The 68,673-nt window shown below is 38.6% G+C and overlaps 1 protein-coding gene across 2 annotated transcripts; it reads left to right on the forward strand.

Annotated features, from left to right (window-relative positions):
• The first annotated feature begins 14,785 nt into the window (after window positions 1-14,785).
• RORB (RAR related orphan receptor B) lies at window positions 14,786-51,920 on the forward strand. Of its 2 annotated transcripts, XM_075136700.1 has the most exons (9): window positions 14,786-14,866; window positions 19,224-19,365; window positions 23,042-23,443; window positions 40,179-40,300; window positions 41,584-41,716; window positions 43,647-43,754; window positions 44,869-44,979; window positions 50,159-50,271; window positions 50,747-51,920. In XM_075136700.1, exons 2-9 carry the CDS (start codon window positions 19,353-19,355, stop codon window positions 50,900-50,902), a joined length of 1,158 nt encoding a protein of 385 aa, XP_074992801.1. In that variant the 5' UTR covers window positions 14,786-14,866; window positions 19,224-19,352; the 3' UTR covers window positions 50,903-51,920. The 2 variants fall into 2 exon arrangements, with proteins under 2 accessions (XP_074992801.1, XP_074992800.1); XM_075136699.1 differs by lacking the exons at window positions 14,786-14,866; window positions 19,224-19,365 and having other exon boundaries at window positions 22,852-23,443.
• The last annotated feature ends 16,753 nt before the right edge of the window (window positions 51,921-68,673 follow it).

The following is a 68,673-nucleotide window of genomic DNA, read 5'->3' on the forward strand; positions in this document are numbered from 1 at the left end:
ACCAGAGCAGATTTTACCTACAACAGCTGAAGGACTGCCTGAGCTATCAAAGCGCACAGGGTGGCTCCAGCAGACAGTGTCCTCAAGTATTTGTAGTTTCTACAAAAAACTGTAATATCCAATTGATTACCTTTTTGAATTTGAATACCTTTATCTTTCACGAGGGTGTTTTGGGTTTTTTTTTTTACTGTAATGCAATAGTCAGCTTCTGTGTAACAACTTTTATAGTTTTTTTTTTTCTAAATTACTAAGATAAATTGTTTACATTCCTCCTTTCCATAGTTAATCCTGTGACTGTGTGTGTTATAAGACACTGTAAACTGCTGAGCAAATTAGACTGAGAGAATTAACTGTCAAGATATTAAGGAATAAGTCTATATTCCATAGCATTCATTGGTGTCAAATTTCTCCCTTTCTTGATCTTAAAAATATTTATCATATTAAAAAAATCTCTTTTCTGTTGAACATCATCAGGCAGAACTGAACACAGGCAACATTTTTTCATGAACGTGCAAATAGGACCTTTTTATGATCCCTTTGTGTTGAAACAGTTAAAAAGAAAGTTAAGTGCATGACAGCCCATTTGAGATTGTCCACTGGTTCAGGCTATTAAGCCAGCTCATAAGACAGCTTCCTGGTCAAAAGACAGCTGGCAATGCATCAGTGTTAGAGCTTGCTTTACTCTATGCTATAGATGAGTGGAGTTCTCATTTTATATTTGTTCAGCTCTTGTAATTGTTCCTCAATATCTTTTTTTTTTTAGCTGAGAGTCAGTGGGATACATTTCTAGAAATACAAACTTAGAATTGAAAACTATGTCATGTCATTATATTTTTGTAAGAGTTTAAATATCACCATTTTCTTCTAGAACTGAGTTCTCATTACAAAACCCAAACATCGCCTAAGATTTCTGTGTCCAAATTCTGCCTGCCCTGATGCCTGCGGAGACAGAACATGTCCGACAGGACATACAGGGTGATTTGTTAGGCTGCTAGTTAAGTGATAATTCTCAACTTGAAAGCCAGTGCATCTGGAATCGTTGCTCAGCACCAATTTGATGCTAATTCCTGCATTAGAAAGGTCTGTAATATTTGGCAACAATCTATTGATTTCTTTCTGACTCATGCAGAACTAATTTTCAGTTACACAAATTAGAGAGGGAGAAAAGGGGAAAAGAACCCTTAAATGTTGTTCACTTCTTTTGGCCATTTCTTTGATCCATCGTTTTTATCTGAGAGGAAAGTGGTGTGTCTAATAGGCAACTGTAATATATTATGAAACAGTGAGACTTAAAAATCTTGTTAGGCAATCACTACTTCAGCAGAATGAAATGCTGTTGCAACAGGAGGAAAATTATACACCAATTATTTATCCAGTCAAGAAAAATTATGCCCCATAACATCAAAGGCTTCCATTTATGAAATAATAGAGAGAGGGCAATTCCTATTCTTTTAGCAAGCCAGGGAATTTTTATTCATCTGAAATGCAGCAGGCCAAGAGTTTGGGACCTTATTTAAGTTTATAATCCCACAGCATCACATGTAGCCTACGTGACTGGTTCTAGGAACAGTCACGGAAAAAAATAGCTGTGTAATGTTTATGCAGATTTAAATGAGTTATTATAAGTAATTAACTCATCCTGTTTCTTATTATCCTTTAAATAATGTTTTCCTCATTATTGGAAAAATATTTTTTCAGGCTGCCTATTCCCAGCTCATGTATTTGTTTCTTTTCTGTACTTTTCCTAATCTTCAATAATTCTCCTTATTTTGATAAACTTTGGAATGCTCCCTTAATATTTCCCCTTGCATTAGTTTCTTTTTTTGAAAAAGAACAGTTTTTCCTCAACTGTTGTATCTAACCAGAACAAACATTCAAAGCAAAGTAGCTGAGACGGTGGCAACGTTAAACATTTTTTTTTAATAGTAAGTAGGATTAACAGTCTTCTGTATGTATCAGGCTTATTGAATCTTGAAAATGAAGTCCTCTCTGTTTTATCTTTGGCACAAATTTCAAGGGAATTAATATGCAGAGTTAGGAGGACAGGACTGTTAAAATCTGAATCATCTCTTATTCCAACAAGTACTTTATGCAAAAGGTTAGGACATGAGAAAATGGTTTAACAAGGAAAGGTTACCTGGAAATGAAGTAACCTTGCAGAGCTCTTCCAGCAAAAAAGCCTGGGAATGTGTAACGGGGAGGAGAGGGGAATTCTTTCCAAGCACAGAAAACCCGCAAAGACTCCCAAGGGAAAAGTGAATTAGTGAGAGGCACTGTATTTAATGTATTAGCTGTCTTGTAAAAGTGCTCCCTTCTTATGTCTTGTTTTGCTTTGTTTTGTTTTTGACAGAAAGCCTCTGCTGTAAGGCTTGCAGTGCTTTGCATGTGTCTACACCATGTTTGGTGCATGACAGCCACTGCATGCCCTTGCAAGTATAACCTGTGAACCAGGACGCAATCCTAGCCGATGTGGGAGCCTAGAAAAAACAAATAGTAGTTCTAGGCTCTGAGCAATTGACTTAAAGATTCATAATGAGAGTTCACCCCTAAATGCTGTGAATTCCCCCTGAACCTACAAACTAAGGGCAACTGGGATTCAGTTGGTATTTGTTTAATGTAATGGGTGTCCAACAGGGGCAGTTCAGTTAGGTCTGTCACATGGAGTCTAAAAACACTGTAGGCAAATTAACTTTTTATCTCTGGATGCAGGTAGGTAGGATATAGGTGTTATTTCACAAGATGGGATTTTTATCTGTAATAATTTGGCATCTTACATCTGCCATTCTAATCCTCTATTTCTTATATATGTCTGAAACAAAAACAACTGGTGGTAAAGGAAAGTTGAGATTTATTTTCAGAATTTCCAGAAAATAAGTATTATTTTTAAATGATTGGGCTGGAATAAGAAATGCATTCTACATGAAGATAGTATCAAAAGAAAATGTTGTTTCATTACTTATTTCCTCCAGCAGTCTTCCTCCCTTCCTTAATGAAATGGAACAGTCTATGCCTTTATCACTTCTTCCATTTAATCTTGTTAATGCAGTCTGTTAAGACTCCACTTTTGCAACAGCACAGGTGTAACTGTGAATAAGTAGGGTAGTAGGAAGAATACTGTTCTGCTCCTAGGAGTCTTATTTATTTGCGACAAAATGTGTGATATTCAACCCAGAATAAAAACTGATGCAACTGGTGAGTTGAAACATTTTTCTTCTTCACTTCCTTAACAATATGAGGTATTCCAATGAAGAATAAACAGGTAAATATTAATCATGCTGTACCAAATCTATCCTTGAGACAACTGCATTTGGAGTTTTAGTAAAGATTAATTCTTCCTACTGTGTTAAAAGATGGCAGATTAAATTGGTAAGTAGACAGTTGGGAAGTATAACATTTTTCAGACAGCAACAGATGCAAATCCAAGAATATCTCCAGCTGATTTGATTGCTTTTCAAAAAATGGGGCAAAGATTTTAAATAAAAATGTGCAAAAGTGAAAATCCATAGTGATGATCAAAAATATGGTCAAATTCAAAAAGCTCTAAGGAGGGAACATCAGAAGGATTTCAGAGTCATTTCAGACTGAAATCACTTTTATTATTTGTTTGTTGTTGCTTATGTGTCTTGTCATTTTGCCTTGTAGGAGTTATGTTGTGCCTAATCATGGGGGAAGGTTTTGTAAGGAAAGTGATCCAGGAAAGTGGATGGGAAATTATTCCATTGACTGTAATTCCAGTTACATAAAGTCCCAGATAATGCAAGTTAGATCCTCTTTTTTGCTGCATTGCTATAATTCTACTTGAGTGTGTTGAATTACTCCACATTTACTTAGTGCAACTCAGAAACAAAATTTGTACCAGCAGAAACACATCTCCCCTCCCTTCTTTCCCTTGGGCAGCCAGCTTGATGATTTTCTGTCTTAAAAGGAAAAAGAAAAAAAAAAAGGAAAAAAAAACAAAAACAACTCCCATTTTTAAGAAGGCTTTTGCTATTGAATCATGATCATTAACAAATATAAAGACATAAACTATGCTTATGTATTCTTCCCTCTCAATTTTTCCTTGAGCATTATAGTTAACTATTTTGGCAAGAATCTTTAAGCTGTAAAACATTTAACTTTAAAAGCTGCATTAATTAGTGGTTTATCAGCACTGCAAATATACAATATATTTAGCTTACTAAAATGCTTTGGGTTTTTAAGTTGCATCATGCCCTGTGGTTCACCAAAGTATAGTTAATCAAAGTGTATTATTGTAATAGTCAAACCAGCTAAAATTTTCCTGAATATCTTACATAAGGCAGTCAGAAACCAGTATAATTAAGCCTTTTCAGTTGTAATGGACAAATAGATTTACAGAGATTCCAGGGGTGAGAAACATTCCACAAGATAGGAGTGTTGAGGGTCAGGGGGGAAAAAGCAGGGATTTTGACAAGAATTTTACTTATCAATGTGCAAAATAACCCTTTGTACTCTCCACAACTTCGTTCACGGTCCACAGTCTGTAGTGCTTGATATTCTCTGTGCAGGACTCCCTGAAAGTCCTTTGGCTTTTCTGTAATTAAATGTACATGTTCAGATGGCTCAGCGTATATACTTCTTCACTGGTTAGTGCTGGGCAACCCTTTGTGCTTAATTTTCAGTATCAGATAAAAGAAAACTCCCAGGACTAAATTTCCAGAAATGTAACTATTATGACATTTGCTTGCTACAATAAGTGATACAGCTATAAAAATTCATACTGGGGATGTAATATTTTGGGGAAATTGAGGATATGATCAATTAATATAATTAAAAGTTTAAACAAACTTGCAGGCATGCATATTTAAAGAAATATAAAAAGGGGTGTTTTGCTAATAACAGTGATGTGATATAGGCAATCAGTTATGTTAGTCTGACAAATAAGGTATTGGGCTAATTGATAAAGCAAAAGAAACATTATTTTATTATTTTATTTTATATGTGATTTCCACGGCAGAATACTTATCATATGAAACATATCTTTGTTACATCATTGTTATATGTGAAAGTTTTTTTCTGTATCTTCTCTATAACATAATATGTGTGGAAGAGAGAGAAAAGTTGGAAAATAATGTTTTTCAAAGTTTGCAAGAGCCATTAGTAAACACCAAGTATGCTTTAACATTGTCTTTAAGTCATTTTAAGTCACAGTTTCATAACTTGTAAAGTAAAATGCCATCTTTGGGTACAGTATCCTGAGATGTAATGTTTAAGGTAGCTGTAACAATGGTTACAAAAGAAAATCAAATTTGTTTTTTAAAGGTGCACACAGTATACAAAATTATTAGACTTTTTATGTATGCTACCATATGTAGTGATTTCTGGACTTTGAAGTGCTTTTCTCTTCCTACTAAGGCTGACATTTTAAACATGACTTTTTCCTATGAGATCTTAAAAATGCAACTAGTTATTCCTGTTGGGTGTGTATTAGGTTTGGACCTTTTCAAATCCCAACCTCCCTTCTTTCCTTTTCCAATATTTTGTTTATAAAAAGTAGAACATACTGAGACCTCAATAAAAATCAGTAAGGATTTCCATAGAAATGGAAGAATATAAAACATAAATATCCAGTTATTTGAATGGTGAGCTCACTTACTTATATGAAGGTAAAGTACTTTTCCATTCTAAATATCCCTTAGTGATTTTTCTGTTATATTTTTAATTGTATTTATTTCTAGCAGTGTATAACTTACTAAATTTCAGAAGTAAAGATTTAGACAATTTGATTCTTCTCTGTTATCTTACATGTTTGCAAAAGAAGAAAGCACTTTAGACTGAGTATTTCATAATTTGTAGACAACTTTTACATGAATTAAAATACTGAAAAAAAAAATATTTGAGAGGTGGGACAATAGAAGATGGTTTTGACCCAGTTGTTACTTTCTCTGAAGCTGTATTCTTTGTAGGTCCAGCAACTTTATTTTGTGTATATCCACAGATTGAACAAACCTCCTAAATCCTTAATCATTCACAGTGCAGTGTAATATTGCACTACTAACACCCATCCCGCATGATGTTGCCGTATCTTATAGCTGTCCATCCAAGGCGTTGGTGCAATCGTTCTTCCCTTTATCAGAGCAAGTGCTTGAGAAACAGTTCGGAAAATAAACAGTTGTAGAAGAGGAGTTAAATAGGATTACACTTGAAGCCTCCGGTTATACAGAGGACGGCTTCCGGCTCCGTTTAGTGGCAACTGAGTCATGAATACTCAAATTGCTGAGTGTCAGCTTGTTCTGTGTGGAGACCTAAACTGTGCAACGGTCCTCATTTCCCTTGATGATTTTGCATGGCATCAAATTCTGTTTGAGTGTTACTGGAAGTGTAGGAAACTGGGGACACTCAAACAAAACAATGCAGGTAGGGGAGGGGGGGAGAGGGGAGGGATGCGAGGATTGTGAGTGTGCTGAAGCTGCAGCCCAGTAGCAAAGAGCTGGAGAAGAGGGTGCTGCCACAGACAGAGCTAAGAATAAGCACTACACCTTCCTTGCGCTGCAAGCTGAAGTAAGTTTTAAGTTCATTTCCACTCCACTCCAGCAAGAAGTAACACTGGCTGAGTGTGAGGAAAGATAAGGTCATGTGTGATCCCCACAGCCTTGAAAACAAAAGGTCTTCAGAGCCTGTTCCTGCAGCATCTCTCTCTGTGCTGCTAGGCTTTGTAAATGTACAGCAGTGATCTATGCATATCTAACATAAAGAATTCCCACTAAGGTACTGAGTACTATATGACAATTTCAGCCAGCTCTCAACAGGCAAGATGGACTGTACATATTTATCATGCTATCTGGGCTCTTCAATTGCAAAGTTCATTAGTCCATTTATCCGGAAGAGAAAAAAAAATAGCCATGGATACTGGGCACACTCTGAGTAGCTTTCTTAGTAAAGACAAGTAAGGAGGGAAAAGAATTTGTCCTGCTAAATGCCTACTATATTGTAAACCATTTCAGTGAAACATCCACAAATTATGACAAATAGGTTGGCAGAGTAAATACTAAGTGTACTTCTCATGGGAAAGAACTTTGCATGTGCAATGTATTTTCTGTATAGGCTGCTATTTTTTGAGCAAGTGCACATTTACTGTGTAGAGAATTGCGTAGAAAACATGGTCATCACTGCTCAAATACCATCCTGACCAGCTTATATAAACACTAGCTAAAGCTGCTAGAGATTATTTGCAGAACATTGGATCTGATGAGCTCAAATATAAGATAGCTTGGGTAGTATAATATTTGGGATTACCATAATAATCTCTTTAGGGAAAGTGTGCAGTATCAGCAGAACCATTGCTTGAGTCTTTGAGGGAAGTAGAAACTGTACAGTAATAATTCTGCATTTATTATACACTTAAACCTTTCCCCGTGAATAAGGCAAGCTTCTGAGCTCTTTATGGGGCCCAGGCTAAGGCTCTGAGAATTTAATTAAATATCTCTGATTTGAGCCCAAATCATCGGTTTGGCAACCTGTTTTTGTTGTGTGGTAACTTGTTTTACTGTACCACCATCCTTTGAAGTTACACACATAATTTCCATGCATATGAGTTACAAGGGAAAAGAGTTCATAGATTAATATAGAAAAGTCCATGGTAAGAGGCAATGAAAATGCTTCTGTACAGATTTACAGAGTGCTAGGTAAGTTGTCAAAGTTTACTGATCCTTTGACCTCTTTGAGCACAGCCTTTCAGGGGTCAAGCTTTGAGCCACAGTTTCTGACAAGGGAGCTGATTTTCATCTTTCGGATCTGGACACTGGGCTGTACTTGTCTGTGTTAGCTATCACCACCCTGCAGAGGATGCAGGCAGTTCTGCTTCTCTTCTGCTGTCTTCCCTGCTTGTGAACCACCCCACGAAAGTCCAGGAGAGCCTTAAACACTTGTGCTTTTTATGCACTTCAACCACTGTCTTGTCCAAAATAAAGAAACAAACAAGCTTCTAGGTAGCAATTTCTGTGTCTTTCGCATCTTCCTAACCTTTTGGTGTTTCATCAAGTGTTGGGCTGCCATTCCTGGCAAAAAAGCTGCCAGCTTTTATCTGGAGTCCAGGAAACAGCATCATCACCACTGTCTTGTAAAAACCCCATGGAAATCCAGATTTTATGTTAATTTACATATGTTTTTAACTCATTAAAATCATCATGTCTGCAGAAAAAAAGACTGGCAATCTAAAACAAGTTATCTATCAATTATCTCACAACATCGCGTCACTGCTCTTAGGACTCTTATGGTCCTCTTCCTCACAACTACCTTTGCTCCACAGAGAATCATCCAACCTTGCAAACCTTGCAGCTTTTCTAATTGACTAACATAATGAAATTCATCTCTGAGCAATTATCCTTAACCTGTTTTAAGCTTGAAGTCCTTTACTCCTATCTATGGTGTGATAAAAATCTGGGGGTCCAAAAGTATTTCTTTTTAAAAGAATGTATCCCTTGGTCTAATAAAAGATATTACATCTATCTGAAAATCTCAGCTCATCTATATCTTTGGACCATCACAAGCATAGCAACTTTTTACTGTTCATAAATTGTTGAATAACACTGCTAGATCCATTGTAATTACACTCAGGAAAGGAAAGAAAGGGCATTTGAACAAAAACATTTTTTCTTATTTCTGTTCTTATTGTGATGGGAAAAGGTTGTTCTACTGCGCTCATTTTTTTCCCTATAATTTTACCTTCTCTGCTGAATGTAAAGGCAAGTAATCTGTGCAGATCATTCTTTCCAGACTTGTTCCAAAATTAGTGTGTAACAATAAGATACAAAAAGATCAGATAATATGGGAAGTTTGGAGATTACCTTTAGTTCTGGAGCAGCCTTAATCACTTGAACTCATATTAACTCATCTCTCTATTTCAAAGCATTTGACAATGATCTGTAAACATTATTATGGCCATGAAACAGATATAAGAAGTCTTCCAAAGTATATATCTACGGTGCTGATATAAACATATTTCCTTCATATGCAAAACCTGGAAAAAGGCTAATATATAGCATGTAATTTTGAAACTTTTCATCAGTCTACAGACATCGTCATGCATATTTTGAAGGTTTGATCTTAGATTTTTCTTTTAAAAAACAAATTTTAAATGCACACAATAAGGATGCACAATAAGGATGAACTAGATAAAGACTTTTTTTTCTCTGAAAAAACTTGAGGTTTTAAAAGGTTCTTTTCCAATAGTCTTTAGAATAACCATGCAATAAAAGGCAGAGTTGATCTGTAAGAAGAGTTGATGTACAATTCAGTGGTTTTTCTTTTTTTTTTTTTCCACTGGAAAATCAGAAAAGAGGAAGGGGAAAAGAAAACATGTCACTAAAAAACTTTCCAAGTGACATTGATTATAAGCTAAAAATACTTTGCCTAAGAGTGTGAGACCATGAAAGAAATCAGACATACAATTGCGTGGATTTATGACAAAAACAATCTTTCTAGCAATAATCTTTCACTCTTTTATTTTGAGTAATGATCTATCAGATTTCTCAATATCCAGCTTCCAGGACTACCACTTACCTTGCAATTCATTACAAGTTTTTACAGATCATATACAGATCAAATCTACTGTGTGTGCCCAGTGAGACATATAGATATATAAGAACTGCTGCTTCTGGGGAATTTGTACATCCCTGCACATGAACTGTAGGACTGGCGTATTTGGGAATCATCAGCCTTGCTACACATGCAAAGGGCCCTGGGCAGAGTGGGCCTGACAGTCTTCGTAGCTCTAACAAAGTCCAGGGTCCAGACTCATAGTCAGAGTTGTGTGTATCACTGTGCAAAATGCTAATATTTTATGAGAACATTATTTTCCTGGATGAATTCCATCATATCTGCTTACTCTAATGGCTCATTTGGGGTATAGATGACAACAAATGTATCTACAGACACATTAATTAACATTAGTTGGCATTAATTAGCTTGCTGAGATATTGCTAACTATGTAGCTTTCACTGCATGAGGTACGACAGACTGGAAAACATAACTAGTATCCTCAGCTGTATATTTTCAGATTATTAAATACAAATGCAAAGCACCTGAAGTCTTGCTGTGAAGCCACAGAATACCTAATCCAGTGGTAAAGGGGATACCAAGATCTAGTTGGCAGCCTAACTTATAGTGGAAACTTCTATTGATGGTAATGTGCAAGGAAAAAAGCCTGTCTTACTCACAGAGGATAGGATAAAAAAAGCAGTGTTGGCAACTAGATAAAAATGCTGAATATATTTAATTTGAAATCACTTAGGGATACAAACATGAAAGTGAACTGGGCCAATCTACTAGCATTTTTCAAAGAACTCCAGCTTAAGGATGATGGGAATTCTTGGAAGGTGAAAGAGCTGCTTTTTTTGATATCGGTTCTCTGATTAGCCTTGATGTTCCAAGTGCAATCCCTCTTGGATCAACAAATTAAAGAGAGGACTTCCTCTTCAAAGTTCATGCCCAGCATGCTTTAGTATCTCTTTTGATCAAGAACTAAATATTGAAAGCTCTAGTCTTTTTTCCCCTTGGAACCAAAGCTACAGGTCTGGGAGATTATAGTCCTGTCTCTCCTGAATGAAGTTCCTCAGATGTTAAACTGAGATTATATAAAATGTGAGCTTTACTTTTTTCTTGTTAGACATATGCGTGTCTATGCATGTGAGTGGCAGTCCTCACAAATACACAACAGACACATTAGCTGCCTTGTTGACTCTTATCTTTGTTTCAAGAGGAATTCAGCAAATTAACGGTATCTCCTTCCAGTTTTATTCCTAATTTCACCTATATAACAATTCTTGTAACCTGAATATTGCCCTACTTTTAGGATAAAGAATTTTGTGCCCATAAGTAAATTTTTTCCTGGTAAAAAAAGAGAAAAAAAGCAGCTCAGTGTACTTTTTTATTCCTCTTGGGGCAGCATTTGAGACAATAGCTAATGCATGGTTTGAAGATGGTTTTAAGTACATACTTGTGTTCATTTCAAATGTATGAGATTATTTTGTATTTGCTTCCTTAATAGAATTCCACCCTTCTTCCTGTTGTCCTGTTGTCCTGGGACAATTAGGTTCTAGGTGGTAAACCCAGCATCTGTGGATTATTATTACTTGTCATGTAGAATTAATTAATTTTCATTGCGGCATTGTAATTTGTAGGCTGCCATATAAAACTAGAGGCCATTCCCAGCCCCAAAGAACTTTAAACTTAAGTATAGAATAAGAGGTGAATACTGCAGAGAGTCGGGATGACTCTGTGGTATTGACGAGAGAAGCTACAGTTCTTGATAAGGAGCAGTCACAATGCAGCATGTACCCAAACATTATAAATGTTTTGTTAGTGATACATCACAAGACAGGATCAAAATTGAATGTGCCTGTTGAAACATTGGACAAATGGACAGTTGAAACCTGTGTTATTGCTTGAAAAGAGGCAGGAGCCATTATTCTTATTCACATTATTAAAGTTCATGGGTAAGAACACAAGTGGAAGGCCTTTAAAAGTGGAGATAAGTAGTTTTGCTCTTATATCCTTCCTCACGTTTACTACATTGGCAGAAAATAAGTTCTATTCCTGTGTTACTGAAAATTATCATTGTGGCAACTCCACTATTATTAGTTCATTCCATTTTTGCCTCAATATTGAGGAAGTGGTACTGAATCAGTGCGTTTTATACTTGCAAGGAATTCAGAAGCGAGCTGCTTATTTTATAATAGCTATAAAGAAAGGTAGGATATACAGTCCCTAAATTGTTTGTTGGACAAAGAGGAGAAGGGAAGAAGAAAACCAACATAAAATTTTAGCAGCTGAACAAAGATACAATGTGAAAAAGGTGTAATAGCCTCTGATAATCATTAAATCTGCAAAAGAATCCTGGTACACTGGGTGTTTATTACAGTAATTCAAGATGTTTCTGGGAATATAGTGGCTTCTTTTTCATCTGGCCTGTACAATTAATGACTCAAGCTTTCTGTTACGAATCCTTAAATTGTTCTGCTGTTTTATGAACAAAAAGAAATACCTAGAAGACAGTAGTAGAGTCTACTTTTCCGAACTTCTTCAAATGCCTTCTGTGTCCTGAAGATGCTGCCTTTTCTGTGAGCTCTCTAAGGAACTATGGTAGCAATTTCCTAGACATCCTGTATTTACTGATTTATAGAATGGTTAGTTTTGAATAAGGATTTGAATTAATGATGAGTCGCAAGTCTAAAGTACTTATTTCATATTAATTGAAACCCAGAGCCTTAGCATTTAGTGGCCTGGTCCACAAATATTTACCATGAACGTAGTGCTTATAATTACAAGTCATGCATGGAATTATTGATTGCTCACAGTAATGAGTACTGTGCTAAATGCAACGGGTGTCACAGGATCAATTCTTCTGTCTCTGTTCCTATCGCAGTTACAAACTGTATATGCAAGTCATATTAAAAGTACCTTCATATTGTTTTGAGAGTTATTTTCTTCCTTTGTCTTGTTCTTTCCTGAAGATCTCCTCACATTCCCACTGTAGTTCCTGCTTCTGACATTGACATATGTCTTTGAGGCTTGTCAACATAAAGCAGCATGTGGTCCCAGAGCTGAGCTTTGCCCCCTCCACACGGCTCTCAAGCAGAGACCTGTGAGCAATTATTCAAACTAGCCTCTCAAACAGCAGTACCTGGAGGTGCATGTTTAAATGTTTTAATTACCTCAATGGGGATAAGGCATAGGAATTTTTGAGCAGGATCAACCTAGAAAAATTGCCAAGGAACTTCAGATGCTTTTCTATAAGGAATTGCCTTCTTTTTTTATGCAGCTATCATGCCAGGATGGCAAATGCATATTAGTTTCTTAAGAAAGGAAAGAAACTATCAGAAACAAAAAGGGTACAGAAGCTAACCCAAAAATTGTGGGTGACATAGGAAATTGTATTTCTAGATATGAACTTTCTTAAGTACAAAGGCAGGCAAGATTTTGGTTCTGGGTTACCTCCATCCAAAACATATTAACAACAAATTGCTATTTCCTACAATAAAATTAATTCTATTGATCCTTAATTAGGAGCAGTTTAAAAACTGGTGTCCTTGCCTAAACCTTGCCTAAAAATGTGCTCGATCAGAGACAGCATCTCAGGAAACTGAGCTTACAGTGGGGAACTAAAGTCTCTTTAGCCATCCATGAATGTCCCTCTTCCCTGGTTCCTTTGGGACATGGTGTGCCAAGGGAATAGAGAAGAGGGCCTCCTAGCATTCACCTTGTGGAGTTTACCTTAATAGGCCTTTACCCTAAGTAGAGGGCTGAGGGAGTAGGGGATGCAATGCACCTTTCAGTGGGAAGTGTGGTGGCTCTGCAGGACATGGTTCTGATTTTTGGTTGTTCCTATCACATGATGGTAGGAAGGTAACGCTTAGGAAACTCTTGGCTTCTGCTAAGAGTGATAAATTATAACCATAGGTAGAAACAGGGCAAAATCCCGACTATATCATTACGTTGTCACAACATCCACTATACAAGCATGCTTAGTGCTTAGCTTACAATATGCAGTCATTTTTAAGTACCTTTTTTCCCAGCATTTATAACCTTTTTGACTGCCCACAGGTTTGAAATGCTCTTCTTAGGATGAGCATCTGGACAACAATCTTTTTTCCCTATCTCCCAATCCATTTTGGAGTTGAATGTGTCCAGTTAAAGTACTAACAGTCAGCAATCCTTGTGCTCAGGGTAGACATACTACCCAAGCTCTCAGCTTTGCTACCCAAGGATTTGATGAGTGACTTCTGTTGCAGAGGGCTGCTGCTATTGTTGCCCTGGGCATGGAAGAAAGACATCTATCAGGAGTATTGATACTTACCAAGTGTGATGCTACTTCCAAGTGGCAGGAGAATTACAGGGAGGCATGCATCCCACATAGTAAACCAAATGAAAGGGAAAGAAAATAGGTTTTCTGTTTCTTCTCAACGCATCTGACTAGCATAAAGGCACAATCCTTCCCTACATTTTAGAGTATGCGCTCTTACAGCGTTGTCAAAGAAATACACAGGATTCAAAGTAGCTGAGGGAAGCAAATGGCTATGTTAGCAAAAGAAAAAATATATGGAAGATAGCGAAATATGTTTTCCTTCTCTGAAGTAAATGACCATTATGTTTACAAAAGGATCTGAAGCATATCCATATTCAAATATTTACAGATAGTACTTGCCTCTCCCAACACACAGCCACAGGCTACTTAAACTCAGTCTGTGGGCCTTGCCTGCCCATGACCTGGGGCTGAACAGAAGGAGAGATTAAGCAATCATTTGCAAGCCCATCTCTGCCAGTAGGATTGGTATCATTGTGTGGCTTGAAACTATAATCTGAAGGATGTGAAAACTTCATCACCTCTACTACTTCGAAAAATGCATCAAAATATACCATGTAATTCTACCTCAGCAAAATGAAAAGTCACGAATATTTGAAACGTGTAAGCAAGAACAATCTAGATAATTATTTAGGACCCCAATGACTGTCATTAGCAATAATGATGATGAAATTAACAAGTGAAAACAAAAAAGGAGAATATGAGGAAAAGCTTGCTAACCATGAGATATCTTAAATTGTTTAAGAGTTTTGTGGGGTATGGTAAAAACTACATCATGTGAAGCAATTAAAATTTGCCAAATTAAAACATTCAGAAACACACAGTACAAAACAAAGCAGTTTTATATTGTCAGGGGGGTGAACAGGTTATCTACTGTCTAGTTTTTAAGCTATTCATTTGAGAAAGAAAGAAATGAAATAGAATTATGTACTCAAAATATTTGTCTTGTTTTCCTTTTCAGCACAAATTGAAGTGATACCATGCAAAATTTGTGGTGATAAGTCCTCTGGAATACACTATGGAGTCATCACATGTGAAGGCTGCAAGGTATGAGATTTTAATACAGTCATCAGCATCTGCATTAGCCTCAGGCATCTGTGTACAATAATACACTCTTACACTTTTTCAAGCAAGTGGCGCCAAAAGCTGTAAAACCTGCTGCTAATATAGATGTTTCATGCCTAATTTTACTAGTTGCTTTCTTTTTCATCAAATAGTCTTTAGAGTTACCTCCTCATTTGAAACATGAATTAATAACTTCTGATGCAGTATAAGTGCTGATACCGAGGCTAGCAACTGTAAGTCACACCTGTTCTACCGTAAATCAGCTTGAGAGATGGATTTCTTATCTTGTTTCCTATACAATCCATGTAGCATTAAAAGTTATCGCGGTATCTCAGTTCAACATCTTAAAAGCCTACAGGTGTCAGTTTGGTCCTATTTTATCCCCTTTGTATTCTCTGCAGGCCAAATTGTAACCTCAAAAAAAAAATTCCTTACATTATGAGTAGTGTAAAAGGATCCTTTGTCTTCTTCCTTATATGCTCCAGCACGGGGCAACTGCTGGGAATTGGACGTTAAAAAAAAAAAAGAAAAGGCAAAAAACCCTTCCATGTTGCTTAGTCATATTAATATAATATCCCAGGCATTAGTTCAAATAACACAAATCAGACCCCAAGCCAAGACAAGAAAAGCTTCAGTTTTTAACTTTAAAAATACTCTGTGATTTTATTATCTAAGGAATTATATCGTTACTCTTGGAAAACAAGAATTTCCTATTACATGTTAGTACTTCAGCTTTGACTGTAAGTGTGAAATTGCAAAGTTGGAGAGGCAGCATCTCTGATTTCCTCTATGTGGAAACACACAAACTAATACATTTGAAAGAGGGTGCATATTTGTGGAGTGAAACAGCAGGTCTCAATACTCAATACTTTATGGAACTTTAGAACATTTGAAAAACCTGAAAGTTTGGGTGCACCCATTCCCAAAAGAAAGCTTTTACTGTCAACACATTGAGAAGTAACATAGTGTTAAAGATCAGATTTCTTTCAGAAATGTTAACAATTGTAAACGGAACAACCCGCAATGTGTCACTGTCTTATTGTGACACTGGACTAGAAAATAAGCATCTTCTTATGATGATCACATGAAACAGGATTAGACTAATTGATGTGATACTTCAGAATTGGCACAAAAGCTACGGGAGAAAAATGGTTTAAGCAGAAAAACAGTGTCTTGTCTCAGTACTTAGCGCCCACAGAGCAATTAGGGGTAGAGTCTCCTGTAGATGTGATTAGGGTTAATGCTGGCCCTTGTGTGTGCCTCAAGAGGAGATGGTACCCCTCAGCTCTGTGTGTAGGCTGCTTATTGAGATAAAGAGCTTCTCTTCCACCTACGACAGTTTTAACCCTAATGTTTTTGTGCCCGTTTTGCAGTATCAGATCAATTAGTCTAATCTTGGTTTGTGTGCCTGTTGTGAAAAAAGATGTCAATTTTCACATCGGGTCCGATGGGAGGCATCTCAGACTGTCAGAGCTCTCTTTTAAGGTAAGCACTGTCTCAGGCAGTGCAACTCTGCTGTTCATTGCCCAGCAATTAATAAGTATTTGCTCAGTCCGCATACTAATAACTTGTCATTTCTGGCTCCTTTTGTCTGAATGTGTTAGAAATCTGAATTAATTAAAAGGGAGACCATGTGTGGAAGAAAGAGGTGAGAACCGCTCCACACGCATGCACACAGGTTGAGCCAGGCACCAGACAGCCACAGCGTTTCAGGACACAGCATCCAAGGATTGTACTGCCAGTGGCCGTGCTACAAACTTCAGGGAACAGGGAATCCTTTCACTCTGTGTCCCTACATTAGCTATGCCACTGCAAATGCATATTATAAATGCTTAAGTGACATCATAAATATTACTGCTGTCCCGTGTTCATGCCTGCATATGCTGAATAACGTGTTGGACCCACTGAAGAAAATAGTGGCTCTGCCACTATCGTCACTGAAGGTTTCCATCCTGTCTGTCTCTGTGGCTCCTTCTTTTGCTGAGAAGCCTTTTATCATCTCTCCCGCCTACCTCCAGAGCAAAGCATTTGCTATCACTCTTTTGTCATGATTTAGACAGTAGTTCGCATGACCGTTTCTCTTCTCAGACTGACTGTCGATGATGGATAAAGTGAGTTATTCAAGATGCAGAAGGACTTGTTGTCAGTGTTGGGAATATTGGGAAACTTGTCTTTAAGCCTCTAGCTCCTCAGTAATGAACTGCATCCTCCCTCTCTCAAATGGAATTATTCTCAGTAAATATAGCCAATATTATATAAAGATCCCCCAAAAATGAAATGAAAGGATTGTCTGTACTTTGTAAAACAACATTTAGATCTTATGCAGGAGAAAGAGAGTACAAAAGTCTCAGAAAAATAAATTACCTGCTGTAGATTAATTTTATTATGTAACCTTTGATTTTTTCCTAAGAGGGGCAAAGAAGGAACAAACAAATTCTTCTGAGATGAGATCAACATTAATGAGGAAAAGCAGCACTACAGGATAAGGCACAGTCAATGCTAGATGGTTCTGTGGGGTTTTTTAACTTTATTTAATTCATTTGTTCTCTCAAATCCATATCCACATAGGAGCTGCTAAAATCTAAACCTTTAAACCAGAAAATCCTTTGCATGTTAAAAACAAAACTGGCTGTAAAGTTCAGCAAACAGAGTAGAAATGTCTGCAATTAATGTCCATTTAGTCTTAAATTAAATTCCACTCCACAGTTTCAGGAAAGTTTTGGTTAGCCAGGATCGGATAAGTCCCTACCAGATTTTTTTCTGAGAGTTCCCCTAAAGGATATCTGTGTTCTCAAAAGTGCAAATCATAAAACTTAATTTAGTTTTTAGATGTGCTATAATCACTGATAAAACCAGCATGGGCCGGATGAAGTGGGCCTTTTTATGCTCGACCTCAGGAACAAGCGCTGCCGCTGTCCTTGATGGGACACCATGCCTGTCACCTGTTGTCACTGACACCCCACACCATCCTCATTGGGTTCACCAGCACTTGAGTGAGAATGCAGGCACTACATGTAGCAAGCGAATTGAGCCTTGTTACTTCCCCACTCTCGTTCCCTCAAAACACACGGCTGCCGCAATTTCTGGTATTACCGTCTGTCAGCCTGGGCGGAGATAACACTGGTTTTGCCTGAAAAATGAAGTCAGCTCTTGCTTTCTGGCTCCATTCAGAGCTGTTTGCAAACCAATCCAGAAAGGCACGACCGCTTTGGCATCACTTCTGGTGACTAGTGTAACTGCAGTAATGATGTTTTCTGCCCTTTTTCTCCTCATGGCTTCTTGTGGTGGCTAGGTTGTCCTTCAGCTCTCCCAACACACAACCCTGCAGCTGCCTGCGTCTAAAGATGCCAACGTGGAACTTCTCTTCATTGTTTCTTTCTCTCTGGACTTGGTGTCCTTCCTGTCTTTTATTTTTCAAGAAAGAAAAGAATATCATAAAATGCTCTCTCTCCCTCTCTTCCTCTCTATAATCCTCGCCCCCTGGTTTCATTCCTCTTGTCACCTCTGCCATTTCATATCACTTCTACCATAGCGATACCTCTCAGTGTCGTTCATAGCAGCTGGGAGCTCGTAAGGCATTAGGTATGGGTTAATACTCTCCTCCTAGCCCTTTGGTCTTTAGCCAAATAGCCCACAACTGGCCAGAAGAACCTTCTAGGAGATAGAATAACTACACATTTCTACATAGATAAAATGGATAATGTTATATTCCATTGAAATGGAAAATGTCATTACTTTCTCATGGTAGTGTCTAAAGGTGTTGCTTTCTCCATTGTGTGTTGGCTTTACTTGATACAGTCATTAAATCCTAGTGCTTTTGTGATGCTTGAATTTGAATTACTTTTCACTCCTGAAGTGTATGGTCCTTCCAGATCAGATCAACATTTGCCAGGTTAAATTGAACAGCAGATTTCAGCTTCTAATGCTATGCATAGCCAGTGCTGGTTATAATCAGGCTCTTTCATTACAGCAAGAAAATAGTCAGAACAAGTACTTTTAAGTCATCTGTTTATAAATGCTGATAAGCTTTTCCTCTATTAGGAGTAAGTGTTAGATGATACATGGTCGTTATTGCACAATACGAATGCCTTCTGTAGCATTATTGTTTGCGTTTTAACAAAGTAGAATTACATTCTTTACAAAATAAAGCACAATTCTCCTTATTATAAGTAAATGTTCTTTAATTTTACTTTACAAGGCCAACACATCAGCAAAGCCATAGCGTAAGTAGCATTGCACTAAATAAGAGTTTATTGTAGTCATTTACATGGTTCTGTATGTGTGCGTGCACTTATATGCACATGGTAATACTCTCTCTCTCTTGCTCTCTTACCTCTAGGGATTCTTTCGGAGGAGTCAGCAGAACAATGCCTCCTACTCCTGCCCAAGGCAGAGAAACTGTTTAATTGACAGAACCAACAGAAATCGTTGCCAACACTGCCGACTGCAGAAATGCCTTGCCCTGGGAATGTCTCGAGATGGTAAGGAGTCAGATTCCTGCTTCACGCCTAAACCCTTTGAAACTCTTCTTCACTGCTGACTGTCGTGGTTTAACCCCAGCCGACAACTAAACCCCACACAGCCGCTCGCTCACACCCCGCCCCCCCCCCGGTGGGATGGGGGACAGAATCCAAAGGGTCAAAGTGAGAAAACTCGTGGGTTGAGAAAAGGACAGTTTAATAGGGAAAGCAAAAGCCGTGCAAGCAAGCAAAGCAAAACAAGGAATTCATTCACTACTTCCCATCGGCAGGCAGGTGTTCAGCCATCTCCAGGAAAGCAGGGCTCCATCACGCGTAACGGTTACTTGGGAAGACAATCGCCATCACTCCGAACGTCCCCCCCTTCCTTCTTCTTCCCCCAGCTTCATATGCTGAGCATGGTGTCATACGGTATGGAATACCCCATTGGTCAGTTGGGGTCAGCTGTCCCAGCTGTGTCCCCTCCCAACTTCTTGTGCACCCCCAGCCTGCTCGCTGGTGGGGTGGGGTGAGAAGCAGAAAAGGCCGTGACCCTGTGTAAGCCCTGCTCAGCAGTAACGAAAACATCCCTGTGTTATCAACACTGTTTCCAGCACAAATCCAAAACACAGCCCCATACAAGCTACTATGGAAAAAAATTAACTCTCTCCCAGTCAAAACCAGCCACTCACTTACTTAAACTCCCTGCAGATTTCTGGAAAGAGAGGAGAAGCTTCTTGCTTTGTAATGCATGCACTGTGAGACACGGATCTTTGCCATTCAGTTAACAAAGGAAGCTATTTTCATGGGGAGGGTGGGGAAATCACAAAATGGAGAGCAGTATTAGTTTGGAACAGAAAGAGTCAGAAGTGAAATGTGTTGTTCTGATCAAAAGCACAAAAAGGTCACCTCTAGGGAGGTGGATATTTGTTCCAGTTTAGATAACCTCTTATATTAAACATTAACATTTATCTTAACATTAAATATTGATGTGTGAAAGCATCCCTTTCCTTAAGATCTCTAAAGGTCTGTGACAGCAAATAGGCAGTTAAGAAGAAATTTACACCTTGATAGAATTAAGGGTTTCTCTTTGTTTTATCTGTGCACTTGATCAAATATTTTGCATTGCTAAAAAAAACATTTCTTTTACCTGTGCATTGTCCCCTGTCCCTGTCTGGGTCTGTAAAAGAAATGTTTCATAGTTTAGCACTGAAAATGGACCTACGCCAGAGGAAAGCTCCACAGTGTATCCAATAGCTGTATCCTTCGGCTCTTACAGAGCTCTGGTCCACCTTGCAAATTGCGGTGTGAAGAGCCGTGATGGGCAGGCTGAGAACGTGCATCACACCAGAGCTGCAGGCAGTGGGAGGCTTGGGCAAGGCTGCCTACAGCTGACCTGCCCCAGTCACCACTGCTTATGCAGGGCGTTTCCAGCTCACAGATATGTTTCAAAGGGCCAGGAGGTATGAGAATAAAACGTTCTATTTTTGAAGGCAGGTTATATTAATTTTGATTGCCTGGCAGCAGTTTTCTGTCTTAGAAAGTTTACACAAAATGTGTCATTTGAAACTAACAGTCATTGATGGAGAAGCTACTTAAAGAGCTATTTCTTTAGATGGTCCACAGCTTATAAACTTGTTTAAATTTGGACTGTAATAGGTCTTTTCCTACCTCAGTGTGTCTCATGTCCCACTGAAACCACTTGCTCACCAGTCTCCCCAGTTTGGGAGGGGCCTTGCAGTCTAACCTTTAATCCGTGAACTCCTTTTGGTCTTAGCATGCAGTTTACCTGATGCCTTAGCTCCTGATTCTTCCTGGAGGAGAATGAAGTAGTAACATTTCAGTAATTTAACAACACATGCTTTCCTTCTAAAAGTAGTATCTTCCAATGATTTGAGGTATCACAGGGGCATTTTAATGTGACTGACAGCACTGTGTTCCCAACCTATAATTCAGGGACCACTGCATACAGACAAAGGGAGTGATTCTTCTGACAGCATTACTTTCTTCTGTCATTGTTTATGTAAGGATGTTTATACTTAATGACGTTAAAAGCTCTTGCAAGTTTAAAATAGGCTGTATGGATTTTTTGAACAGAGAAATTGAATGTGATTTTTACCTCTCAGCCATGTAACAGATTCATTTTTATCATGCGGAGGCAGGATGCTAATTGACAGCAGCTGGAGAATCCAATTAATGAATATATAATGAGAATAAACAGTGGGTGTTTGTTTTTATTACTGAGGCTTTAAATTTGAAGAAAATACACAGTTGCATTTTTCAAAATACAGTCATTGTGTATTGTCCGTAAGGGTGTGCAGTGCACCATGGACTGATTTCAGGGGCAGGCTGTGTTTGTGTGAGGAACCTTGCAGCCTGTGTGAAGGGCTGCAAGTAAGCTGAGGTTAGTGACAAGAAAAAAAAACCTCTTAGTGTAAAAAAGTGCAAATAAATTGAAGAGGCTGCTATCTCCTTGGCATTCTGGCACTGCCTTTTCATATTGCGCTCTTCCTTTTCAGTTCTTTTTCCTGACTGAAGATTTTCACATTCATCCACATGTGTAGGCTCAGACTCTTCTGGAGGGCTATAGCTGAACTATGGGGTAGCAAAAATGAAAGCCAAGCCTATCCTGTGCTAACAAATGTGATGATTCTGAATTGATCCCAATTGCAGAGGGACTGGAAGTACTCAGCATTGGAAAATAGGCCTCACAATACATAGAAATTAGTATTTCCAGAGCAATGTCCTCTTATCTGTTATCTGATAAATTCTGCTGAATGTATCCCGCATTTGGTTTAGAGCACAATTAACAACTTCCTCTGCTCTGAGATCCCAAGATCTAGCCCAGTAGAAAGCCAGAACTTAGAGAGAGATGGGAGGAGGGGGTGGAGGAAGATAATCAGCTATGACCCACTGTATATGCAGGCTGTGGATTTACTCCTCCTAGTTCCACAGCAATCAGCCTATCGTTTTTGAAAATTTCAATCTCGGTGTAATGAACCCTGTTCCTTGGGAGAGTGGTTTGCACACTGATGTTTTCCTCCCTTTCTCATCAGAAGGAATGAATGGATTTGTGCATGGAGATTATGTAAATTGATTGTGTAAATCCCTGAGACTTTCCTCTGTGGAAAAGATGACATTCATTTGTGCTGTTTACCTTCAAATCTGTTATTTTCCTCTAGGTTCTAACTCTAATCTGTAAGATTTTTCTTAAAAAGTGTGAAGATAACACCCCATTGAAAGGATGCGATAATAGGGCTTTAGGGCTTGTTTTCATCCAGAGTACTAATCCTGTTAGTGCACTGTTCAAAGGTTTGTGAAAAGTTGGTAAATCACATGGGATATGAATCTACAGACTGTACATTTCATACAGCTCTGGGTTGTTGTTCAGTGAACACTGAGATATAAAAGGATGCATGGTCTTTTTAACATTCACAGTGTGAAGTGAGTTGCTTGACTGAGGCCCTCCTGTCAAATAGGAGTCATTGTCGTCACCTTGTAAATCCAAGCACACACTACTTTTTCCTCTGTGAGAAGCATATGGTGTAAAGCTTTGCATCCTCTCTCATTTCCACAGAAAAAGACAAGTTTCCACAGCAAACGTAACACTGAAAGTAAATATCAAAAGAGTGGTGGGATTGAGGGGAGTCAAGAAAAAAATGAAAGACAACAATGGTTTGCACTGTGCTTTGCTTTTCAGCTGTGAAGTTTGGAAGAATGTCCAAAAAGCAGAGGGATAGCTTGTACGCTGAAGTGCAGAAGCACCAGCAGCGACTGCAGGAACAGCGGCAGCAGCAGAGCGGCGAGGCAGAAGCCCTCGCCAGGGTTTACAGCAACAGCATCAGCAACGGCTTGAGCAATCTGAATAACGAAACTGGCAGCACCTACTCAAATGGGCACGTCATCGACCTGCCGAAGTCTGAGGGTTATTATAACGTGGATTCTGCCCAGCCTTCCCCAGACCAGTCTGGGTTAGACATGACTGGAATCAAACAGATAAAGCAGGAACCTATCTATGACCTCACCTCTGTACCAAACTTGTTTACCTATAGCTCTTTCAACAATGGGCAATTAGCTCCGGGGATATCCATGACTGAAATAGGTAAGGAAAATTCTTATTCCTGTAGTATAATGTGTATATGTAAGGTGTCCTTATTAAAATATTATATAGACTTTCCATACACAGGTACACAATAATTACATGTTCACACATGTGTGTATGTGCACACACATACAGGGAGTAAAGGAAAGAAAATCAGTCTGGCAGTAATTGACACAATATCAAGGCAGTTCTGTTTTTATCAAAATCTGCAAATTATGCAGTTTCTTAAACTCAGCAGTTCATGTTCTGTTTATGAAATAGGAGCGCCAAAGCAGGTGATGAATCAATCAGAACCAAGTGATAATTAGTAGCAGGGAGCTTGTTTCAAATGAGCTCATTACTAGCAGGGTTAAATGATCTCTTCAGCCAGCCATCCGTATTCTTGTCAGCATCAAAATCCCCATGGCAGCTAATTCTAGGGTATTTATTGTTCAAAAGCACCAGCTCACTACTTCTGGTGTGTGGATGTACATGCAGAGCAAGTTCACTGAATTCATGAGATGCACAAACTCTGAATGTAGTTGAGTGGGTGCCCCTGCTCCTCTGCTTGAATGCCCTGGAGAATCTGTCACTTGATTTCTTCTTTGAAAATTAGCAAAGAGACCTCTCTGTGAGACGAGACAGTTTGAAAGGCAACGGCTAACAGTGGTTCTTCCCTAAGAAGGAATTCTGTTTATCTAATGCCTCAAGTCATACCTCTCCAACGCAACTGGAAGTACTACTTCTATTATAAAGAAATAACATGAAAGAAGATTGGCATCCTAATTAGGTACTTCCCACCTCAACAAGTGAAGTATGCTGAGTCAGTTGTGGTTGAGAATATAATCAAAGGATAACACTTCGTTAATGGAATTTAATTAAAAAGAAAGAAGAAGGGGGAAAAAAAAGGTAGTATTCAAGAGCACCCGCAACAAATGAATTCATGTCATATCAAAAAAACCTCTATAGTTCTGGCCTGGCCTTGCTGCCTCATGGATGTATACTGAGATGTGTAAATGTATGTGTGTACTCAGACCTGCTGAGGGCCCTGGAGATGTGGCATGCACTTGATATATATTGCAGAAAGGGTGTATGTAGTAGTTACTGTCTGTAAAAAAATGAAGGTGCAGCTAGAATCTGTAGCATGTTTTCTATCCATGGATGCTTATGTGCAGGAAGCTGTGTAACAAATTGTGTGCTTTACTTGCAAAATGGTCAGAGAAAAGTTATGCTTTTCTGCCACTCTGTTTAGTGGGACATGTTTTGTTATCACTTTTGGCCTAGGCTGCCCTCCAGTGAAGTCCTACACCCACAGCATAGCAGTACAGAGGATTAGTGAGGAACATCTGCTCCAACTTCCCTCTTGGCTCCTGTGGCCATAGCAATATTACTCATGTGCAGCTTGTGCAACCCTCAGTCCTGCAACAGTGGTTCACGGTACTCCAAACCAGCTGAAAGACAATTTAAACACTCATAAGAGCTGTTTCTCTGCAGCACCCTGTACCAAAGGGGAATGCTCCCAGAGAAACTCAGAGCAGGTACCAGAAATACGACAATTCTGATAGTCCATAAATTAGGATTTGTGCTCAGTTACAGAAGTGAGCCCAAAGAAAGAATATGGCCATGGGACTATATCCTTGGTGGCTAAAGGTTCCTACTGAAGTCAATGGGACCTTTTGACTCATGGACCTTTAGAGAATCATTTAGTTTGAACTCTTGCAGGATTGCTTAGAAATAATGCATCATTCTTAAATTTTCACCCATTTTTTTTCTCTCCTAGCCCTAAACCAGCCAGCCCTAAATCCACCCCACATTTCTCAGTCTTTCATCCTTTGTGTCATCTGGCCACTGCTCCCCTTCAGGAGCACACAAAGCAGGGAAAACCCCAGAGTGCAGGGAGCAAGACTGTTTCTGAGCTGACAACGAAATTCAGGAGCTGGGATTTACCTCTCTTCCTTTTGAAATTGGAAGTGGGGCTCCTAAATTGCTAGGATTTTACCCAAACACTGTTGTATGTCATTTGTGGCACCTACAGCAGAGAAGTAAGGGTGTTAGTGAGAGATAATATAATATAACAGATCAGCTGACACAGCTGAAAAAATGGAAGAGATGTTCCACAAAATATTGGGATTAGTGCACAGGCGAATGATATTTTCAGTGTTTAAAAACAAACAGAAAATGCCTCTCAATGCTGCAGTGGATTGTTGGACCATCTGTAAAGCTGTAATCTTGCAGGCAAAGCAGGAAAACTCTAAGCACTGGGATGCATTGATTTCATATTCCAGTGTGCTTAAATTTGACCGCAGCATTGTATCTTATTCACTCCAGTGAGATCTAGGAATAGATCATGTTAAATAGAAGTTACTGCCTTAACCATTAGATGAAATCATAGAGAATATATAGGAGATGGAAAAGCTATACTGCATTGATCCTCATGCCTGATAGAAATTTCTTTATACTACCTTGTCTAGTGATATACTGAACCATTGCTTTAAGTATCCCAGATCATGTTAGTTCTTTTCCTCATTGAAGACTTTATACAAGACTGAAATTTCCAGTCTTAGTTTTCCTCTGGTATTTATATTCTTCCAATATATGTATTTTTTAAGCACAACCTCACTTGCCACTTGCCTGATCTTGAGTGCAACCTTCTTAATTTTTTCCTCATAAATGAATGCTTGAGACTCCTTCCATCCTTGAGCTCCTAAAAGTTGCTGTAAGCTCTCCAAGGGACAGACTTCTTCACAGGCAGCCCAGAATGAAAGTAGTCTTTGCAGCTTCTGCATCACATTCTGTAATGTATAGGGCAGTTTTTATTAAGATACCTCTGACTGCACATTTGCAAGTTTGCATCTCATTTTCTCTGTCTTATTTTTTTAACTTTTTCAATCCTGTTACGTTATGTTTCAGTCCTCACTGATGCTTTGTGACTTCTTTCAATGTAGAATTATCTCTTCATTTAATTAGCATGCTGTGAACCCTCTCTTTCAGATTATTAATGAAAATGTTAAATGCTTGTAAAACAAGTTCTAACAATGGTCTCTGCTGCACCTCACTAAACAACTTGCTGCAATTGCATAAATTACTTTAGTATTTACTTTTTGCTTGCTATGCTTGTAAGGTTCTCTCAAAAATCCAAATAACAAGTCTTCTTTTCCCTGTCAGTTTGATTCAGTTGTAAAATTAATATTACCTAAGATACTCTAAGACATAATTTACACATTACTTACATTCTTTTCTTCACATGTTAATTTTCTATTTCCACCAAAAGGAATCAAAATGGTCAGGACTACTTTGATCTTTAACAGTTCTATGCTTTAATTTGAATGTGAAAGTGCTCTTTTTTCTGAACATACCTTCATCTACAGTAGACTTTGTTGCAGAAATGGAAATTGTTCAACTTAACAGTGTTGAAATTCAAAATTTTTACACAGTAAATGTTCCAACACATAATATTAGAATGGCACAGCAAGCAAAATATAGCTTATCCTGCATTGCATGCTTACTAATATCTCTAAATACTGTACCAGGGAACAGGTGTAGGAGAAAGAGGTGCTGACAAATTAAAGTTGTATAGGGATCCATCACACGTATTTAGTACTAGTATATTCCTCCAAATGAGTCAAGGGTATAAGTGCACATTATCTGGTCGCTATGAAAAGCAGGATAGGTAATGTCTCCTATGGAAGAGAGGGCTAAGTATAAGAAAGAGCAGTTTCAGATACAGACACAAATTTCTCATCTAACTGCCAGAGCTTAGGAGAGAAAAATGGGATAAAATCAGGTAATTCCCCATTAGGCAGAACTGTGCCTTAGGCTCAGCCCTGGTCAGTATTCCAGTTCCTATTACAAAAAGAAACTCAAAGCATGAAGAAATCAGTCCAAAGCTTGTAAATAAGCATACAGGAGCAGAGCCTCAGCTTGGCATCAGCCGCATTTCCAGGCCAGCTCCTTTTTTCTTTTAAGGGAGGTATTTTCGTCCTTAACTCGAGGCATCTTATTAGAGACTTGAATTGGATTTGTAGCCAAGCGGGCAGAGCACAAAGTAGTTCAGATGCAGTGACCAGATGAGTTGGGCAGGCTCTTTCTCTACCTGTCCTGCTGTCCATGGGTGGCATGACCCAGGTGCGTCCCACCAGCCATCAATGCTGCCACCTATGGCCTGAGGGTGCATGCTGCCAGGGACCCCACGGCACGGTCCTGTTTCTCCCTGACCACCGTGTTATCTGCACATCTGGGAAGGCAGAAATTCCTCATGCTGTGGTGGGAGCTCAAACCATGGGGTGAAATCTGCCCAGGGTGTTGAAAGCAAGAATTTGGTCATTTGCAGAACAGCTTTCTCCTCAAAGAGAGAGTCGCAGAGGTCAGCTGGTGCGTGCGAAATCCTAAAGGGAGAAGGAAGCTCCATTTCCTCACCCTGCTAGCCCCACAGAGGGACGGCAATGCTTGCTCCCACGTGTGATTTTAAATTAACAGGTATTAAAGACATTTTTAGGCTTGGTCAAGTTAAAGACCATCTTGTTTAAATATATGTGCATAATATTATCTGTCACTGAGCTGAGCATTGCATTTTCCTTACAAAATATGTGGCTTAGATCTTGGTCTGTAAAAGTTAATGGAAAGGTTTCCCTGCCGTGACTGCAGCTGAGATTACCAGCCTATGATTTCTTAAAGATGAGAAAAAATTATTAGCGAACACTGTTGTGGACAAAACAGATTGGTTAAGGGTTCACTCCAGGTCAGATTGAAGAGTGTCCTATAGCTGTGTGTATTTAGGTAATCAATAAGGCACCACTAGAGTATACAGGAGGTCACATAGCCCAGCCTCTATAGTTACAGAAAAAAAGTGTTGTTTATGTATACTTGCATGGCATTTCTTCAACATTAGTGCTATTTGAAGGTGGCTTAGAGAGCTTACATTTCTACCAAAATTAAAGTCAAATAGTAAGTAAGGTTGGTAGGCTCGGGCTTGATCTTCCCTTTCTCCAGCCCCTCTGATACTGCTCTGCTGTGTGTATCTTAAGGCGGGCAATAGCTCACTACGGCAGCCATGTGGTGAGAATTGGAGGAGACATCACCTGCCCTATTCACCAAATCCACCATAATGCACAGGTTTTTTGACCCTGACCCATGGACTGGAAAATGACAGTAAAACAAAACCTTCAAAAATGCTTGAAGGACTGGCTCAGGCTGGGTATGTAAAAGAAAAGCTCCCTTGATAACTGACACCCTGTGCATACATAAACCTTAATTTAGCTGGGTTCATACATTCATCTCAGGACCTATAGCGAACAACTTTATATACTGTAAAGTTATTAAATTTCCATTGCTGCAATATCATACAAACAGGAGCTTAGCATTTAGTTCATTCGCTATCATATCCTGAGAGGAGATCTTCACCTGGAAACATTCTCAACTGCTCTGCTGAGGATGTATTTGAAAGCCATTCCCACACCTTTCTCCTTTCAGTAGAAGAATTTAGTTTATTCCTCCATGCCTATACTGTTCATGGAGGTTCGCAGGACTGTATGTTGCATATGCAATATACATACCAGCATCAGACTGAGGTCTTAAAAAGTATGCTGTGCCTTGCCATTGAAGATTGCAAAAGCACTTTCGAACGTGATAAGCATTTTTTATTATTATTCTTTAACCCCCTTCTCTATATCTCCAGGATTCATTGCCTATGCCAAATCAATTGTTAATAGACAGCTTCCTGAACATGTATTGGTCAGTTAGATGCTATTTAAAGGGACGCTGTAGGGATCAGCACACTCAAAATGCAATGAACTCTAACTAAAACCCATACCTAAGGTGACATTAACAACGTCTGTTAATGTTCCCTTTACAAGGCCACCCACGCACCACACAGTGAAGAAGAAGTTATGGTTTTGTTACCATAGTCCTGCATAATGTTTCTTCACCTCTTTTTCTAAGCCGTGGTTTAATATCCCTCCTACCAAAGTGATAGTCAAATTTTGCAGGGCAGGTGTCTACAGCATGACAGATGTATTTCAGCAGAGCTATATTGCCATCTAGTGAGCAATTAAAAATGTGCAGCGTGCATTTCTCCGCAGATACCCTTAGGGCACTATATCTTACCGTCATTACCTATTTAAAGGTGACAATCAGAATAAATTAATATTTCAGTTCTGCACTCATTTCAGTTCATGTGACAAAACTTAGAGCTTCTTCTGCTGTTTTTTTAACTAATTAATTTTTTTCTCTTTTCATACACTCAAGAAGGGAACAGAGAATGGCAAGGTTTAAAACTAATTTGACAGCATTGCTCAGTTAGGAAACGCTTCAACTTCATAAAAAATGAATAGAAAAGTGAAGGAATAAATTAGAGCATTATGATGCTGAAGAATTCTAGCTGAACTGATGCTGCAGTGAAGGGTGGTTTTTCATAATTGTAGATTCTGGTTTTTTTAAACATATACTTAGAAATATATTTAACCAATAAAATCAACAAATAATTTGGAAGAAATGTTGGGAAAACTGTAATATTTTTGAAAGTTTGTAAAATTTTCTAGTTCTATCTTTTCCCACATCCAAATTAGTAATCTCTCTTTATTTGCAAATTTAGACCAAACCCAGCCTAATTACAGATTTACATAAAGGCTTTAATGAATTTATGTTGCCCAACCTGGTAGTTTAAATGATCCAAATGTTCATAAATAACTTATTATGTTGTTATCTTTTACTAAGTGCATATTTTAGCACTTACTGATTTAAGAAGACTTAGGGAGAACAGAGTTTGTGTTATAACTCTTGATGTAGATTTATAAAATAAAGACTGCTTTCTAGAAGGTACTATATGTAAGCACCACTTTTTTCACCCTGTGATTGTCAAATCACCGAGCATCCATTGCCTCACAGTAACTGCAGTGGACTTTGGATCAGTTGCATGTTGGTTATGGCAGTCCTGCTCGACTACACTTAACAAATTACAAAAGTTCAATAAGCACAATGGAAAGTACCTTCTTACTAACTCTTGTTCAAGTTTATGCAGTAAAGCAATTAATCTAAAACTGTTTGAAAATGCAGTAGAAGTAGCCTAAAAGTATACCTCAGACTGGGTTTTCCTGCAAATTATAAAGCTTTTTGGCTATTTCTGAAAGCAATTTGACTTTTCTTTCAATTAAGTCAATTAATATATCAAATGCAGGCCGACTAGTAACGTCACAATAATTTTACCAATGATGGCCATTGGCAGCTTTCCTAGCTGGGGTTTGATCACACTGCAGAAAATGCCATTTTAAATATTGCCCTTTATGTTTATTGTGGGGATAAGTGTTGCAAGTGGGAATACAGTCAAGAGTTCTGTTCACAGAGAGGTAGAGTTTAATTACATCTGGCATATGATGCATGTTTTCAAGAAATGAAAATTTTCTACTGACTGTTTTCTACTGTGTTTTTCTGCAGCACCCAAGACAATGAGGTCCCGTCTTAATTGTGGTTATGACTATTTGAACAATATAGGTAGCTGAATTAAGTAATTAAATTAATAAAATCAGTGACACCTTTTAACTGAGTTTGAGAATGGGGAACATTTTGTGATTTTTTGTTCTGTTTTACTTACTTTTCAGATTGTTTTGCAAATGAATTGAAAAGATGCATTAAACAATATTAAAAACAACCTTATCTATAGCTTACATTTCTAAAGCATGGTAATATAGTTCTTTAAAGCGGGTACATTTCTAATCCATTAAAACAAGTATATTAAATTCCTCCTTTTCTCAAAAGATATGAATATTTTCTTGCATAAGCAAACTTGACAAAATATGTTCATTTTATTGAGAATCCAAAACGCAGTTAGAAAGCAACTGTTTGTAGCAGTCAAAATATGTAAAATACCATATCATACATCCCATATATTACCATATATCATAACAATCTTCTCAGGAATAGCACTGTGCTGTGAATATTGTCAATTTAGAAATCACACAAAAAGATCAACGTAAAGCTAATGGTATAACAAGTACCGAGGTGCGCTGTTGCTGCCAGTCGTAGGAATGGGCTGACTCCCTAGCGTATGCTTCAGAGCAGCAAAGTCAATAGCAGAAGAAATGGTAACTGGCCTCTGCAAGACACCCTCAAAAAGAGAAGGCCGGAGCAGGTGCCAGAACCTGGAGGGCCTGGGACATGTGAAGGATGTTGTCTTGCAGGATTGTGCCTCACACACAACCCACGAGGAGGCAAACGTAGCACTGCAGATGAGAATCAAGAGGGCAAGGCAGTGATGATTTAGGAATCACTGTAGTATATGGAAGTGGCGTACTGTCTGCAAAAATCGGTATGGTTTGAATTAGTAGTGATATGTTGCTTAGTTCCTCATCTGAGCAACCCCTTTATCTCAGTGTCAATCTCCCTGTCCTTAATGTTTGTGTATATTGTTTCTGGGCAGTCAGCACCGACAAAATGCATACTTACTTTGTGCTTTCTGAGAGCCTAATCTGGGGTCCATACTGTATTTCTTTGTCATCCTGGACAACAATGTTCGATTGTTCTTTAATCCTCGGGCACAAAGACACCAAGGGAATCTTGGTTTTACAATTTTTTTTCTTTCCCAGTACACATGCAACATCCTAAGTTTGACTTCCCGAGGCCATAGTTCACTTTTTCACACTGCGTGCCTTCTGTCTGGCAGATTTCATCACTCACTTCATGCTTTTCACTACTTTCCACCTTATTCTTGAGAATAATGTAATTCTGCTTGTTATGCAGTTTGTGATGTTGTTCCCAGCTCTATAGGTAATGATGTCTTTCTTCAGTCCATTCAGTTTTGATACTTTATTTCACAGAACAGCGACAATTCTTTTATACAAGAGTGAAAAGATATGAGAAAAAGTTGGAGTGAAACACACTGGAGAGGCACATGGATGTGTTTAGTGGAAAAATGCAATGCAACAAGACACAGAGCTCAGACAAATGCTGAAACTGATTATCAGAACACAGTTTTTATAGTGCAGTAGTCTTGCAGGGATGAAAGTCATGTGTAAACTAGAATAGTTAAAGCAAGATATTAAGGCATGGAGCACTGTCTTGTGTTCCTTTTTGACTGTATGGATATTTTTTCTCTTGATCAGTGAAATCTCCGGCATTGCTTATGATAACCAAATTGTTTCACTTTCTGACACTATACGTTGACACCACTTTGATCCAACTCAGTTGCCACACTACAGGAAAATAGAACCATGGTGGAATGTTTTGTCATTGCTTTTTAAAGCATTTCTATACCTAGATTGCTTAAAATCTTCATAAAAAGCTAAATGTAAGCCTGTGACAGTGAAAGAAGTGCTAAATCATATGTCTAACCTCTCCCAGCCTTTTGCAGACTATGACAGGGCAAACCCTTCCAACTCTAGTGTAAAACCCTTAATATTCCAATTGTTCCATGCATATTTCTAGGTTTCATAGGGAACAATGTCCACTCCAAGCAATGTTTGCTTAATTGTAATAAATGAAAGCACATTCTTGTTTCAAAACATTCTCAATTTTAATATAAAGATCTCTTTGCGTAAGCTGTGCTGGAAGAAGTTAGGAAACAGCTCATCGCAATAAATTTGTGATAATTATACGGCGCCTGTAGAGTCCATGTCCCGTAAGCTCTAGTTATCGCCTTGGTTAGTGCTTTTGCTGCCAGCTAAATGATTTCTAATTAGTACAAAATATACGTTTTTTACTAAATTGGCTGAGACCCAGGAAAAGTATTATTAAGTGGAGACCTTTAAGCATTTATAAAGATCCTCTAGGATTTAACAGAATTCTGGGTCCATCCTCTAGGTTCCTCCAGATTAGGACTTCATTCAATTGTATTGTTATTTCTTGTAATTTATTAGCATTTTTTTGAAAGGCAAATGAAACACTGATTTATTTTGAAGGGAGAGAGAGGAAATACAGAATTCATACACATAACATTGCCTCAATGTGCAATCTGTTCCTGACAGTAAGCATTCAATAACTTGAACACAAGGGAGGGTTATTCCTGAACTAAATTCAAGCGCTTCTAGTCTCATATGAGTGTTTAAATGTTTCATATCATCTTCCTAGGCTGCATATTGTGTAGTGTTACAAATTTATTAAACAAATGGGGATTATGAAACTTGCTAGTCTATCTAGAACAGTTTTTGAAATGGAAATCTTTTGTGCATTAAGATATTGAGAATGCCAGGGACAGATGAAAAATGGGATGAGATTTTTGCAACCACTTTTAGGAAAAAGTCTTCCTGCTCTTCTGTGAAAAAAAGTTCAGACTTTTCAGCCAGTTCATTTTAAAAAATTGGGACCCGTTATTCATGTTAGGCAGTAACCACAAGACATACTTTTGCTTTATTCCCTGTGTGACTGTCTCTACTACAGTCTAAGAATTTATTGAGGTAATCTGTGTAATGAAACCAGTTTGCAAAACTTTTCATTTTGCAGTCATAATACCCTTGAATTAGGGTACAGAAGAGTGTTGATCTGATACTAGCTTGGCATTATTTTGGGTCCTAGAGAGGAGATTTTATTTAAAATGTCTAGCTGGATTTTTGATAGTTGTACGAACTGATATGCATGCTTACAGCAGCCAGCCAAAGCTGTGGTGTTATTGCAGCATTAATTCAAAGTGGATCCCTGCGAGAGCTCAACTTAGGATATAAGCTGAGATGAGCTCTTAGCTACTCAACTGGATCCTAAGGGTAAGTGGCAAATTAAAAATTCATTATTCATTTTAATTGAGAATGATTATCAGTGTTTTAGGAGGCACACTTCAAAGTTCTTCAGTTCCCAGTGCAAAAGAAGGGAGAGCTGAGAAAAACTAGAGTCTCTCCTGAGAAAAGAGAGACAAATGAAAGAACTAAAGAGCCTGTAGGAAACAGACACTGCCGAGTACTGTGGATAATTTCCACTTAGCAGGCTAAATTCACAGCTGGTGAATGTTGTGTGCAGTCCATGGAGTTATTACACCCATTCCCACCAGCATTGTGCTTGACCCCAGGTTGGAGTTTTTCCTCAGTATTGTAGTTTGAGATCTCTGAAAATTACAAGGAAATGTCTGAAAAAGGCAGGATTGACTCATCAGCTGATCAGATGATAGACCCCTGCAGGTCTGTGCTATGCTGATTTATATTATCTAGGTTGCAATGTTCAGTTTTCTGTATATACTTAGGATTTAAGCAGCTCCTAACCCACTGGTGCAATACATGTTTGAGCTATCATAACCTTTGGAGAGTGCCTTTTGTGAGGTGTCTACTGAAATCTAAAATAAGAAATTACAGTAGGGAAAAAAAAAAGAAAGGAGGAAAAAAAAAAGAAAGGAGGAAAAAAAAAAAAAAAAAGAAGAACCCAGCAGAGTAGCCAAAACTGGAAACAGAAAAGGTCGTTTGCTGTTCTGGAAGTTGTGAGCTGTAGTCCCAAGTTTCTGTGAAAGGTGTATAGCTTCTGCAGTGTTGCTCTTCCCTTGCAACATATGCTTTTGGCCTGTTTTGCTGATGGAAGAGGGCTTTTGCAGTCTTGCTGTCCACCAGGTCCTTCTGTCAGGACCATCCAATACTTCTGTAGCTATTGTCCAGCTTTAGTGAAGGGAAGCAGAGGTCCCAGATACTTGGGTTCCCACCAGCTTTGGAAAAAGCAGGTGAAGGAGACAGGCAATCTTAGGGGAAGGCAGAAGCCATGACTTGTTCACTCCAAAAGGCGGTGGCTGCTGGCCAACGGGCCTGAGCAAACCAGTCCCTCGTTCATGGTGCCTCTTACCTAGCCAAACACGGGGGGTGGGAGGTCAGAGAGGGAATGCAAGTAGTATTTGACACGTCTGTAAGAAACCAGGATGGGTTTGTTGCACTCATCGTGCACTAATTGTGGTATAGCTTACTCCACTGTTCACTGGGCCATCCTCACAGAATCAAGTCTTTTTGTTCTCTCTGTAGTTTTAGGTAGGTCAGGCCAAATTTAAAAGCCATTTCTTTTGCCAAAGCAGCATTGATCTCCCATAGTCCTCATCATCCCTATCTTGTCTATGTCCTATATTCCACGTTTCACCTCTCAGATGCTGCTGATAGCTTCCCTGATAGCTTTCCCTGATAGCTTCATTTAATTCTGTTACTTCCAGTGAGATCCCTCGTTATGCTTCAGGACAGTTCCCATCAATATTTGCACGTTGCCTCTTTCAGGTATTGGCCTCAACAGTCTAATTCGTAACCACTGAGCCACAAGCCCAGGAGCACATTCTGTAGATGTTTATTTATTCTGGTACCATGCTCCCTTGTATATTGTACAGCCTTTGTTTCACCCACAATACATGTACAACCTTCTGTTACATTTTTGTTGCTCCATCTATTTGTAGGCATTGAGGCCATCTTGTCTGATGAGTTGCGTGTTGCAGAACATAAAATTACATACACGAAGACAGTACTTCTTTCAAGAAACCCACAATTTTTTCTCTGCATAAGAACAAATCTTTTTGACAGATAATCCTTCAGCTTCCTGATGTACAATTTTCAGCTGCTTCTGGACATCTCCTACTACGCATTTGACTTTTTTTTTACACCGTTGCATTGCAAAATCCCAATTAATTTATCTGCCCATCCAGCTGGCAGCTGTCAGGGCCCCACCAGCAGTACCCGAGCTGCTGTGACAGGAAGGGCAGCATTCCCACCCGCTGCAGGGCGGAGGCCAGCCCGACCTCCCGGGTTTCTGCTCTCCAGCCACGCCAACCAACAATATGTAGGGGTACTTGTTACCCCTAAGAATGGACAAGACTTTACAGCTAGCATAGTGGGCCATTATAGAAAATCAGTCAGATATACGCAGGACAGAAATGAAATAAGCGGTCATTCCAGAATGTATCTTGTTTGACTATTTCTGATTTTTCAAGAGAAAATATTGGTTACAACTATTGACTGTTTGCTTGACTGAGTATGTTGTTTCTGGTTTACCTCTCTGGAAGCAAATACATTTTTCTAGACTTTTTTTTTTTTTTTAATGAAACATAACATTTGTACAAAAAGTGTCTGCTTTCCCTGAAAAATTTCAAGGTACCAATACTAAGAAATCTTCAAATTTAGAACCAAGCTATCTAATGTAAATGCTTTCACGTCACAGTGCATACTGAAGTTCAGACACTGGGAACATGTTATTTTCTGTGAGCTCTGTTTCCCAGACAGAGTCGATCTGCCAGGGTATATTGTGGCTTTCAGATTCCCCATGGTATCATGTAGTATCAAGTGATCATGATGCATTGTAGGAGAATATCCCTAATATAATAAGCCCAGTATACAGACAAAAGGGGAGGAGTGAAGCACCTAGTCTACATTTCTCTTTTTATGTACTATGACAGATAAGCTTTACAAATCCTGCAGTTGTCTTTCATAGTCCTTGCAGCCCATCCAAACAGGATTCCTAGTTGTGTCCATGCAGCTTCACAGTGTAAGGGGACCCTTGAAATCTCTGGCTTAAGAGTTTTGAAAACAAAATGAACAAAATTCAAGACTTAATGAGTGGAGTAACTGTAGTGGACTCTTTTAGCCTGGAGAACAGGAGGGACATAGCTGTTGAGCATCACCCCAGCAGGGCACCTCCATAGAGGCCACAGCCTCTGCATCGAGGCAATAGCTCTCCTCCTGCTATATGAGGCTGTTTGTTTGCTTTCTTTCCTCATTGTCCCTTTCTTTCTAGTTCTACTAAAAGAATTAATCTGTTGAACTCAGTTGCCAGCAGTGATTCAGAGCTGCCAGGTCTCACAGAAATGTATCATATTTTGGGAACACCAGAGTACCTATGCCATGTGACAGGACAGGTTTATACTAGATGTCAGTACATTATTCTCAACAGTTTAGGAACTTCTTTCTGCATGGGATTTGCCGAGATGTGTACTGATTCCAACTTCATTAGTGAAAAGATGCTAAAATCTGAAAATGTCAGAAAAAAAAGCTATGGTCTTTGAAAACATTTGAAAGTGATATTCTTTGCTCTGCCTGCATTGGATCTTCTCTTGCTGGACCAACTGAGAAGCCAAGACAAGCTTATACTTCTTTTACTTTTTGCATCATGTCAGCTCTGCACACCCAGTGTATGCTGTATTTGCATAAAGCTCCTTCCAGGGACTCCAGTGTTGAGTGTAAGCAAGCAGCCTCCTCTGCTGCTTGTGCTCCACAAGCAGTCCCCTCCTCCCCTGAGACCCAGTGTACCCTTTCCATCACACACTCAGCCTTGCCTAGCCTGCGGCGCAAGAGTTTCAAGTCTGTCTTGCACCTGATACCTCTTTGGATGTCAGCATTCGGAACTGCTGCTTGCTGCGATTGCCCTAGGCCTTCGCACGTCTAAATGGGTTTTAATGTCAGCTGAACATAAGGACAAGTACATAAGGAAAAGATGTGTGTGGGTAAAAGACAGGATGCCATCCCTACAAAACCCTGAAGAGTTTGTTAGCTCTCCAGTCCTAAGGTAAAAACATAAACAGTAGGAAAAGGAGTGGGGCTGAGCCTCTTCGCAGTAATGTAGAACTGCTAATCAAGTATATTTTGAGGTCAGTGAAATGAAAAGATCTTATTCTCAGATTGTTGGCATCAGGTCACCTTACCTGATTCAAAATCTGTCTATGCAGTAATATTAAAGTATTTGAGGTATTTATTGTAAGCATTTTCTTTATGTCAAGTATGTGAATAGTTCCAGCTTTTGTAACAAATGGTGAGGCTAGGAGAGCTGGGCTAGGAAGCACAAGAGAGAAAAGACCAGCCGATGGGTGCACCATTCAGGCTGTAGAAGTGTAATACAAGTTGAAATCATACTTCTATGGAATTGTACTAAAACAAAACATGGTGTTTTAGATACAAGGCCTGAATGGTCCTCTGACCATACCTCAGTTCTGTCTGGTTAAATCCTTCCAGAAAAATAAGTGACAAAACCTATAGCTTGAGCTAAACTTCTGCACTCAGGTTTGCTGTGGCTAAGGAGGTTACCAGAAAGATGATGTTGTTAAAACTGTACTTTAAGTAGAACAATATGGGGATAAATATCTGAAATTTGATCTTTCTAAAAAAGGTGGGGTTTGCTTGCTTTTCTTGGTTAAAGAAATGCAAATAAACTTTTTTTGATCCTTTAAAAAAAAACCTGTTTAAATTCATTATCCCTTTATTCCAACATGTCCATTTATCTTAAGGTTTTTAGTATAAAATGCAACAGCTTAATATCATGGGTTGAGACTGGCATCCAACCTTCCACAAAACAAAGATGGGTAGATCCCTGTACTCACTAATATACACTATAAAAGTGTATATCTTTATACCTGAGTCAATTCTTCCATCAGCAAACCTAAAGACAGTGTTGACCTTTAAAGGGATATCTGTAGAGATTAGATTGAGCAGGTTTTATTGTTCCTACAAAAACCTTATTTGTGTTTTCTTCAGCGTCTTTCCGTTGAGTCTCATCTTACTAACTGTGACAGTAGCGCAGGTATCTCTCCTTTAAATAACACTCCTTTAATAGTGATTGCAGGGAGCATATACACGTTTACATTCATTTTTCAGCTTTCCTTCTTGCTGGTGTTTTTAAATCCACTCAACATTTAGCCAAAGAAAGTGTCTTATTTTGGGACTCCAAGCACCAGATCCACCCACTGTATGCAAACTGCTGAGGATGTAAGTGAATAAATGATGACATTCCCAGTTCTTTCTACTTCCCATGCTCAGGTTTGGCTAATGCATTGTCAATGTCCTTTCCTTTTTGACAAACACATTTTCTGCAAAATGTCAGTTCTGCCACAAGGGCTTCAGTTCAGTCCTGTGACTTTGACTTTGTTCCATTGTTTAAAAGGTATTCAGCTTAAGCAATGTCTTTAGGCTGAAGCACTGAACTTCATTAGAAATATAGGTCTCAAAGCTGCAATATAAGAAATCATCACATTTCTTAGCATGTTTTATCAAGACATTTCAACTTTGAGTGCTAATGAATTCATGTTGGAAATTTTTTTGAAAATCTTTTTAATGCACTCAAGTGGCCTAGATGGCAAACATCTACTTTAAAATACTTCCCTGAGAAGTTTACTCTTAGTTTCAGTGGGGTCTCAGGCCAGCACTGAATGCTTCCCTTTCCCCTTGCATCCTGCATTCCATGTTACACAGTAGTTTCTAAGGCTGCAATTTCAGAATAACTTTAAGGTAACTTAATCCTGTAGTGAGATCTATTCCCCTCATCTCTCCTTCTAAAACCCAAGATGCTAGTTCTAGCTTTCACCCCTTGCTAGCACCAGTCTCCATGTTTGTGTTCATTGAGCTATATCAGAAATTGATCCAGCTGAAAACTAACTTGAGAAAAAAGAGAAGAGACCTGTTTCCTATTTCTCTGATATGGGTCACCCCAAGGCAATGCAAATGCCCGTGTCAGGACTGAGCAGCCAGAGCTGCACAGCTGCAAGGCTTGGGGCAGACAGAAGTGATCAAGTAACCAGGGTCTCCAAATGACATTTATTTAAACACAGAAAAAAAAAAATTCACTTCCAGAATGAAAGAGCCTGAATAGTTTCACAAGATTAATTGTTATTTTCATGTGCAGATCCACTATTTATCAAGCATCCTTTGGCTTTGGGTTGAATACTGAAACATTTTGCAACAGTCATCTTCAGAAATAAAAAAAATAAGAAAGGTAGCTTTGGAAAGAAAAGATTATTTTTTTTTAAATCTGCATTTTCCAACACCTTTAATGTTTTCAGCATTTTGCTATTGCAAATCACTGTTCACTGTTTCATGCAAGCTATTTTTTATTCTCCTCTTCACAGATCGAATTGCACAGAATATCATTAAATCTCATTTGGAGACATGTCAATATACAATGGAGGAACTACACCAGCTAGCGTGGCAGACTCACACATATGAAGAAATTAAGGTTTACCAGAGCAAGGTACAATCCTGTAATATGCTTTTTCTTCTGCTCCCTATGGTTTGAAATTGTTAACATATTTGGCAAGGATATGCTGAAGAGTTTCATATAGGTCAAAACAGGCTTTTAAATATTTTTGAGGAGCTGGTTACTGAAAGCAAAGGAGTGATACTTCATAAAAAGAAGCAGCAGCTTTCCAGCATGTTGGGATGTTTGCTAATGTCAAAGTTCAGGCATGGTTATGGAATCCAGCTTTCCATACTTTGCTTGTTATCACAATTCTAAATTGCAGAAATTCAGTTGACTTTAATGTGATCAAGATTAGATCCTCTGTTATAAGGATTTTAAGAAAATAAGACAACCTAACTTTATTTCTTTATTATTTTGAAAACACATCCCCTTTTTTTGTGAATAAGAAATATCTGTCACTTATAGACAATAGATAATGACAAACTGAAAGTACTCCTTAAATTGAAGTTGTTCAAAACTGGGTGGAAAAATTATCTCATGACACTACATGTTTGTTCTACCTCTGAGGTTCTCAGGTCAAGTTCAGACTATTTCCCACTGGCACCTCTTCAGATGTAGTCCAGTCAACAGAAATCTTTGTGCCTCTTGCACCGACATCACTAGCAATGGTTCTTCAATCAGATTTCAATTGGCACATTAGCAGATCACGCAAGAGACAGAAGAGATTCCTACTGGTTCTTTGAAAGCTGAGGGGCTATGCAGTACTAGCAAGAATAAAAATACACCACAATATGCAGAGCTGTGGCATGCAAACCAAGACCATCAGTTTTCATTTGCATAATACTTGTGTGTGCAAGGACAATGATTATCAAGGAGACAAAATTCTGACACAAGCAGTGTTCAGATTGCAATGATACTTTAAGTATATATTATTTTAAGTTTCAAACTAGCAAAAATATTCTGTTAGATAATTTAATAGCACTATGCCACTTCTTCCGTAAGAGTACTCTGGGTTGTTTACATTGTTTGTGCCACTGTTTGTCTATCTTGCACAAAAGCCAACATTAGAATCACATTTTAACGTTGGACAATGCATTCTCCCCCTTTGAAAAGGCAATGCCAGAGTTCAGATCACTGGGGAAATTGGCTTGTGAAAACAGCCTTCTAATGAAAGTTGTCGGGTACCTTGAGAAGCAGAGATGCTGCTAGCTCTGCCTGGGGATGGGGGGGCAGTCTGAGGAGTGCGCCTTTCTGTAAGGCCACCTGAAGAACTTAATGCGCTGATGAACCCGCTTGCTCACGGCTTTGCATTTCTGTGTGTGTTTTCCCGGAAGACCAGAGAAGCTCTGTGGCAGCAGTGTGCCATTCAGATCACCCATGCTATCCAGTATGTGGTGGAGTTTGCAAAGCGCATAACAGGCTTCATGGAGCTCTGCCAGAATGACCAAATTCTCCTCCTTAAGTCAGGTGGGTAAACGCCGGAGGTTCGAGACTGATTTAGCACCCAGGACGTTAGAAACGTGCTCTGCTGTCTTGCTCTACAAATCATTTTAATTTTGAAGGAGCCCTAATTTCAGTCTGTTTCATTAGCTATATTAACTCTTCCGTATTTTTCCACATTAATCATGTTACTGCCTTCTGATCCCCTTCCCTCTACAGTCGGTTGCGGTTGTTAAGTACACGCATGCACACAATCGTTGCAGAAACTGCAATCTCCAACCTGACATGTGGTGGAAGGACCCTGTGAATTGAGCTGGTCGAATCAGTCATCTGCCACCCTGTAAAATCCCCACTTGTCATTAGTGAAACGAACGCAGGCTCATGGGGGCCTGCCTCTGTGGTCATCTCTAATCTTTTTAATGAGACTACTGAAATACCCTCCAGCCAGTGCACAGGAGGGAAAATCCCTGCTGGCGCCAGTTGGTTTCAGAATAAATGAGAGCGGATTACAGCGGTGTGCTCCGGCCCTGCTCTCTGTGCGTGCCTGGGCGTGCACGTGTGTGCATAAGGGCAAGGGGGAAAGGGTTTCCTTCCCTGTCGTGGGACTCGGTAATTTCTGTCCTCCGGAAGAATCATGACAAGATTTATCATGACTGTGTAGCAACACCGCCAAACTCAGGAGGACAAAATGGTATGACCAAGTGAACTGCTACTGGTAATTAACTGCATTTACCCTGTCATATCAGTTTCTTGCTGACTCCATGTGTAAAAGGCAGGATGCTGTGTGGGGTGGCTTGTTAAAGCATAAGCAGTGCTTCCTATTTCAAGAGAGACCTCTTCATTAAGGCCGAAAGCCAGTGTGATTCAGCAGTGTACACAGAGGGTTGTGACTCGGTGTGGGGTTGGTCTGAGACAGTGGGCACAGGTGCAAAGGGAAGGGATACAGAGACCCTGGGAACAGAGGCCCTGGGAATACGCAGGCAACCTCCCGGAGAAACAGAGTCGTAGCATGAGAAATATTGTTTTAAAGTTCGTACTCATTTCAAAAATTCTGCAGATGCCAGTGCACCCCAAGTAACTTCCTTCATTTGGCTGGCAAAGCTAATACAACTGCATCTTCAGCAAAAGATATAGTTATATTTGACCGTACTGTCAAACAACTCTGTTTAGCTTCAGCATGTATAAATATGTCAGCTTTTATTTCTGTTTTGCTCTTAATGCTGAGCAGGAGTTAGAAATCAGGACCTTTCACTCAAAAGGATCCTCAGATTCAAAGTTCCTCTTACAAGAGTCTTGGATTTAGTTAGGGGGTGCTTAAAATTTTTCCCTTCATTTTCCCAAACTGTATATTTTTGCAGTTGGGAAATAATAAGTAAAGATAAGGAGAAAAAAAGAAGGGTTCCTTTGGTTATTCCCCAACCTGATAGAAAAACAAAGGAAGCAAAAGTAAAACCCAATTTAGGGGTGTTTTTGACACTACTTTAATTTTTATTTTCTCTCTAAAAACACTTTGTGATGCTTTCCTGCTCCAACAAAATGAAGCTGGGATTTATATACACGTTGAATAAAGTTGCTTTTTTGTATAAAAAAGGTTTAATTATTAAAAAGAAGTTTCAATAAATGCCTAATTTTCAGGATAAAATATTTCAAATTGAAAGTATTTTCCCAGGTCTAAATTCAGATTAAGTCCAGGCTGCCAATTTGCTGCAGTGGGGGAAAAATCAACCTAAAGAAAAGGTGGTTAGGTTGGACCAGCAATTGCCCCTTTCTATACTCAAAGCAGACAAATATTTTTTTCTCTCATTCAGAGACATATCATCCACATGCCTTCAAAGAGTGTCTATCCCGGCTGATGTTTCTAATGACTGATGTCTTCCTAAATATTTTCTTGAAATTTCCTATATTCTGATGTTTTGCAGTAATTTGTGGTACTTTTGCTCTTTTTTATGTCTAATAGGCTGCTTGGAAGTGGTTTTGGTGAGAATGTGCCGTGCCTTCAACCCACTCAACAATACTGTTCTGTTTGAAGGAAAGTATGGAGGGATGCAAATGTTTAAAGCCTTGGGTATGTTGGTCTTCTTCTTTTCAACCAATTACACTGAGCTGCATAGTGACAGATTTGTCTCTCTGAAACTAGTGACCCACATGAAAATCTCCAGTAAATATTGAATCCCCAAACCTCCAAATGTCTAGGCTGAACTGAAAAAGCAGTGCTAGCAGTGATGGGTGTTTTTCTCCAAAAAAGAGCAGCATGAAGGCTTTTCAGATAGATTTCTTACTCTGCCACCTGAAGTTTTGATAAAACGTGAGTTTATGCTAGGAGCCAAGCCATTTTTCTTCACAGTTCAGGTATGCTTGATTTATCAAATCTCTCCCACTAATTGTGTCCTGCAAAAGGCAATTTTAGCCCCAGTAATGAGGGGACTAAAACGATGAACTACAACAAAATATAGACAAGGACTTACCTAAAATACTGTTTCACCTAGAACTTTTAAGCTCATTTAGATTCATACATTGAAAAAATTTCTTCATTTCTCAACATGATATTGCGTGCTACCTGAAATGTTAATAGCTAAATGGATGTCTTTTGCCCATCCATGAGACTGATACATTATCAGAAATTTATTCAGGACCAAACTCAAAGTGAGATACTTGCTTCAAATGCATACATTTATCATATAGGTATATATTTTTCTTATTTGCATATGGATAAACATAACATTACTTTGCAAGTTTAAAGCATTTATAAATGTGCATTAGTTGATTCATTTTGGTCTTCACGATGTTTTCACAGATTTTCATAAATATTTGGACTCTTAATTAATAAAATTATATATGTGGAAGTTATTTAGGACTAGTCATTCATACCTCTTAAATTTAATACCTGTTTAGAAATAGCATTTAGTTCCATACTGGGTAAAGAAAACCTTCTTCTAAGATCTCTGTGCAATTTTTGTACAGGTCATGCCCCTAATTCTTGATAATTTTTGTGCTTCAATGGGTATTTTAGTGATACATTTTCGGGGTAGGTAGAATTTTAATAGCTGATGAAACGCACTTGTTTTAGAAGTACAGACGTTCACTCACAACTTTTTTTAACAACAAAACAATCCACTTTTCATGGCAGGTTAAAGAGCTGATAAATTTCTAGCATTGATTTTATCCTCTGTGGTCTGTAGGTTCTGATGATCTGGTGAATGAAGCGTTTGACTTTGCAAAGAATTTGTGTTCCTTACAGCTGACTGAGGAGGAGATTGCCTTGTTTTCATCTGCTGTTCTGATATCACCAGGTAATTATTCACTCCAAACACCACAATGATTTTTTTTTTTTTCATCTTTGTCCAACTCTATTTCTATCTACTTAAACAGCTGTTTAAGCTGTATTAAGCAATATTAAATAATGTATTAAGCAATGGAAGAAAACCTGAATTACTCAAACATACCTCACTCTCTTTTTGGTAGACAATCAGCAATTACACATACTGGAAATAGATCCACAGTGTGGGGGTAACAGACATGGAGCAGGATTGTGCGGACAAGCAATGGAGGCTGGCGTTCCTCCAAACCACACACAGAGAAGCATGGTACTCAAGGAGGTGCATGTTCCTCTTAGCATTTTCAGGAATCTCAGACCTCACAGCCCTGAGCAGGTTATAGAGTCCCTAACTGTGATGGGCTTCTTCTGTGGGGATAAGAACATGAGCAGTAAAAATCTGTATAAAGACCTGTCTGAATTTAGCTCCAGGTGAGAGGTGGTGATTCCAGGAGCAACATGCTCTTTTTCATGTTTTCACATATCATAAGTCTGCACAGGCAAGCATGCATTCAGTGAGTGCTGGCGGTCTGACCACAGAAAAGAGGGTTTTGTGACTCAGAAGATGGATCTAGTAGATAAGCTTACGGTTTAGTGTGGGATTTTTAAACATGCCTCAGGGGAGGTAGACCCCCAAGTTACTAAGAGTAACCTCTTGAAAGGCCTTTACAAAAAATCCCACCATTAATTATTTTTCCAGCCTGTTCTGCTAAAGACTTCCTCTAGGTCACTTTGCCCTTTTGCACATCTGTGGTGGAGATTATGTTAGGCAGAATTAGACTAGCCCAGATGGTGTCAACATGTTCATTCTCATCATTAATAACACCTACTGAAAGGACTCTGCTCCTTTTGTTTTCCCTTTGAGCAGTTCCTGCGGTCATCTGCTCAGAGGAGAAATGGTTGAGCCAGTGGCTCTTCATGGCGTTAGGCCAGGTCGTTCCAAACAGGACCCTCCAAACAGCCACCATTTCCACCTCAGAGGTGTCACAACTCTGCGCAAGGGTGAGAGTTGCCTGTGCACTGTCCCCCAGATGCCCTGACTTCCTCTGGGACAGGGGACTTGCAGTGTCCTGATGGGTCCATCAGCCCTCCCTCGGTCTGAAAAGACCAAAGCTGTGAGCCTGACAGAGATGTGCAGTCAGTGCTTGCTTCTGGTTAACATTAGTGACCTGTTCAGCAGACTGGCTCGGTGCAGAGCTGAAGACAACCTGGAAATTTGTTTGGGGTTGGGGCTGTGACGATCTTCAGTAAGACATTAACAGAGGCTGCAAAAGATGGTTTCAGTGTTTCCAGCTGACTTCACATTATGAAGCCAAGGGAAGCAGGAAGAGGGTGGTGGGATCCTTGTAAGCAGGATCTGTATTTCTCTTTTGTAACAGCTGGAGGTTTTTTTACTCTTCAGTTTATTTTCTTACAGTTAGGAACAGGAAAAGTAGGAGTTTGCAGAACAGACAGAAAAAATAAGATTATTTCAAAGCCGACTTCAGAGCACTTTGGATCAGATGGGGGCATCTCATCTCTAGGGAGAAAGAGAATTCAGTTGTGTAATTTCTAGCCAAATTGAAAAGAAGTCTTGTTTCTGTCTCCCAGGTAGTCTTGGAAAGGAGAACAAGTTATAGCCCTATTCAACAAAATCTGGTCGCAGAAAGCTTCTAGCATCTCAGAGTGTCCTGTGCCTTAGACCTGGGCAAAACCTATTTAAGTAATGGAAAATTTCCCATTGATTTTAATGGATTTTGGATCACGTAATTTATGAAATGTACTTAGCTGCAGGTAGGCATTAGATGGACATCAAAATTCTGATTCAGCTCTGCTGTTCTACATATGTCCCTTTAGTTTGCAAAGCACCAAAATCTCTTGCAATCTGCCAGTAGTTCATTGTTGCCTGAGTATCCACACTCATTTCTATTTCTTGCAGCTGTACTAAGTACTTGAAGAAGCTAGCAACTCAGCATTGGCTTTGAGCCAGCTGTATTGCAGGCATGTGTTGTAAAAGCTTCTCCATTAACTCTAGTAACGCAATTTCAGTCCTGATATACATCAGTCCTGATACAACCTTTCAGAGCTGGGTGTCTCCTCAATAGCAGCTTCTGTTTCTGCTAAGTAGCACAGACAAGTAGAGGCAATTCCAAGGTTTTTTTCACCATAATCAATTTTTAGGGTTGAAGATGGTGGTACGAGATGAAATATTTCAATAATCTACAGTTCCCCATTTCACATTCAAGTTGGCTTTCTCCTACTTGCAAGCAAAAGGACACATACAGTGCATCCTATTCCTTTAAACAAAACCAAAAAAAAAAAGTGAAAGTGCTTGATGCATGCTGACAGCTTAATTCTGTAGTATATAAGCATGTGTATCTCTAGTTATAGAAGACGCAATAAGAAAGAAATTATGGGCTGCAGCAGCATGTACATGAGTGAAAGCAATCTCTCTTCCATAAAAAGATTGCAAATTTGGATTGTGCAAATAATTCCCATTTCAGCTGGGCTGCTAAGTTTGGGCGTGGGAAAGCAGGGAATCAGTACAGATTGGACCAACATTGAAATTTGCCATTTGTTTTCTTATAAAAATGCTAATAGTAAACAATAGAGAAAGAAATAATTTCTTTCCATATTAGATGTTCCGGTTCCATCACAATAAAGTGTTTCATCTTGGGAACATTTGTAAAAATTAAAAAAAAAAAGCACTGCTTCACAGAAGTGCCTACACCAGTCCTTCCATCCACTAATATAGGTACACAGAGATTCCCTATGGGAAGTACTCATATTCAAGTTTCTTTTCTACAGAAGCCACCATCCTGAAAGGTGATTCTTGTGCCCTTGATCTCAGTGTTTAGGTAGTTTACAGGAAACAGAGAGGTCCCATTGAGCGTAAGGGAACCTAAGAACATCCATTAACATAATTACTAAGGATGCAAAGCCTAGCGTCTGACCCATTTTCCATCTGATTCAGAGCACAAATCCAGATTTTCCACTTTAGGGTGGACTTAACCACCCTGCTTGGAGGTGATTCTTTAACTTGATTTCTGATTTCAAAAGTTAAAACATTGTAGGAGTCCAGTAAATGTTGCAGAGGCATCTCCACCTGCAAACATGCCAGAGCCAGGTGGTACGACACTAACCTGGCTGCCCGCTGGGTGCCCTTCCCTCTACCGAAATTCTGACTGGACATGTTCCTTTTTTCCATCTTCCTTTTTGCAAAAGAAGATCTAGTAAGTTGTCCCTCATCTTCTTTCCTGCACTATTCTCTAGCCTAGTGGCCTGTGCACTCTTTAAAGATACAAAAGTTCAAAACCCAAACGGAAAAGTACAGAATTGAACCACTGCTGCTTACATCCTGTATGGGTAGCCACTGATCTATTGACTTTTTTCTGCACTTTTGTGAATATAATTAGAGATACCTGGGGAATTCCAGCCAAATTTGCAGGTGATTTTCAGGTGGTAGAAACCATCATTTTGGGAGACAAACTTAATATCCATTGTAAAAGTTTCACCTAGCTCTTGTCCTGAATTTAAGAACTCTTGTGTTATATACAGCATGCTCCATGACAGATAAGTGATTAAACCTGTCCTCAACAGCCTCAGTCTATTTTTAAGCGTCTTCTTGTGACAGAAAGATAAATCTTTAAGGATTGCTCTCTATGATAAATGTTTCTAGCTCCAGGCTGCCACAATAGGCCTTGTTTTAACACTATTGAAAGGCATGTTTTTCCAATAGCATGAAATTTGGCACATAACCTGTGAAGTCTAAATATTACTGTGTGCTTATTTGTGTAGTGGCTGCATGTGTTCTCAGCTAATTCTGTTTCTATGGCCACTGGTGACACAGGATCTATTGGCTTACCTTCTGGAAGCATGACTCTCCAAGCATTGCAAAAAGGTTATGTTCTTTTCCTGATCATCTCTTAAGTAGCTAGAGGTTTGGTTTTGTCTCTTTTCACAGTACTTGGTGGTGGATACTTTTCATACACTCCTCTCCACAGACAGTCAGACAAATGACAGAATCCTGCTCCTCCTGTGATGAAATACTATTCAGCTTCAGCCTCTGTGGCATGTGTGCTCATTGAAACGGTTGACTTATGTTATTTCTATGGATTATTTTAGTGACTGAGAGTGGGTGAAAGAGCTCTGAAAGTGAAAGGGATTTTCCTGCACTTTTCAATTTGTACATGAAGATTCATGCCCTGTGATAAAATAGATTTTCTTATTTCCTGTTTGAAAGCTAAAAACTATACCCAAGAATTGGTCTGGATTCAGGGAGAGAGGGAGGAAGAAACAAGTTTGCAGCATGGGAAAATAGAAGGTTTAATGGTGCTGTAAACACACTCTGTTAACGTTTTTGGGATTGTCTTGGGGTCTGCTACTTCTCTTTCTGCGTGTTTGTCTCCAGAAGCTATGACTTGTGAGAATATAGATCTTAAGGAAGACCTCCTACACTTGGGGTTTGAGTTCAGTAGAAGCCATATAAGTTTCCAAACAACTGTGTCTGTAACTGTTATACTCCCAGATAATCCTTTATTTTGTGTTGTTTAAAAAGACAACATTTTTAAATAATGAGAAATTTGCACTTCAAGACATTGCAACAACTCATAATTCTTTTGAATTATTAAAGAAATTCTTTTGAAGGAAGCCATTTCTTTTTATTCAGAATATAATATTTGGTCTCAAAATGTTAGCCTAGTAAATAATGAGGTAAATTTTATTTTAATTTTTAAATAATTATATTCTATTATTTTCAAAGAACTGTTTTGATCAATATGTTTATTATTTATGTATTAAGACACTGAGATAACATGACATGTTTTTCACCTAGCCAGTGTAAAGTTAGAAGAATACTGATTGTAACAACAGAGAATAATAAAATGGTTGGGCCTTGTTTCATTTCTACTCCCATCTTTATCTCTAGCACCATGGTTTAAACAAAGAGATGCAGAGCCAACATTGTGTTCCTGTACGCTTTGTATCTGTTAATTAAATTCTCAGGTGATCCTTTAATGGATTTGTCTCTGAAACCATGTCTTAATTATCATGCAGTCCTTCCTCATGGGAATTATGATTGCTGTGAATGCTTGCCAGCATGGGACGCCGTGTTCATCCATGAGTATGCCCCACATCTGTGCATTCTTGACTTTGTCTCTTGCTTTCCTTTTTCTCAGATCGAGCCTGGTTAATAGAGCCAAGGAAGGTCCAGAAGCTTCAGGAAAAAATTTACTTTGCACTTCAACATGTGATCCAGAAGAACCACCTTGACGATGAGACTTTGACAAAGGTAAATTGTTAAAATGGGGAGCCAAGCACTCTGTGATCGTAACTTTTTTTTGTAGCCAGTTCTCCATGTATTGCCGCATTAATGTAAGCTAAAAGCAGCGCATGTGCTTGCAATGTATAGAAGTAAGGCTTGTTTTACTCTTGTCGCTGGTTCCTCTTACTCCATTTTTTGTTCAATCCAATAATCTTTTTAATTGGTACCCTATCAAGAATGAGTCTGCCTTAAAAAAATACCCCTGGAAGCAATTCCTTGTTAAATGCATTTTGGGCACTTAGCTAAAATTTCCAGAACAATTGTTTTTAGCCTTTTACGGTAACAACAATCTCTGGTCTTTTGGATGGGTAGTTTTGATGAAATTCAGAGTATTGTATTCAGTTATACAACAAGATGTTAACGTAGTTCATTTTGGAAACTGTAATTGATACTAAATTTGCTTCCTCCCTCTTCCTTTTGTTTTTATTTTAATATCTCACAGTTGATAGCCAAGATACCAACCATTACTGCACTTTGCAACTTGCACGGAGAGAAACTACAGGTATTTAAGCAATCTCATCCAGATATAGTGAACACACTGTTTCCTCCATTATACAAGGAGCTTTTCAATCCAGACTCAACCACTGGCTGCAAGTGAAGGGGATAATAGAATTTTCACGTAGTCATGGAATGCGTCACTATTAAGACAAAAAGAAATGTTTTCATGAAGAACTTATTAAAAATGTCACTACTGCAACACTAGGAATGTCCTGCACTTAATAGAATTATTTTTCACCGCTACAGTTTGAAGAATGTAAATATGCAACTCTGAGTGGGGATGTCTTTTTTCTCTTTTCTTTGTTTACTTTTTTTTTTTTTTTTTTTGAACTGACAATGAATATACAAATATAGGACACTGGGTGTTACCTTTTTTTTTCATTTTATTTTATTGGGGTATGTTTTGGGAGACAACTGTTCCTAGAATTTTATTGTAGATATACATGAGAATAGAGCAGTACTTTTCAGTATTACTCTTGCTGTTTATTGTTCAAATATAATTTAAGAAAATTCCACTTATTAGACTTGCCTATTTCTATGTTTTTAGATAGTTTAATGCATGTGGAAATTTGTAGCTGTCTTGGAAATTATGGTTCATGTATGGAATACACATATATATATATATGCGCTATATACTTTTTTATATATATATATATGTAGGTATTATATGCATACATGCTGTAGCTTAAAAATCCCATGCCTACTTTTAAAGGATGCTCAGCCTGGCTGTCATGTATTTCTTACTCTCCAAGTAATGTATTAGATTTACTTTGGGCAATCAAGATTTGCTTTGCCAGTCAGAGTTAAATTATCAGCGCCGATGTGTAATGACAGGATCACTTCTGAGATATGTGTAATGTAGTGCATGTGTGCAGTCTGTAAATGAAACATCAGGAATGTATCAATGGTGCAAAAGCCTTGTCTGGATGATTTTAGTGGAGAGAAGAAAAGGGTTTTTTTAATTTTCTCCCTGTTACAGGGATAGAGCATATATAAAAGTGAACATTGTAGGACCTGATGTCAGTAAAGTATCTGAAACATGGAGTGAAAACATAGAGTATCCCACACGTACATTTTTGTGATTCCACACATAATTTTATTTTATATACACTGCTTTGAAAAGTAGTTGCAAGGCTCGGTTTTTTGTTAAACTCAATGGAAAGACATATAGTGAACTCAGTGAAAACCATAGGTAACCTAAAACGCAGCTCTGAAGAGTAGCGGCAGAGGGAGGAAGGGAAGGAAGGAGGAGAAAAGTCAAAGCAAGCAATGTCCATGGTTGCGAAGGCCCGTATAACTATCACTGTTTCTGACATAACCATCGTCTAAATGGGACTGATGGTTTCCATTACACACATACATATATGTATCTTGCATACACATGCATATATATATATGTATATATCATATGTATATAACTATATATATATATACATATATAGGGTTGATTTTAGGTGCACTTGATTTTAGGTTGATTTCAGGAGGGCAGCAAAGGATTGGGGCTTTCTTTTTTTCTGTCTCTGAATTGACTTTATGTGGATTTGCTTGCAAAACCAAAGGCAAACAAAGAAAGGACTGGAAGACTGCCATGGACTTAATCTTGTGGATTAATTGAGTTTAATTAGCAGTCATGATTAATGTATTTGGATTCTGCCAGAGATACAAACCATAGACTTTTTAGCTATGGAAAAGGGATTCAGTTTCTGCTATGGGTCTGTCCTTACCACCACTTTTACCCATTGAGCTTTTTTGGAGAAGTCTCCTCTGGGGACACCACTGGAGGGAGTAGAGCAGAAATAAGAGGAAGCAGGCAGCAGAGAAGAAATGAGGTGAAGGCAGGATCACGAGCAGATACATTTCTTTATTTCAAATCACATAGAAGTCAGAGCAATCTGAGACATGGCGAGGAGGAGCACGTTGGCAGGGAGGCCGAAGGACCCGCCATCTGCCAGGCTGCACAGCAGAGCAGTGTCACAGGGAGCCTTCAGGGACACAGCTGGAACCCAGGGTGGGTGCAGAAACTTGGTTTGTTGCAGTGATAACTTAATGCCTCCAGCTTTTCCAGCAGACTTACAGAGCTCTGGTCTCAATCTTCTGTTCCCTTTTCTGCATGACCAAATAATTCACAGGCCATTGCAACTACTTTGCAACTAGTTTTCCCTTGCCCTCCATCAGCTGGTTTGCAAGTTCACATACATGTTTCATGACGGAATCCAGTCTAGGCAACATCAACATTTGTTTGCTTTGTTTTAGCAATGCCAGACCAGATACAAGAGCAGTTACAAACTCTCAGCTAATAAATGTTTCTCTGTAGGTCCATTACAACTTAAAAAAGCAAAAAGAAAAAACCTGCACAGCAAAGTTAGTTGTGCTGACAATTTTGTTGCAAACATGACATACTCTTCAAAATTACTTAGTCTTACAGAACAGCAATTTCTAAAATACCCTTTTTGCTCCAAATTCAGAGCATATTTTCTGATCTCTACTGATTACATTAAAATGTCTTCAATTAACATAATAAAGCATTGCTCTTGGTGCTTCTTTATACCACTTAAACCCTAAGACTGGCATTCCCTTATTTATCTGTTTGCAGCCCCTTTTACATGGAAAATCCATGAAAAGGACCCCAAACTCCAACTTTTTTCTAATATCAAAAAACTTAATTAGCTATATTTATGTACTGCTTGTGTGAATTTATTTGGGAAAAAACTCAAGTCAACCTGAACCCTAGAAGTGCTCAGTTTTAACTGCAGGGGATTCATACTTCCCTTGTCTTTTCCAACAAGAACACACACATATATATTTGTTTGAAATCCTTTATAAACTTGTTTTCAGTATATCAAAAGTAAAATGTTTAGCCAACCCACAGAAATATAGAATATGTGATAAATATTACTGTTCTTAGTGCTGATAAATAAAGAGGTTTGTCATGTTTATAAATAGTCCTTCACAATTATGTGTTACATCTTGAAAATGTTTTGTTGTTTTCAAATAAGCTAATCAGTCCTTGGGATTTTTGACTTATGTCTTAGGCAAGATAACCAAATGGAGATCACCAGTGAAAAAGACATTATTTAATCATTATCCGCAGGGCTTTTAATCCTTAAAGCACTATTCTTAAATCACTGCAACCTCATGACCTTTTCAATCAGTGAGGATTACTGCCACTTTTTAAACACGCGGAAATGAAGGAAAATAAGTTAAATGACCTGCCAGACACCACAGAGTTAGCAGTATACAATCCTGGAATAAAAATGAATTCTTGCTTTTTGTCCTAAAAATATTAAGATGCTGGTATACAAAATCTTCATGGACATTGATAGGCAAAAGCCTGTATGAACAATTACAAGTATTGCCAAACAAATTTTTATCTTCAAATAAGGTTAATTATCAACAGCTTGCTCTATTTTTGTTATTACTTTTACAGAATTTGAGCAAATAACCTTGATGTTTATTTGGAAAATAAAAATTCATTCTCATACATTATTTATTTGTGGTACCTAAAGCTGATAAATTTTATTTAATTTTCTATGATTTGAGATTGGCCACATAGGTAAAGTAGGACCTCTTTTGCCTTTCATTGGCTGAGTTTAGAACAGCAAATAACGATCACATGTTACAGGCTGGATTTTTGTTGTTGGTTTTTATACATAGCCATTTATACTCAAAATTTCAAATTCTTGATATTGGATTTCATATGTTCAAGTTATCCATAGGCTTTAAATAATCAAATAGCATGAATCTGAGTAAACAAACAACTGCATAATCCACTCACAAAATGCGTTTCAGAAAATACTAGTGCTGAACTTTATTTCTTCTTGGCTTTCATTAGATCACAGTAGTATCTGAAGCCCTTCAATTAAATCTCTAAAACTAGGATTTGTCACATCTGCTCTCTGTAGTAATTGGTTATGTTTGTTGATTTTTTTAGTGACAAGCTTTTCAAATGGGACACATTTTTTAATGATTGATTAACCCCAGATCTTTAACAAAAGGATATTTAAAGCATGTATTGAATCTTCTACTTCTAGCATGGCTCTCAGATAATTCAACCACATTGATCTAAATTATCCTTGGCATCAAGGAAGCAGATGTAGGCTGTTCGTTACACTACCACAGAGACTTAATTTTGCTGTAAATGTCACTCTTGCCAGCTCTTTGTATAAAGAATTAATTCCAAGAGTCATATTTCCTTCTAATGGAAAGATTGCTTTAGCGATTGCTAGAAAAAAAACAGGGTAATAGAAGGCACTCAGTTGAGCCAATTTGCTTCCAAAAGCAATGTATATTTTTTGATTGGTTTGTGATAGGCAGCATTTAGGAATTGATTCTGCAAGTTGTCAGGCTCCCTTAGCTCTAAGTAGAGCCACTAAAAATGGAGGCATCTCAGCACCACACAGAAGGTGCTCAACCCCTCATAAATCCGGAGGCCCTTGGTGTTAAGAGGTCCCCTTTGAGCTTTGCGGAGCACAAGTCAGATGTTATTCTCATACTTGCATTTTAATGCTTTTACTTCACGCTTCCCATTGTTCATTTCAGGTCCATTTCACAGAATCAGTTTATTCCTCCTGTTGCGCCTTGAGTGCCAATGCTGTCTCGATGCCTGTGCCACGTTATGGTGCTCCAGGTGGAGCAGCTACCAGACTTGCCTGTGAAGATGAGCTTTATTAAGTGATTTTCTTTGTTCGTTTTCATGGTGGCAGCTTGCACAGGTGTACCTTTCCCTTTGGGATAGTTTGCAGGGATTTCTGGTGTAAGAACTTCTACACAAAGAGGGTGCAAAGCTGCTCTTATGTGCCGGCCTCTCAGCTTCCCACCACTGGCTGTGGGAGCTGCTCCAAGGCTGCAGCAGTCTCACAAATCGGTCACGCAGCACAGTTAGAGACGTGCAGCTGATGTCTCCTTTCCTTGTCTTTTTCACCCCCTTTAAATCTGTGCTACAAAGCACATTTGAAAGATGTTCAGACTCCCCCCATCCTCCTTCCTCCTGATTCCGCATTGATTGTGCTGTTTACAGAAGAGCCAAGGTCCAGCCTGGAACCTGGTTCCTATTTTCAGAGTCGTTATCTGTTGGACGTCCCAGGAATATAGCACTGGGCAGTAAGATCAAACTGAAACATGAAAGAGTTTTTTGTCCAAATACATTATGTCTAAGCACATATGAAATGGAAACCTGAGACAGAACAGTTGGCTTTTTCCTGGCAATAACAAAATACTGTATTTATACCTACCAACCTGTCCCAGCACTTTCTGCCTCCACTCTAGAAACTAACTCCTATCTCTGGCATTCATTAGGAACAGTGTGTTGGAGACCCAGTCCTCTTCTTTCCTTTTTAAGTTTCACGCTTTGTAAATGACAATCACTGCTTGATGCAGATGTTGCACTGTATGCCACTCAGGGATGTTTCATTACTAAAAATAACTATATAAATATAACAGTGATAATAAGGAAGAGAATGTTAGAGGCTTTGAAGGGCACGGGTTGAGCTGCCCAAATGAACACGACCCAGACAAGGCTTTCAAGCCAGTGATTAGAAGTAACATTGGTATTCTGAATTCACTGTCAGCATTTCCTCAGCTTGATGCAGGACTCACTTCAGCCGTTGTGTCACCATCAGTGGAGCCCTACTGACCCATCAGTTTGTGATGTTAAAGTCCTTTTGGAAACAAAATGCAAGCAAGCTTTGTGCGAGTTACTGAATTTAGACAACTGACAAAAGAAAGTGCAGTTTAAAGGTACTGAGTTTAGATACCATTAATGTGAGCTCATATTCAGAATTGCAGGCGTATAGGAAGAAAGGTTAAGACGTGGAATAAATGATAGTATGTCAGCGACGACAGCAACAGTTACGTCGAGCTACCACATGGAGAAATGACTATAAAGAGCAAGTAGTATAAAGTGGCTAACAGCTACCCTTTCCTCTCAGGGATGCATGAAATCATAGCTACCCCCAGGCCTCTGTAGCAATGCTTCTCCATGGTATGACGAGTGCTTTTCTCACCTCAAGCAAACATGGCCCCGTTTTATACTGCGCTAGTGAAAAATACTTCCATTTCCTAGAATTTTGAAATGTGCTTCTGCTTAACCCTAGCTTTACACCACGTGTTTTCTATAGACCTATCATTACAAGAACACACATAGAAAGACAAATTGCAGTGGATTATATTGCCAGTCATTGAGCTAATTCCAGGTCTCTAACCGAGAGGTTTTCCTCAGCTCTGAGTATGATCATTGCTCCTATTCTCACAGTGATTACGTACAGGTTTTGACTCCCTCCATCTTCCGAATTCCCTACACTTAGAAGACGGGTGGACAACTTCAAGAGGTGGAAAGAGGAGGCCAACATCCCTATGCATCACGGTTTTCATAATCATATTCTTTGCCAACCGTCCCACTGCAATTTGAATTTTTACCTTTCAGGTTGCTGGGAGCCATGTCCAAGTGACTGACATTCTTGTTAGCATAATACCTGCCCATTAAAAAGAACAGTCTTCTGGCCAGAGGACCTGGCCTCTCTTTCCTTTTCCTTTTACTCCTAGCTCCTAATGAATGAGGCCTCGAGTGGTAAATGATTAATCTTTGCTCTTTCTCAAAGCTGATCCTTACACGCAACCTGCAAGGGAGCCTCCACCCAGGAGGTAGGAAGCAGGCTCCTTCCGCCTCCTCCACCCACTTAGCTGTATTGTCCCTGCATGTGTTGTTCCTGCAAGTAAGGCTGTGTGACAATGAGCCCAACACCCTGGTAATTTACCATCCTAGAAGTGGTTTGCAGCGGATCACTTAACTATAAAAGCCACTTGTGTATGCAATCTGCAGACAAAAGCTGTTGTGAAAAGAGAAGACCTAAAATTTCTACAGTGGTAGCTCACAGATCAGTAACTCTCCTAAAAAGGCAGCCTGAATGTCCAGTGACATGATGGATGTGTCAGTGTCCCCCAAACGATCCTTGCATTTCATTTGTGCTGAGAGAATAAGGCAATGCAAAAAATGCTCTGGAAAAGGAGAGATATTTCCTGGGTGTTATCCTGCAAGCAGCGAGGATAATACTGCTCACAGTGAGTTCAGTAACATGATGTACTACATTTACATAATTTCATCATCCTCACAATTCAAGCACAGCACATAGGGAGAGTGAAAGAAAACATCATTGGATATAGCAGCAATAAATAAATTGTAAGTGTTTCTTTGTAACTGTACTTGCAGAAATTGTTTGCTTTGCACGTGGTCTTCTGTACAATAACATAAAGAAAAAACTTCATGTAATGTAGATATCACAGTGTTTTGCATATTTGTTGGATTCATTGGATAGAGCTGCTAATTTGTGATCGAAGACACTGCTGTGGAGAAAAATGTATGTGCTTCAAGAAAAAACTGAGGCCCTTATTTAAGGCTATACATTGGCAGCAGTAAAGTATGTTCAATATAAAACTCTGTCTGGACAGAATTTTAAAAATGTCTCCTCGTTTTCAATATTGTGATCACGTTGGTCCCTTATTTGGGCAACAAGAACGCAACTGCGTTGAAAAACAAGCAGGGCCAGATAGTCAACCACAAAGAACAGGAAAGGACAGGCTTTATCTTGAAGACTGTTCCAGATAAAACCAGCTTATTTAAAAAACAGAAAAAAAAAAAAAAAAAAAAGCACTTATACTTGTCTTGATTAGACACACAGCTTAATAAGTCAAAGTAACTACATTAGGCTGTTGACTTTGGGGATTCAGATTCAGATGCACTACATTTGTGTTTTTTTAATGTGTCACTTCAATGTCAGAATCAGGCAAAAAAGGTGTTTTGTTGTTAGTAAAAAATGCTAATAATCATTTAACCCTCGGAGTGTGGACCACACATTCTCGTGCAGTAGATGGGGATTTATTCGTGCACTTATCCTTAACAAGCCACTGAGTAGCATAGCAAGTGAACTAGCCGTGATAGTCTTTGCCTCTTGCGTGACTGCAATGTGACCTCTGGTAGGCTACAGGGAGCGGCTCTGTGATTGTACTTGTGGCCATAAATAAAGCACAACCGAACTCTAAGCTGTTATCAACACCCAGCTAAATCAAATGCATGGGGTATTTTGAGATTTATGCTAATTGCTGTGAGATAATTCCCATGTTAAACTAATTACTCTGGTTGTAATGAATGGACGGTATAAATAAAATAAGAATCAGAATAGCAACAAAATCCCTTATTTTACAGCTGCACTCTCTGCCTCATCTGATTAACACTAAAGAAAGTTACTTAAAAACTAAACAAACAAAACAAGAAGAAAGAAACCTGAGTATGTATTGTAGAAATGTAGAAGACAAATAAAATATTTTTTCAAATGTAATTACTTTTAATATATGCTTGTGGAAGGTCTGATACTATGTATGCTGTCTCTGTAATTTTTGCTGTAAATAACTTGGGACAGTGAATACACTGATTTTTTCTATGTCTCTGTTTAAGCATACGACTTTGTAATGATTTTTTTTAAAGAGGAAAAACATCAAAGAGCAAATTATGTACTTGCTTCCTGTAAGTGTAATGTACTCTTCAGTTTTTATGGAAACTGATTGTAATAGATAAAGCCTTTTGACCAGCCATTGATGTTTAGTGTATACTTCTGTTTCTAATGGGGAAAAAAAAATGGGACTGTCAATGAAACATGATCCCAGTGAGTCTGTACAGTGAGTACTGTATTAATACCTGCAGACTGCATTTGACTAATATAATTTGAAGAAAGGTTGCTCGAGCAAATAATGTTTCCTTACAGCGTATGGCTTTTATGAATCCTTCTGGCATGAATTATATTAATAGAAACATTCTTTCTTTCCAATGAGCAAAATATTTTTGTATGCCTTTAATTTCTTATTCAAATTTGAGGTCAGGTCACTCATTAGCTGTAATCTGAAGCCATAACTGACCTTCACCAAATACATGTTTTAAAGATCATAATAGAAAAAGAAATTATGTCCAGTTTATCAACAGCTATAATAACACAGGCAGGAGCATAAATAACACGCAAAGTACTTGGATGCTTTTCCCAGCATCCCAATATGACTGTAATGGCTAGTATTTTATGATTACCAATTTATAAAAAAGAAAAACATAATTAAAATAGATATTTAGATTTAAATGAAACTTTCTAATATTTTTGAAATATCCCTGAAAATGCTTCCTTGCTTTTAGGATTATGAGAGAAACTGATTTTTCATATACTTCCCAGTTTCAAATATCTAATGTTTTTATCCTATTTCCAGTTCATTTTGTTAGAATGAAATGAGATGTTAAGACCCAGATCTCCAAGCCCTGAGCTATTTGGTGCTTGGCTTTAGCTATATTGTTGTAAATCAATTTGATTTGAATTTCGGGGATGTGTTGTTTCCTACTTGATAAGCATGCTTACCACTGTTGGTTACAGACAAGAGTTGCATTGCCTGTCAAGAAGTGTGATAAAAACAATCAAATAAAATACGAATAACACTCAAAATTAATCACTCTCAAAAACTGAATAAAAACTCCTTTCTAAAATCAAATGCCTCGTAGAGTCAACAGTGATTTTTTTTTTTTTTAAGCTTAATTGTATAATAATTATGATGTATCTTAAATGGCTTGTAGATGCAAAAAGCAAAACCACAAATGAACCATGACATGCTGGGTAAAAATCTGGCTCCATTGAAACCAATGGTAAAACCCCTCACTGATTTCCATAGAGCCAGGAGTTCATCCAGCATTTTTACATCTGCAATTTTCTTCTGATCTTTCTCCCTTGTTTAATATAACTGACCTAATTTATGTGTATGTGAGTAAAAATACAGCCTGATTCATTTAGAAAGTGACCGTTGAGGGTTTTATTTTTTATTCTGAATTTCGTAGGACCAGCATCCCTGTCAAATGAAAAGGTTCTATATTACTTTAGAATGTAATAGATTTTTGTCTTATTTTATGTCCTGTAAATTATTAGTTCAATACTGTTAGCATTCCATAATAATGCACACATGATTTTTGAATGTTTTCTGTAAATGACAATCAATGTTGATGAAGTTCCTTTAATGCAAAATTAAAAAAAAAATGTATAAGAAAATAAATTCCGTTGTGTGACTTTTTTTCCCCATCCCTTTAAATTACCTGGTTCTGTCAGGAAAAGATACAGTGTGTGCATTTCCAAAAGAGAAGGGTAAAAACAAAAACCTAAAAGTCAGGAGTCTCTATTTATTTTCAGATTTTCTCTTAATCTATTGAATTAAGTATAGCATGTTGCTCCATCAATGCACCAAAAGTGGCTCTGTTTTGCAATTTAAATTACAGCTGCAACTCTTGAATATGCAAATTGTTAGATTTATTCATTTATTTCTCTATTTATTTGGGGGAAAGCTTCAGCTAGTAGAAAAGTAGCACAACACAAGAAACACTTGCGTGAAGGCAAACTGCACAGTAATGTAACACAAGGTTACTTATTTAAAAGAAGATACTGTTTTTAAAATAAATTATAAATATATCAAGTATTTTTTAAGTTTGTGTATGTCTGGTAACAATTAATACTGAAGGATGGAACAGAAAATGCTAGCTGTCAAAGCTGAAGATAGTACCTTTCAAAGATACTATCTTTTCATTTTTAGGACCCTCAATTTAAAGCAGGAGTAAATTTTAAAAGACAGTATCTATAGGTCTCCTTTTGCAAATTGTTAAGCACGTGTTTATAGTGTTACTGACTTCAGCAGGATTAATGCATACACTTAAAGCCAACTATATGTTTAAATGTTTCTTGCATCACAATGCAAGTAAGCAAGTTTGGATTCTGAGATGCAGTAAGTGCAGCTTAGCATGATTAGATTTTCAAGTCCTAGATATTTAAGACTCATTTGGAGATTTCACAACCACCTAAAATAAATATATATAAATTTCATATGTAAACATTTATCATTCAGATATCATGAAGCTGAACATTTTACTAGCCATATGAAATAAATGGACTGTTGTATTTACGTGTTGCAAAATGGGGAATCCTGAAAATATGTTGGTATTTAAATATGTAGTGTCACAGTGTCAGAGGTACTCATTTTATCCTAGCCTGTATTTTTTTTTTAGTTAGAAGATCAGAAGTAGTGATTTTTAAAACAATATCAACAGATTTTGTGTAGTTCATGTTTCCTTACTGTTCTGTTGTCTTTGATATTTTAAGACTGCCTCATCTTGCCAGTCTGTCTAGGAAAAAAGTTTTAGTAAAATACCCACTTTTCCTGAAAGACAGAAACCAACTTTCATAGGTTCTGACTGGCAAACAGCTCAGTGGTCAACACTTTGTGAGAATACAAGTAGAATAACATTTTGAAACACAGTTATATGAAAGTCTTACAGGACATTGCTTACTATTCTCTTGTGCCAGTTAAATGCCAGTGTAAATGTCAGTGTGTCCAGGCCCACAATAGAGCTACTCCCATGTGTATGAACTATTGTATACATTTGCACATTACAGTTTCTCAAAGATAGATGGATTAATATAAGCTTTCAAGAAAGACAATTGTGAAATGCATTAGACAGAACAACATGAAATAACAATAGCTGTCAGTCCCAGAAGGATTATATACTTACAGGTGTTCACTTAATTACAAACCCATGCAAATGCAGCCTTCTGGATCATGATGTGTCATGAATGTATTCGATCATAACTTACCATGCACTTTGAGCAACATCTTCCTAACAGGAATTGTTTCATGAAATGCGATCAACATCCTAAAAATAGTCCAGCATTTGTGCTGGATAAATCAAAATCTAGCTGAGCAATTTTTCTGCCTCTCTCCCTTCTTACTCCTCCACTGTTCACCTCATTTCCCACCCCCATCCCCAAGAGAAATCTTCAAAAATGTCCTTTGAAAACTGGATTGCAGGTTGCTTTGGGAGGACAACGACAGATTTGTTCTGATGCAGGTGTGAAATGCCTCTTTATTATGGAAGGCAGCTGCAATTTTGGTACTACAGGCCATGCTTCTGTTCCTGGAAAATGTTTGCTTACCTTCCTATTCATGCAGGAGTTTTGTTGTAGCTTTAATGATCTGTGGATATGAGAGAAGTGAGATTTACAGAAGACTTAAGAGCTTCAATTAGTCCTGATGAAGGGACTCTGATCCCAGAAGGGTTTTATTCCAATTATATTGAACAGGCTAATAAAAATATCATCTCCCCCTACAGACATGCATTAAAACTCTGTGTGTAGCTATGATTCTTAAAAAATCTGAGCAAATCTTTTATCTGGGTGTTCTATCCGTAAGGGTTCAATTCAGTTGGCCAGAAAGGTGTGGTTCTCCTATTTGCATTGCTCTCAACATCTGCCCACTGCTCCTCAAGGTCTTAGGTCACTCATAGCTCTCCCCAGTATATAGACATTTTGGATAACTTGGGGCAACTCTAATGTAACTACGTGCTGGTGTTCAGGTGTCCATAAAGTGTTTAAGCATGTAACATATATACTTCATATGAAAGCCTGGAATTTTACATGTATGAAAGTAAACAGATTAGGCACCATCAGTGACTTAGAAATAACTGTTGTGATTTCCCTTCAAAATCCCCACTGCAGTACAGAGCTTAAGAGACTACTTCCATGATCAGCAGGTGTGTAAGATGCTTCCATTTCAACTAATTAACTAATAGCAATTTTGAGCAAATGCTGAGCTTGCCTGGAATTTCTTTAGATTAATGAAAGCCTTTATCAGAGACCTTTAAAAATTGCATCCTCTATCCCCCTGTTTTTGTTGCATTTTGGCATTCAAAAATGCATTCAATAACAAAGAAGGCATCACTAAAACTGCAGTAGTGGTTGATAAGCTCTTCTAAATGACTCAGTGACTGACATAGGCAAGGTTTAGCACATCCTTTGCTTCCTTGTGACAGCTGATGACCAAATATTGTAAAGCTTTAGCAAATATATGTTCGTATTATTCTCTTACCAATAAAAATTTCCTGTTGGCTCAGAAGTTAGATTTCTCCTTTACTGGGCTTGTAATTGGCCCCCCAATCTTTTCTTGAGGCAGCGCACTCAGGAGCACTGTGATATCAAATGGGAGGTAAGAGGAGGTGATGATGTTAGGAGGTGATGATGTTAGGAGACAGCTCATCCTACCTTCATCTTCTTTAAAAGGCCACACTGCCCTAATCTTCTCACTAAAAAAGGAAGAGGAAATTAAATTTTCTTTTTCCAGGTTACAAAATAATTTTGTGAACAGTGCTTCATACTAGATGTTTCTGGAGGCACTCCCAGCAGATGTGGAGGGGAATAGATTTCTCCCTTTTGTTCTTCAGCCCGTGTATTTGCCTGCTATGAATGCTGAACTGCCATGGCTTGCACTTCAGGGTAATTTAAAAAGGGAAGTACATTTCAGGGGCATTCCGCTATTTCTGTCTCTTCTAAAGGTCCTTTACCACCATATTACGCATTTTCTTCTCTACCCTCCTCCCTGCCTTATAACAGAGGGGAGGTTGAAGGCCATGCTTTTGAGGAGTCCCTGGAGAGTGGGCATTAGCTTGTGTGTGCTTTTTAAGCTCATACCCTATCCAAAGAAATCAATACCTCCTCCATGAGCTTAAAGCTAGACATGTGCTTAAATAACAGTTTGAATGTAGCTATCCACACAGCTTCAGGAAGTGTGGAACATTTTACCAGCCAAAAGCTTTGCAGAAAAATGCTGCTTTAAGAAATTAATGTTTTCTGTCCATAAACTAAATCATAATACCATTATATAGCTAATTGAGAGGCCTACTGGAAAATGAGCACAACGCCAAGTTTAAACACTATGTTTTGGGGATGCTGGCTCAGATCATTGACTACTCCTGTCATTTTAGGCAAGCAGATGATTTGGCATCTGTATATCTATATATCTATTTCTTGGCACTTTTAAGGTATAAGCACCGTCTTCATCTTTACTGTAAGGTTTCCAGATGTTATCAAATAAACCCATACTGTTTTGGCATTGACTACCTCATTCTCTTGCTGCCATCTGGTTTACTAATGAAATCCACTCTGCCTCTCTCCAAGGTGAGTTATCGTTCCAGTGTCTCAAAGTGACTTGTTCTGTGCAAGATAGTCTGATCTGTAACAACATTTTTATCCTTAAGGGAAAATCCTGCAATTCTGTCATATCACTGAAACAGCATGCTGAGAAGCTGCGGCTGTTTGCAAATCAGGATTTAAAGTTATCACTCCTAACCTTCAGTACTGCATGCTAAAGGATATCCAACTCTACTAAAATGCACACCATTCACACCTTCTCCAAACACTAGCAAAGCATAGGTACCATGCCTTTTACACATCGCTGGACCAAATCAATAGACTTCAAAATCTTTGTATGAAATAAGAAATCCAAATTTGTTATTTTCCTTTTAGTTTGAAAACATTCAGCGAGTACAATCAAAATACGCTTTGCACTTTCAAAGGTGTTGAACCTTTAGCCCCCAGGCAGAGATGTTATCTACCAAAAACTGGCTGAGAGCATTTATGGCTGATGCTAGTAAAGGCATATACAGTCAAAAGTGTAAAAAAAAAATGCAATTAGTATTAGATCTAGTGTTCTTTCTGTGAAAAACAAAATTCTCCTGTGGGCACAGTTTTCTGGTAAAGAATATTGCATTGAAAGGTAATAGAAAATGATATAAACCTGATGCATTTTTTCATTAAATTTAAAAGAAAATAGTATGGCTTTTTATGGTATTCCATAGAAAGACTAGGAATAAGAACACACACCACAGAAGACCGAAAACAGAAGTTCCATTTAAACTTCCTCAGCCATTTAGTGGCTGTATACAATTCATTATTTATTATCAAATGTGACCAAAAATGTGGCAATCAAGTGCCTGCATCAAAAGCAGAGAATAACTCCGATTCTTCTATTTTAAATTTACAGAGTCGATCTACTTGAGCTAATGGCTGGTCTCTGTCAGCTGAGTTTGGGGCATTACAATCTTCTGCTGGTGTCTTTTTAGGCTGTCTCCCAAGAGCTTCTCTTTCCAATACTGTGTTGAACTTGGACCTCTGTTTGAGCTGCTGTAGCGTTCTTTCCAATATGGAGCAGCTTTGCAACGTAGAGAGTCACTGATACATTACCTTCTGTTGGAAAGATCAACTTATAATAAAAATATTTATTTCATCCTGTCTCCAGCAATGAGGTGGAGGCAGGAGTGCTTCACATTGGACCAATCTGTTTTGTTCCATTAGAAATTGTGTTTTTCGATATTAAGTAGACAAAGTACCCATGCAATCATATGCTTCAAATGCCACCATCATGTTATTTTTAAATAGAGTAGTAGTAATAATTAGTTAAATAGTAATCATTTATTTACTGGTCACAGGGATTCCCTTAGAAAACATTTGTAAGTAAACTGCAGAAAAATAGGAGCACATAAAACAAGGAAGGGTTGACGTATTTGACAGTCAAGAGCATTCCTTTTACAAGAGTATTAACCCATAGTTACTCTGACATCAGCAGCATTACTTGACAGTGATGGAACTGAGGGCAGAAAATCATCATCTGCGTATAAAATTTACATGAATAAATGCATACAGAAGCTACATATTTTTAAGTGTAAAATAAAATAATGGCAGGCTAGAAATGTTTATAGCCGCTACCAAACACACTAGATTTTCTGCATAAATTCAGTCTGTTTAAACTAAAAAAACTCCCACTGAAGTCCAGACTCCAGACATCGGCTGCACGAACCCACAGAGTGAACAAAAGAACACCTCTCTCTTAGAAAGATTGTTTGCTGAATTTTGTTTCTCATCTGCCTTTGGCCAAACAGCTTGCAGATTGGTATGATGCCAAGGAAACATTCAGAGCAGGTGGGAAACTTTTTATCTCATTATCTTTCATCATCGCATATGCTCGTCCTTTGTCACTGATCTTAGTTATTGAGAACTCTAGTTTATGCAGGAATTTCCAGCCCATAGGTCAAACGCAAGCCGTTCAGTGTCTTGGTCTGCGTTGTTGCCCCAGTGGCAGTGCTTTTTAGCCTTGGAAAGGAGCTGTAAACAGAAGGCTTTTACAGCATTCACTGTAGCTGGGTTAAATTCTACTCCTTATGAAATTTAGATGACATCATTAAGTAATTTTCATAGTCACCTACTTCTAACTGCAGCCCTGGTAGCCCATAAAGATAGGCTTGTATAGCACCACTCACCTGAAATTAAAAGAAACATTAGAAGAAACATTCTCTCCATCACATCTGACTGAATACCTCCATGCACATGCTGCAGCCCCAGCAGCTAGGTAGTATGGGTGGATCTCCATGGAAACATCTGGGTGAGTTCCAAAATTAACACTTTGCTCTCCGAACACAGCAATTTGAGTGTGCCATGTAACTCAGTCAGCTCCAGGCTTGGCTCATCAATGCCACTGGGAGACTGTGCAACGTTCCTGAATGTCACAACACTGTTCTTCCTTCCCTGTTTTTCATGTCCTTTTTTGGATAATCACAATGCTAACCAACTGAATATGGGTGAAATGAATCAGAGCCTTTGTTCCTGCAAAATCTTGTGTGCAACGGAGCTCATTTCTACATGCAAAGTTGTCGTTTGGAGAGCTGCTCTCCTGAAATATGTTGATGAGAAATAGAGGATGGAGTGAAAGCACCGAGCTTCTGTAACCAATGACATAGGGAGACAGTAAAGTTTCGGGGAGCATGGACAAGGTAAAGCAGTGTGAAAGTGTCAATGGCAAACAGGGAGATAATGAAGTTCGGTAAGAAAATGGAGCCTGCGCTCTAGTTCAGGTGCTACCAGCAGTCCAAGTACTCCAGAAGAGTCCCTCAGTTTCCCCTCTCAGTGAAATCTGGTTTAACTCTCTGTGGTTCTTCTTCACTTCAGTTTGAATTCGAACCTCTCTGAAACAATGAGTTCTGTCGATTTAACTCCAACAGGAGCAGATAACCATCAAGTCCACTACAGTGTCCTCAGCCCATCTCCAAGCACCCTGAGGCTTCTTCCGTGAGTGACTGGGACTCATCTGAGTAGCTGCCAAGTGGGCGTAGCTACAGCTGAATATTTGCAGAGTTGACGTCCCACGTGTATTAGAAAATGGCCTGAAACAAGAATTGTTGTTTGGTAAGAGACAGTAGACTTCTGAGAGGCGTTATTTGTGTATTCCTGCAACAGAGAGAGGCCAGAGAGATGCAAATTTTCAGTGGAAGTTTCTCCCTCCTTCTCAAAAAAAGCCACCTACTGCCCATTGACACACTACAACTCTGTGCCACAGTACATCCCACTGTCAGGCAGGACTCCTAACCAGAGCACATCACTGCGCTAGCAGAGCTACTCGGCTTCTGTTCTTGCATCCAGCTCACAGAGGGAGCAGCATCTCTCTCCCTCCCCTTCGTAAGACTCAGCCCTCAGAAATGTTCCCCAGCATCCCCTGCTCTCTCAGTGGGCACAGATGGACTGCGCTTTTTGGACCAATTTGCCCAAAAGGTCTTTCATTCTTCTCTTTAACTCTAGTGTAAGAATTACATCTCTGGTCCTCACCTTCTGGTGAAGACAGGTGCAGACATTTAAGGTCTCACAGGTCACCAGAATCCACTCCGCCGTTTTTCTGGGTGTTACTGATTGTGGGAATGGCAGCAGTGAATGCATGCTGGTCCCTACACCATATGGTTCACAGGCTGACACATTAACCAAAGCCCCCATCATCTCTCACACTGAGATTTGCTAGGAAATATCAGTCAGAGCTTTCAGGTTGCAATATAACAAGAAAGGCTCCTCCTAGAGCATACAGGGTCCCTGTAGAGGCCCCAGCGAGCACAGTAGTTCCTGCTCAATAACCCGGGAAATGTCGGACAGTAGTCTCTGGTTCCTGTTGGTCAAAACAGAAGAGTACAACAGCCTCTTCTGACCACAATACCTGTGGAGG

This window comes from Calonectris borealis, chromosome Z (genome assembly GCF_964195595.1).
Source record: "Calonectris borealis chromosome Z, bCalBor7.hap1.2, whole genome shotgun sequence".
Classification (NCBI taxonomy): Eukaryota; Metazoa; Chordata; class Aves; order Procellariiformes; family Procellariidae; genus Calonectris; species Calonectris borealis.

What these genes read in the sequence shown, in the direction of transcription:
- RORB (XM_075136699.1), top strand. Translation starts at nt 23,014, where the DNA reads ATGGTTTGCACTGTGCTTTGCTTTTCAGCTGTGAAGTTTGGAAGAATG. An exon ending in GATATCCATGACTGAAATAG is followed by an intron (nt 23,444 to 40,178) that starts GTAAGGAAAATT and finishes TCCTCTTCACAG; the next exon opens with ATCGAATTGCACAGAATATC. An exon ending in GCAAATGTTTAAAGCCTTGG is followed by an intron (nt 43,755 to 44,868) that starts GTATGTTGGTCT and finishes TGTGGTCTGTAG; the next exon opens with GTTCTGATGATCTGGTGAAT.